This window comes from Echeneis naucrates, chromosome 16 (assembly GCF_900963305.1).
Source record: "Echeneis naucrates chromosome 16, fEcheNa1.1, whole genome shotgun sequence".
Lineage (NCBI taxonomy): Eukaryota > Metazoa > Chordata > Actinopteri > Carangiformes > Echeneidae > Echeneis > Echeneis naucrates.
The window spans coordinates 15,514,810-15,569,626 of NC_042526.1; the positions used below are offsets into that span (position 1 = coordinate 15,514,810).

Consider the following 54,817-nt stretch of genomic DNA (forward strand, 5'->3'; position numbering starts at 1 on the left):
TATGTTCTCCGGCTTTGACACATTTTATTTTACCTCCAAGGTTGAGGCAGACATGCGAGGAGTTGTCTGATTGTATCATGGCTGTAAGATGACTAATAATCTACAGATCAGTGTGAAATATTGCATGCTACTGACTAAGTCTAAAGTTGTTTCTCTGCATGGGCAAGACACATCATTATTGTGGAGCACTGCTGTAACTTTCAAGGATGGATGGGATGATGCACATCCCAGCTAAAGCTCATATGACTCACATGACTCAATCTTTATAGTCGAACACAAATGGGAGTGCACTTGACAGTTTTTGCTCATTTTAAATAAATTTGGAAAAAAAAAAATCAGTGTTCACAATAAATCAATTCTAAGCCCTTATTTTGAAATATGCAGTCTCCCGGAAAGAGGAAGTGGTAATACGGTCGCGGGCAGCGGAAGGTTTTAGCCATTTAAGGATCTAAGAAGCTAGCAGTTTATCAAAGCAAATATCCTTCCAGCACTTAGTATTGCACTCTATTCATTTGTGGGGTTCGAGAGTTTGATTTACATCAGTACTGAAAAGGTAAAGCCCTTTAACTCGGTGTTTGGAATGGAAAGTGGTGTTTGCTCCTGGGTTAGCCGATCACAGGCCCATGCTAACACTGGGCGCTCAGCACAGTCTGCTCTGCACCGTCGAGCGTTTCTGTTGTTTCTGCTGCCTGGAAGTTATCCTGTAGACTTAACGGAGAAGTTATGGTTGCTATCAGTCTGCCGTGTGAAGTACTCTCAGATTTAATGTTGTGTTTATTAACGTTGCGCAGACATGGCTGCGGACTGGTTGGGTAGTTTGGTGTCTATTAACTGCGGGCCAACGCTTGGAGTCTATCAAGGAGAAGTAACATCAGTGGACCAGTCCAGCCAGACCATCTCCTTAAGGCAGCCTTTCCATAATGGCGTCAAGTGTCCTGTTCCAGAGGTCACATTCAGGTAAGGTGTCTACCACTGTCTCTTTTTATTAATTTTTTTTGCATATTGATTTAATTCACAATTGCACAAATTTCAATTTCTCTATTAATATATTTTTTTTCCGTACAGCGCCATTGACATAAAGGAACTAAAAATTTTAGATATCAGGAATAGCAGTTCAAGGAACAGCTCTTCTGTGTCTACTAAGGTAAACAGTGCCCCCGTCGCTGTCCCAAAGGGTGACCCTAGGTCTGTGGAGAAGCTGAACTCTCCTCAGCACTGCTCTAAAAGCTACGGAGACCGTCACCTGGATGTTCCTGGGCAGCCGAAAGGCTTTCGCAGAAGGCACAACTCCTGTAAGTGAAATTTCGTGCAGCCCAAATGATAATATTGTAGCATCATGGATTTCTAGAGATTAACTTTATACTCACTGTCCCATCAGGGTCATCCAGCAGTCGGGGGGCAAACCAAGTGACACCAAAAAAGAATGGGGTGAAGAATGGTCAGATGAAGCACAGAGATGATGAGTGTTTTGGGGATGGTGTTGATGACGGCCTCGACACGGACTTTGATTTTGAAGGAAACTTGGCTCTTTTTGACAAAGCAGCAGTTTTCTCAGAGATTGACATATCGGAGCGCCGAAACGGTGCAAGGTCACGTGGTACGCCACAAGAACAGACACCTTCACGTTACCGTCACGATGAGAACATTCTTGAAGCCAAACCTATTGTCTACAGGCAGATTACTGTACCACAGCCTGGGGCCAAAGAATACTGCACTGGTAAGTGTTCCCCACGATGACTAAACAAACACTGGTTAACTCAAATGACCAAAGGTTACATACTTTTTTTTTTTTTTTTTTTTTTGTCATTTCATACAGACGCTGGGCTTTTTGTGCCCAGTATATCCTATGAACTACACAAGCGTCTGTTGACAGTCGCTGAGCGTCATGGTCTCTCTTTGGAGCGAAGACTTGAAATGACTGGTGTGTGTGCGAGTCAGATGGCACTTACATTGCTGGGTGGTCCTAACCGGTAAGAATGATGGGGACACACATCAAATATACAAACAAAGCTACAGGTGTCCATCATTATGTTATATATGTTGTTTATTTAGTGTGATCCAATGCTCAATGATGAATGGAAAAATAAAATAGTATTAAATAGACTGTCAGAAATAACTAGGATGAAATTAGTTTTTTATCTATGATGATATTGTTTGTATGTATTTGTATAGGTATGTACTTTTCAAACATGTGCAAGTTTTCACTCATTATTACTTTATTATGTTTATTCCAGATTCACTCCCAAAAACTTGCACCAGCGTCCCACGGTGGCACTCCTGTGTGGCCCCCATGTCCAGGGGGCTCAGGGCATCAGCTGTGGTCGTCACCTGGCCAATCATGAGGTGGAAGTCATCTTGTTTCTGCCAAATTTTGTCAAGATGCTTGATTCTGTCACCAGTGAGCTCACGCTTTTCAACAAAACTGGTGGCAAACAGGTGTCAAGTATCAAAGGTGGGCATTTTTTACTTTCAATTTATTTTGACTTGCTGTTTTTGAAGCAGAAGTGAAATTTGTTTAAACTTTTCTGCAATACAGCTGACTAAATGATAACTAGAGGTTTTTATTTTACATTTTTTGGGTTTCTGGCTCTGTAGATCTTCCAGACACACCAGTGGACCTAATCATTAACTGCCTGGACTGCCATGAGAACACATTCCTGATGGATCAGCCTTGGTACCGAGCTGCTGCAGACTGGGCCAACCAGAACCGAGCGCCAGTGCTCAGCTTAGACCCTCCTGTTAGTGGACAGGGTCAAGCAGTTGAGGCCAAGTGGTCCCTCTCACTTTGCCTCCCTCTCCCCCTGGCTGAGGGAGCCGGCAGAGTTTACCTGTGTGACATAGGTGTTCCTCGCCAGGTGTTTCAGGAAGTTGGAATCAAGTACCATTCTCCTTTCGGCTGCAAGTTTGTCATCCCTCTGCACTCTGCTTAAGGAGTTATTGATCAACATGACCACTTGGATCATTCACCATCCTTGACCGTTTGGGTTTGGGTGCCTTATATTATACAGCGTCAGTTGTTTTTCAGTTCATCCCTTAAGTTTCTAACTGATCAGTGTGGGAAATGGACTTCACCCTGTCAGTGAAGGACCGCTGTTGGGTCTATTAGTTCTACAAGGAAGACAATGCATATGGATGGAGGAAGAAAAGGCTTTCAAATCCTTTTTTGAAAAATGGATGTCAGAAAAGTTAAAGGCGTCAGCAATTACTTAGATAACATTATATTTACGTGTTAGAAACAATTCATTTTGAAGATACAATGTTCATTAATAGGACAATCTATGGCCTAAAGGGGAAAAGTGCTCGATGTTACTGTAATCCAATGTCATTCCAGTGCCATATTTTGAATAGACATAGATCCATAGAACACACGCAAATACAATGTTATTCCATTAATCTGGACAAGACCACAGAAATCCAGTATGCATCAGCTTACGAATGGCCCTACCTACAGTTTTCCATACGTTCCTATGCTCAGTTTGTTATTACACATTTTATAAGAACAAACTGAATCATAGCAAATGTGGACTGTTTGTCATTTAGTTATGGCGTGTTGTCGAACAAAAACCAGTGTTGAAACGGGCAGCTACTGAGGAGAGTTGAAAGTTCAGCTGTTCAAGATAAATTAGGCTGTGGTACAATGTGACAAGACTTCAAGTGATCGTCCCATTGAGTAATTATTTGGTGGAGAGCTTTTGGAAAAACAGATAAGAGACCATACCAGTATATTTAAATGTTTTAAGGCCATTTGCTACAAATCATGTATATTTAATATTTCAACTTGTCATTTTTGATGCCACCTTTTTTAAATGTGTTTTTCAGTCTATATGTAGGTATTGGTTTCCATTCATTACTGTAGCCCATATAAATGAAGACTCTAAAACTCTTTCAGTAATCCTCCACAGTGAACATGAGGTTTCCTGTTAGTCCGTGTGAGTGTGTCGTTATTGTAGTATAGCATTGCCGTTGTATTACATTACACTAAAAAGAATTAATGTCGACTTGACAGATGCTAAAAAAATCTTATCATGCAGAAATAGAATAGAAGCAAAGACATCACCGGAGCAGCAGACAAACTATCTAAATTGACAAAAACAAATTAGTGTGGTTTGCAGATGGTTAGTTGTGATGTTAAGGTCAAATGATTTGTGATGAATGAACTTGAAACCACTGGTACAGTCTTTAAGTCTCAACTACATGACCGCTTGAATTTCAACCTCAAAAGGCAGCGCGTCAGTTCTTTTATTTAAAAGTTGGCTGACAATTTCTGAAAGCATTATCTGGCTTTTTTTTTTTTTTTTTTTTTTCGGGTGTGAATTATCTTCCAGCACTGAGTATCTACTACGTACCAATTACACAAGGTTTTTGTGGCAGAAAATAGTCAAGGAAGTAGTTTTGTTGTGTCAGTCTGGCCTGGGGTATGCCTGTTTATGTGATGATTACTGCTCGTTTGGACCCTGAAACTAAAGCATAGACTGTGAAATACTCAATTTAAGAAAAGAGCTGCTTGTTATGTGCTGCTTTTAAAAGCCTTGACAAATGGATCAGAGGTATCCAAGGATCTGATCTTTTTGACAGTAAGTCAAACTTTTTTTCTGGTTCTTCAGCAAGATCCCACCAATTTTATATTCAATTTGTGTCCCAAGTGGGGCGAATTGTGTTACTAGATCGTTATTGGACGTCCACCCTGTAGACATTGGCCTATGCTTAATTCTGTTGGGAAACTTTGTCACTGAGTGTACTCAGTGTAGTCTGGTAAAAGTTGATTTCAGACATTATGCACGTCCTTGAAGAATGTTACAAACCCAGTACTCTGAAGCCTGTAGTGGTAGATGTGGATTATATCTCAGGCGGATCAAAAATGTGTGTGACATTTGGGGTGCCGTCTCTGTGCACTCGAGCCTGCGCAGGCCTTTGCGAGTTGATTCCTTGAACATGACTGCCATGCACAAATGTTTAGTCCTTTCTCCAACATTCCTCCGGCCTGATGAGTTGTGTCACATCTGTCGAGACAAGTCTGGCTTGGAAACATCAGCCTGAATGTGAAGTTGAGCCCTGCTGCTCTTTGGCCTCCAGAGGGCCATGAAGCCACGTTCTGAGGTGGCTCTTCCTTATTGTGCTCTGATGGCAGCTTGTTGTACTTAACGCTATTTCCTTCATGAGTGTTGTAATTTCTGAACATGTCAGAAGCTCACAGTTAGAGACCTTTTAAACAGGAAATCACCCAAGTAAGGTTGTCAGTGGCTAAACGGCCTGTCCCCCACACCTCCCTGAGATTTATTGGGTTCACAGGTTTCTAATGGTGTGACCTGCAGAGGACGTTCAGTCCCTACGAGGTCCGTTTTGCAGTTCAGCAAAGCCGCATTTAAGAGCCAGTGGGAGTTTTTGTCTAGACAGAAAAACGGATTCCTTTTTGGATCGAAGTTCACTGTCAAAGTGTTTGTGCAGAAATACTCTCCAGTTGTCTGTAGTCAAACATACAGATTTCAAATGAATAAATAAATAAACAATGCTCCCCGCTGTGTGTGGTAGTTTTTCCTCTTTCCTCAGTGATGCTCAAAAGCCAAAACCAGATTCACTGAAGTGGATTCAGTGATCGACTATTTTTAGCCAGAGGAGTTGATCATTACTGCGCATGCTCACTGTGAAACCAAGGTGGGGCAAAAAAAAAAAAATGTAAAAAATAAAAACCTGAATGTTTCTGACGGAGCACGAAGGGGAGACTGGAGTAAATTTGAATCGGGCTTAGTTCATCGTCGCAGTTTTTGTGCGGTTGAGTCTTCTGATTTTTTTTGTGTCCATTCTCTCCTGTCCCACGGAGGGACAGTGGACTGCGGGGCCAAGTCAGCAGAAAAGTTATTTTTCCTCATTTCAGCCAACTTGGTTATGATGTTGACAGGAGACGCAACAGCAGTCCGGCCTGGTTTCATTGAGTTAGTGCGGGACTGCTGAAGTTGGGTGACCTCACACAGACTTCACTTCCTCATCGGGTCTGGATGTGTTTTGCGCGTCGGTACCAACCTCGGTTATTTATTTGCTTCTTGAATGGGAGTTTGAAAAAGGACTACGGGCTGTAACCGGATCTCCTGTCATTGCCCCAAACCTCACTTTCTCCTGCAGACAGGTAAGAGATTTATTTTGAAATGTGAGCGATCCGCCGAAACTGTTGAATCTCGGGAGACATTGAAGAGCTGTCACTTTGTCTGTTTCCTTTCACACAGCTAAGTTAAAAACTGAGTGAAAAAGAAATGTTCAGGGCCGATGAACTTTAGATCATTCATATTTACCTCCATAAGTCGGATGGAGCTCAACGTACTGAACTCGGCCTAGGAAGTAAAACGCAATGAATACTAATAATGTAATAATAATAATAATATGTGGACAAATGAGCGTCTTCTTCCTTCAAACTCAGACCACTTCCTGTGGTGCTGCAGCTGCATCATGCAGCTCTGTAGGACAGAGATACCGGCATGGACGATGGTCATGATACTGTACCAACATGCACTAACACATGTTGAGCACGCATCACATCTGTCAGGCCCTGCAGCCCTGCACAATTACTGGAAGGTGTCACTGACTGCAACCGCGGAAATGTGTGACTTTCAGAGGATTGGTGGCTGTCAACATGATGCTGCCTTTCCTTATTTAGTCTCACAAAACCATTTGTCAAACCTCTGGTAAACTTTTGTCAAAAGTGCCATACAGAAAAACAGAAATGCTCATTATTTGCCGTTGAGAGGAAATGTGGACCTCTGCAGTTTAAACGGGAATCCCCTCATTCGTCAGAAACTGTGAAAATGACTTGAGACCGGGCTGGCTCTGCCCCCCCCAAGAGCCTGCTCCAACAGGGATTCTTCTTCATTCTTCTTCTTCATTAAGCTGCTGAAACAAGATGAAGAGAGCTCATGAGACCACAGAAAAGCTGAGCTGCGACCCAGTGATGTGTCATGCATGGCTGCTTCAGCAGAGCAACATTGCACTGCAGTGCGTGCAATGCATCACAGCAAGGAAGTGTTTGTCCACCACTCAGGCGTAGCATTTTTGCCTTGCATGGTGTTTTCTTGAAGTATTTGCTTTGTAAAATCACTGATTACCGAATATGTTGATCCATTCAATGTGCGATTTGAACTTTGGATGTGATTAAAATGCAAATTTAACTACAGAGTGAGGTTGTTCAAGTTGAGGGGATTCTCCCCCCTGAAAGACAGTCGTTTTTTGTTTTTTTTTTTTTCTCTTCCTGTTACTGTGAGACCAGCCTTGTTTTGCAGTGTTTTTAGTAATGATAAATAGTGTGTAATTTCACGATCTGTATGACGCCACAAGCTGCATAGGCAAAACTGTCAACCATTAGACTGATACAATGATGGGTTGTACTGCAGGGCCTACCGTTAGTTTCATACTTCCTCTCTTCGATCCCACAGTTATTTCAGTGAACATTGCTGCTGCAGCAGCAGAATCCAGCTGTTGTCCTGAAGACAGAGGTGATTTCCTCCTCTGAGGACAACATCTGCAGGCCTTCAGGCCCAGCTGGGTAAACATTTTGTGTGTGTCCCTTCCGTCTCCTGTATTTTTCTGCTTTCCCACCACTCTCTGTTTTTGCTTGCATGCCTGCAAGAAGGGAGGCCTAAGCGGATGTGGACAAATATCACCAAATCCTTCACTTTTCACTTGGTTCTGCCACCCTGCTGCTAAAATCGTGATGATAACAGGGCAGCAGCATCAAAGCAGCTGCAGAGCATCCCGAGGCTTCGGGAATACAGAGCTGTAAAAACACAGACATAATGTTCATTGTGACCTTCCTAATACAGGATATCCAGTGGCGGAAACTAGTGCTGGTTATAGTCACAGGTCAAAGTCCTGCATTCAAAATCATACTTAATTAAAAGTAGTGCTTTCTTTAAAATTTGTTTGTTTTTTTTTCATAATACAGTGAGCCACGTGACTGATAGATAATCAATAATGACTTAAATTTAGTGTTAATCGAGATGGCTCACTATTTATACAACGGTATACTGTTGACGTATTTGTGGTGAAAGTTCTCAATGTACAGATAAGTTGTCGGATCCTCATAAGATAAATCTGAAAATCAAAAGTGTGCATCAATTTTTTAGGCCCTTCCTCCAATCACCAATGAATTACTTTCTTTACCTTTTAACTATTGGATAGCTTGTGCCCTCAAAATTATTATCTTTGACAGCTGGAGTTAATATTAAAAGGACTGGCCACAGATCAAAGTTTTTAGTAAGAAATTTTACTGAACAAGACTATTTTGTAAAATTTAATCTATATATGCAACAACATACGAACTACAACTACAATCTCAGGTAAATGCGATCACCATGTTTTTCCTAAAGAACTTTAAATGTAGATTAGTGGCTTGCTGTGGCCTAAGTGACATTTTTTCAAATCCTCGCACGGCATCTCTGGTCCTCCTCACGTCACGTCATACGTCTTCAGCTTTAGACAAACCTGACATATACAGCATTTTCCCCTCATGTTTCTTTGCAGGTAGATGTGGGAGTGGCAGATTTAAACAAGAGCAAAGAAGATTTTACATTCCTGTCCTGTCTTGCTTTGTGCAGTCAGGCTACCACTGTACAGTTCAGACTACAACAGACTTGCGTAAGAGCCAAATGTTGATGAACCGGTCTGGTTTGAACAATAGGATTGTGAAGGATGCCAAGAATATGCAAAATCTCACCTCAAACGACTCTGCTTCGGCTCTGTTTTGACTGATGTGACACCTCTGTTCTTTGGTTTATTGGTTGTGTACCAAGTTGGGACTTCAAAGGTTTTGCACTCTTTTCTGGCTCCATTCAGCTTCAGTCTGCCACTCAGCTTACTGGCTTCCTTTTTTGGTAATTTGTGCATGGATTGCAGCAGAAAGTATCTTTCAATCGGATGTAATGATTTACTGCTTGCAATCACTGTATTATTTCCAAGTTGAGCATGACACAGCTCACTAGGTATGATGAGGAATTTGCATGGCCGTAACATTAGCAGTCGGCGGAAGTTTATCACACTTGCTGAGAAAATCATGGATGCCAATTGGTATTTGCAGAGCTGTAGAAATGAAGCATTGCTGCCCTTAAAATTACTGACTGGACAGAGCGATGGTGATGGACGTTTCAATGAGACAGGGGTCATTAGAAGCCCAGAAACTCAGCTGACACACAAAGACGGCCTTGTGTGCTTCCTGAAAAGGGCAAGCTTGGGCTCCACGTAGAGCCCTATGGAAATGGCAATGTGACTCCATGACAGACTGAATTCTGTCCCATTCAGTCAGCTGCTGGTGCCCTGCTGCTCAGATACATTCACTGTCCCAAAACAGATGAATTAAAAGTGCCGTGTGTCAGTCTTGGCCCCCGTTGAGCAATTCCTCACTTGGTGAGATCACTCTGCTCCTTCACCAAGGACTTTGCCCAGACATATTCTTTTGCAATTGGAAATTCTGTTCGCTTTATTACTTTCAGACCATGGTGAATGTCACTTTTTTTCTTCAAGATACAACTCAAACAAAGATGAATCAAGTCATATTTCATTGTGTTTGCCACAACTGTGGTCCGGGATCATAAATTCATCATGAACATCTCCACAAAATGTCATGATCGACCCATTCAATAGTTGTTCAGATGTGTCAAAGTACTGGGTCATCCAACGTAGCCAGGCTGACATTGCCATTGCTAACAGACTAAACAAGTAGGGGCACATTGATTTACATGCCTATTACTTTTAGCCATTTTAAAAGTGTTATCAGAGGTCACTCTTTCCGAGTGTGCCACAAGCCAAAAATATTTTTGGATTAACAATTTGGTTTCCTTTACAATGTCTGTTACAGCCTCACGAAACCTCTGCTGTGTGGCTGCAGACTCTTATTCTTGTTTTTGTTATTGTGACCTTCTGCACAGTGTGAGAAGTGAAGCATAGAAAGTATGGGCTGGGATGAGTAGCGGGGCTCGATGGGCGTGAGAAACACGTCCAGATAGTTTTGTCCCTCGATGCAGAAAGACAGCTGCAGTGCTCCATAGGGGATGACTCTACAACATCTCCATCATACTGAGCAATCACAGTCCTCTTTAGGACCTATGGGACTTTTTAGTCCTCCGTCTGTCTGTGAACAGGCAGGTTATGCCTAACAGATGATGTTTGTGAGAGAACAAAGATAGATGTGCTTATGTGCTGTTATCAGCAGATTGTTCAGTTTTGTTTGTTTGTTTGTTACTTTGTATAATCTGAAGACGCCTACTCTGATATATGAGTATTCTACATATCACATTCAGGAAACTGACTTCATTGTGATGGTCACGTCAGTGGATGTGACCTTGTGTAAAGCAAACGAGCCATCAAAGTCAGGAGTTTCCCTGACCACTGAGCCTCTGCCACCTCTCCATGGGAATTTATACAGGAAGAGAGGAAGTGGGGTTCTGGACAAAGGGGGGTTGATGTGTTGAGCATTATTTTATCCATAGGTCATCATATCATTACAACGCCTCTGCTCACATTTGTCGTGTATGCATTATGGAAACGCCCCAGGTGATTAAGGTCACCGTTACAGTGGCTGCTTTATTGATGTAAAGAAAAGTTGGGCTGAATGAGTCCCCTGGGCCTGGTCAGATCTCACCACAAGTTTGCATTCCAGTGTTGAGGAGAGCTATCACGATTCCTGCAAGGCCCAGTCATTGACACTCAGAGGTAGTGTATGTCCATTTTAGGTGGACAGAGTTGCCAAACGAAAATCAAAATACAAAGCGGACCAAGTTTCATTCAGCAGGTAGAATATTATTCCAAAGTTTAGGCTATAATTTATTACTGTCTTTTTAATGTGTCATTGTTTCATCTGTCTAATTCAGACTGATTTTTCTCATGCAGATTCTATCGTCTCACGTCATGGAAACACTCAGCCACAGTTGTGAAAGTGTGGCTTAAAAAAAGAAGACATCTGAGTTCTCCTTTCTGTATGAGTGAGTTATTTTTACTGAGACAAAAAGTGGTCTGATAAGAGCTGAGTTGTTTGCTGTCAATTATGATGTGTCTCTCCGGAGCAGAACCCCAAATGTGCTGTCTTCCTTGGAATTTCTTTGTAATGAAGTGAATACACTTGATGCAGGTTTGGCGTATTTTGAAGTCATCCGTTTTTTTCTTCACCGTGCTGTTTGTTTCTGTGTGTTAACCAGCTCTAATGGTAGCAGCTAGAAAACCTCACCTGTGAGAGGATCAAACGGCCTCATCATGACAGAGGTCCAGGTAAGACAGGCCTCTAGAGCGCATACAGGGGTGAGTGTTAGAACGTAGATAAAGAAAAAGGTGATTTGTTTGCTAATGAGGGATCTGCCCACATTCCCATAGATTCCATGGCCGCAGGGCACAGAGTGTGTGGCCAGATACAACTTCAAAGGCACATCAGAACAGGACCTGCCCTTTAACAAAGGAGATGTGTTGACTATCATTGTCGTCACAAAGGTAAAGGCTCATATGCTACATTTCATCCAGAAAGACTTTTTATTTTCAGTTCTCAAACATGTCAGTGTGACAGTTCTTTTTTCTAAACATGAGAAGACATGAAATAAGTTATGGGCTTTGTTACGTACCCATCACACGTATTACTCATTTTAGCCGTTGCTGACATTTTATGTTTCAGGATCCAAACTGGTACAAAGCTAAAAATGCTGCAGGTCGTGAGGGAACAATCCCAGCCAACTATGTTCAAAAAAGGGAAGGTGTCAAATCTGGAGGCAAATTGAGTCTTATGCCGTGAGTACACAGATGATTGTCTTATTCGGTCCTGATGCTCAAGACAACCTTTGAGTTGAGCGTAAAGAATTAGTGTGTTTTTGTGTGTGTGTGTGCATTTTCTGGCTATGGTATATCTGAAAGGCTACCCCACCACATCAGTGCTGGTGGTGTTGAGTCTCCAGCCATGGCTAAAATAGCTCCACTTTACCCTCTTCCTCAGGCTATGCGGTTGCAGAAGGCAGATGGCCTATTTGTCGTGGTATAGATGCCTTGGTTATGTGAATGGAGTCACATTTGGGTTGGGCTGTGTTGTAATTGCAGTGCACTTGTGTCTGTTTCCATCTCAGCTTTGCTTGAACTCGGCACAGTTTCCTGTTGTTTTGGTTTCTATCTCAGACTGAAGTAATCTCAGAAATCAAATTTTTCCCTCAATTTGATGAGTTTTCATGTACATGCACACACGTGTGTGAATGACTGTCCTACAGTTACCCCCGTCAAATGCCAAAATGACTGTGAAAGATGAAGGATTAATCTTCTCCACCTCTATTATTACTTATAAAATATGACGTTCACTGGTTGTGCAAGTGTGTATGCCATCTTATGATTGGAGATGTAGCTGTGTATAGAATAAACACAGCCACATTCAAACTCAATCCCATGATAAATGAAACTATAATTCATATATATCTAGTTAATAATAGTTAGTATATACTTGTCATTTATTAAAGTGAATGATTCACGTTAAAAGTTGAGCTCTAGTGGTAAGTCTTCATCTTCTTAGCAGCATCCTACTGAAAAAGCTACAGTCGCTTTTGAAAAGCATTTAAAGAGAAACACAAAGAATTCTCGTTATTAGTTTTGCTGTGGAAAACTGTGAAGACAGTCACCAACAGGAAAGTGACCAGGAACAGGACATCAATCCAAAACTGATGAAAAGAGAAAAGTGAGTCATTGAGGCTGCCTCAAGGCCGAGAGCAAAAGCAAAAGGAATTTCTAGCTAGTCATGTATTCCCTACATGTGACATAAGCTCCTAGTCGCAATACGGAAACTTTTTCTAACGAATAAACACATCCAAGGCCTGCTGAACGAGCATTTATAGACTAGATGTCGTCGACTACGTTGTGCTGAGACCTCAGTTTCCTACTGCACTGGAGCTTTACTGTTGAACTCCAGTTGTAAGTTACTTTGCATAAAAGCTTCTGACAAATCACGGGAATGTAAATGTACATTACAATGAAAAGTACATCCAGTTTGTCAAACCGCAGCTCCAAGCACCAGAAGCATCAGATGTCTGATAGGAGGCTGAAGATGAAGAAACATATGAACTCTCAGTAAGATACTGACCTAAAGTATAAAAGGGACAGCCTCTCCATAAACAGATTCAGAGCACAGACATGAATCCTATTGGGGTGACCTGAAGAAGCTTATGCACAGGAGTGCAGAAATGTGGCAGATTTGCTGCATTTTTGCAAGCAAGAGTGGTTAAATGTCAAAGCGGTTTGGAAAGCTGATAGACTTCTAAACTAAAAAGACACAACAAAAGAAATGTACTTCAACAGTATTGGTTTAAGGGTGTGTGCACGTATGCAGGCATGTTATTGTGATGTTTGTATTCATTTATCTTCCTACACAGATCCACTTTGCTTTTCAATTGCACTTTAATGTTTAAAGGTCACATTAAAAGTAGAAAATGGTCTGAAATTGTTTATCTCGGTCTTAATCACTTTATGTTCTCTCTTATTAGGTGTGCTTAGATGTTTTATATCGGCTATATTTAGTTCACCTCATTTAAGACATTGTGAAGGAAAACCTACCAACTCAAGGGGCAGTGACACCAAGAGAACATAAATGCACAACATTTTACACACAATATAGCAATGAAGAAGCCCTCTCATCCACTTAGCAATTACCCTAAATCTTCAGTTAATATGTGTTTAATATTCGTAGACGTTTGCCTCACGTAACTGAGCGAAAAAAAAAATCTTTCTACTAGTCACTGAAATAAAATGCTCAGCCATCAGTTAACGATTTCCAGCTGACTTCTCATATTTCATTATTCTCATTATTGTAAATATCACCAGTATCTAATCTCAGATCAAAATGATAAAAGGTATATATTGTAATACAACTACAGAAGTGAAATGGCAAACAGCTCTTACAAACCTCTTTCTACAATTCAGGAAGCTGCTTCAATTTCAGTGAGGCAAAAAGCTCACTGTGATATTTCACTGCAGCTTTCTCATGGAGCGAGACGCTAATTAATAAAGTGTATATTCCGTGAGTGTCGGCAATTAAAGCTGGCATTGAACCAGGTGGATGTGGGGAAAGAAAAAGTATATTTTCACCTGAGTATTAACAAGTGAAACAACTGGTTCAAAGCGAAATGCGGCCACTTGCATGTACAGGGACATGCTGAAAAAGTACTACAGAACAAATAATCAACAGCTTCCTTAACAGAGACACAAGCAGGTGGGAGAATATTATTAATGCTTATTAAGGCAAGTTCCTTTCAACTTACTGAATTAACTTTTAAATCAGCAATGAGTGGACAAAAAGAAAAAGGACTAAGAATAATTGTACAAAAATAATTCCAGCTAAAGATTATTTTAAGAATAAATTAGAAACATCATTAAACTTTATAAAAGAAGAAACCATTTAAATTTTATACTAAAGCCCCCAAGTATAAGTAGAAAACATAGATAATGGATAATAGAATGGCCCAGTTTCCACATGTGAGGCACGCTCCAAACATTTAAAGAGAGATTATATATGTGGATAATAATTACACTTAAGACATATAAAGTACTTTTACAACATAAGTCAAAATGTATTACAACATAAAAAAGGGGCAACAATAAAAGGAAACGCAAAACAATATAAATGAACAAACAAATGACTTGTAGACAAAGGGACATCTGCAGAAATGATCATTTTTAGGATTCCTGTGCTACATTTTCGGCATATTTTGTTGATATTCATTTACGCAACTGGGATTAAGATGAATCTTGATGATTGAGTTGTGCTGGTCTTCTTCGTGTGTGTACTGACCTGTCTCTTCCGCTCGCAGATGGTTTCATGGGAAGATAACGCGGGACAGAGCAGAGAAGCTGCTTCACCCACCTGAAACAGGCCTGTTCTTAGTGCGAGAGAGCACCAACTTCCCTGGCGACTACACCCTGTGTGTGAGCTGTGAGGGCAAGGTGGAGCACTACCGCATCATCTACCACAACGGCAAGCTCTCCATTGATGAAGAGGAGTATTTTGAGAACCTGATGCAGTTGGTTGAGGTAAGACACAAAATAAGGCTTTTGTTTTTCACCCTGGTGCTATATTGAGCGTTAGTCTACTGTATGTGTGGTGTACTTTCCTGTTTTAGAGTTCCCTTGTCTTTGTGCTACCTCATAGACCACATACAGTTCCTGGAACAAATAATGAACAGGAAGTGTCAAAGAGGAAGAGTGAGCAGTATGCTAAGGTTAAGACTTCTCACCTCAAAAAGAAATCATTTACTACAAATGACTCCTTTTCCTGTTTGAAGCAATTTTATGCAGCTGGAAACTTCATTAAGTCTACAGGAAGGAAATGAATTTCAGCTGAGTGGGACTTAATCAAGTGGAAACCATGTCAGATGGCTCGTCTGTTTTTTCTCATTTAACCTGACAGCCCTCTACTGGTCATTGTAAACCGCAGTTTACACTTCCACTGAATGCAGTACTTGTGTATCTTTTGCTTTCATTGTAAAAAGGCCAGAACTGACACTCATTCAGGCACCCACAAAGTCCTGTAATTGCTTTTGTTTCCATTTAATTAGATTTTTTTTTTCTATCATTCCATTGTTTATATGTAGCACTACACCAAAGATGCAGATGGCCTGTGCACCAAACTGATCAAGCCAAAGTTGGAGGAGGGGACGGTGGCAGCTCAGGATGAATTTTCCAGGAGTAAGATTCAGTTTGCAGTTTTGCAATTCATGTGGCTGTGATACTGCAGCCGTTCTGTTAATGAGAAACAAATAAAGGCCTCTCATGTCTCAGCTGAATGTTGTTTTCTCCTATAATGACCAACAGGTGGCTGGTCAATGAACAGGAAGGACCTCAAACTGCATCAGGTTATTGGAAAAGGGGAGTTTGGAGGTAAGTTCACATTAAACCAGGGTAAAGTTTTCTTCACAAGTTATCCAAGTAATGCAAATTATGTTGTTTTATTGCTCATATGTGGCAGAAGTCACATAGATATTATACACACACAGGAATGCAAGAACAAGGTTGTAAATACAAGCAGCCGAAATGAGCTTCCTCCATCAGGTGGCCGGGCTCAGCCTTAGAGATAGGCCAAGCTACAAGTGAACATGCAGGACGGGCTTAAAGTGGAGCAGCTGCTCCTCCAAATTGACAGGAGCCAGTTGAGGTGGTTTGGGTATCTGGTCAAGATGCTTCCCACGGGAGATGTCCTGGGCTTGCCCGTCTGGGAGGAGAAACCAGAGCAGACCCAGGAACCGCAGGAGGGCTTACATGTCTCAGATGGCATGGGAAAGCCTCGGGATCCTCTCAGAGGAGAAGGTGGAGGAAGCTGGAGCGTCTAATGCAGCCTTCATAGCTATAAATAAGAATTGTTGGTTAGAAAACAATTGTTTTTGCATCAGAATAAACATTGACCCTGCTGTGAACATTTCATCAGTACGTATGTGATGTGTCACATTTGGACCTTTTCTTCAGCTCAGGTTCAGATAAATACAGTTTCCTGATTGTGTGCCAGCAGTAGTAAGAACATTGTTTGTGATTGTTCCAGATGTCATGGTGGGAGACTACAGAGGGACTAAAGTGGCGGTGAAGTGCATAAAAAATGATGCTACTTCACAGGCATTTATCGCAGAAGCCTCTGTCATGACGTAAGGGTTATTAAATATTTTGGCTTTTTGCTTTAAAAAAAAAAACAAAAAACATTTTTAAATCTCAAATGACATTTATGACTGTTTTTCTCCTCCCTTAGGCAACTACGGCACGATAACCTGGTACAGCTGCTTGGAGTGATTGTAGAGGAAAATGGAACTCTTTTTATAGTTACTGAGTACATGGCCAAGGTGGGCATCTGATCATCTGTCTACATAGAGACATAGCATTGCTGTCAGTGTGTGACACTATTGTTTGCTTTATTTTTTTTTATTTTTTTAGGGCTGCTTGGTTGACTATTTACGTTCCAGAGGTCGGACAGTACTCGGTGGAGACGCTCTCCTTAATTTTGCACTGTAAGTGTTTTGGCTGTTGTCAACAAGCTCATACCATGTTAAAGGGACATTGTGTGGTTTTTGAGCACTAAGCGCACTGTGGAGCAAAGAACAGACTGCAGATGAGGTCATTTGTTTTATGTACAGAGGTGAGATGTTACTCTGGCAACTGGGACATCCTGCAACAGAATGTAGAACAAAATTACCACAAAACATTTTGATTTGAATTTTTATTGAATAAAAGTATAAAAGAGTTGCTTACTGAACAGGTTGAGCATGCAGACACTGACTGTTTTGCGTATCATAACTTAGAATATATCTTAATTATGCAAATATGGTTTCTTGATTGTAGGAAAATCTTACTAAGGTTGGAAACTCTTGCCTAATGTGTTTGTAAAATTCATTTACGTGTAGCTGTCCCAATTTCAGACCATAACACACATCAACAGTTGGTGGCTATGATGCAACATAAACCAATGTACACAGCACCCCAGTAAACAAGTTGAAGAGAAATTAGCTTGAAAAATGTTCCATTTAGTTGAAACCACATTCAGCACATACCCAAAGCCAGCATCAAGTGTTCAAAAGTAAACTACCATTTGGGTTTTCGACTCTCTTTCTCTGTCTGAACAGCAACGTCTGTGAAGCAATGGCATACCTGGAGGCAAATAACTTTGTCCACCGAGACTTAGCAGCCCGAAATGTTCTCGTGTCCGATGACAACATCGCTAAAGTGAGTGATTTTGGTCTGACGAAGGAGGCCTCCTCCACCCAAGATACTGCTAAGCTGCCGGTCAAGTGGACATCGCCAGAGGCCCTGAGAGAAAAGGTACACTGATACACAGAGGGACTGCTCACCATGCTGATCACAGCCTCACACCTAAAAAAACGAAACAAAACTTAGACATCTGTTTCTCCCCTGACTGACAGAAATTTTCCACCAAATCAGACGTTTGGAGCTATGGTATTTTGCTTTGGGAGATTTACTCTTTTGGCCGAGTGCCTTATCCAAGAATTGTAAGTACCCTTACTTTTTTGGGAAGTAAACAAAAAAATACTATGGAGAAATTAAGTGAGACTGCCAGTAATTTATAGTCTATATTCTGATATGCTGTGTGTCAAAGAAAGAAATTTTATTGAAATGTTAATGAGCCAGCGAGGTAGTAGAAAATCTACATTAATAAGATAAAAATGTGAAACTAAATCCCTAGTTACTGTGAGATTTATAAGAGCAAAATTGCAATTTTGTATTTAAAACCAACTTGTAGAACTTCTGTGCTCTTAAGTGGGTTGAAAACATTTCTATCTAGTCATGGTGGTTAGCTGAAATTATGACAAATTATGTGAAACATTCCAGCGTGTTGAACTGAATTATATTTCTGCAGTCAATGGAAGACTTTGTACCAAAAACTTTCCTCTTTTCTTAAGCCATTAAAAGACGTTGTGCCCAGAGTGGAGAAGGGATACAAAATGGACTGTCCCGATGGCTGTCCTGAAGTGGTGTATAACATCATGAAACAGTGCTGGAATCTGGATCCTGCTGCTCGCCCGAGTTTTCAAATGTTGAAGGAGTGGCTACAGCATATCAGTCAAGGGATGGGAAAAAAACTGTGAAATATCTGACAGCAAGATCGGAAACAAAAAATGACTTTCCTCTTCCGTCATTTTGGCCACTCAGACCATCAACATGGACAAAAGGTTGATCTCACAGGCTGCATTATTTGGCTAAGTTCACAACAAGTACACACTTTTCCTTAATTGTTGAAATTTGAGTGTCATAATGTCGGCTTCTTAGTGTCTCAGGTTGTCCAAACTGCAGTCACTGGCTTAGTTGTCCTAGTATGTCATACTGCACTCTGTTATCAAAAGTGAAGGATAAGCTGCCAAATCAACAGGTGCTGCCTCACTGTCACAGTCCCATGGTCCGTTTTCTAATATTTTATGTCCTTTCCAGTGATCTCCGTGGACATATCGACAGCATAATTTAATTCTGTGAACTTGTTAACATCATTTGACTAAGCTGACTGAATCTGTGGTATCAGTTTAAAAAGGAAACATGCTTCAAAAATAGAAATGCAACTTGGTTACATCATGACTTGCTGTATTTTTTTTTTTTTTTTTTTTTTACAAAAGATTCCAGGTACACATTTTTTGCATGAAATGATGAATGTTGAATATTTTGTTACAAGGACTAAGTTAAAACAATTATGCAGCTTTATTTGTTATTGGTTATATACTTTTCAGTATGCCCGTTTTTGGATCCTTCCATATATTTAAAAAGCACAAGTTTTGACATATGTCACCTTAACTACTGATACAACAACACCATCCAGATCAGCCGGGTAGTCATCATTTCCATTCATCACATTAAGGCATTTGTCATCTGAAATTCAAAATGTTTTACCTTTTGAATCTTTGATTTAACCAAATTATCTGGGTTTTGTATGTAATGAGAGAAAAACAATGAATATAATGTGATACCATTTTAAATAATAAAAAGAATTCATTTTTGAAGTTGTGTTCCGATTTTTAATATCCTTTTTTATTAACATTGTCAGTCAATGTATATTCATATTTAATGTTGTGTAGTAGTATGTAGTAGCTTAAACTCCCCCAAATACTGGGTAATAGGACGCCATATGATACCAAATGGCCCTTGAACCATGTTGTACTCAACTTGACTGTTTCTATTTTTTACTTCTATTCTATTTTATTTTACTACATCTACACCACTTAATTTTGCTTCTTATATGTGTGAGTTACAACTATTTGGTTATTTTGGTAATAAGGATTTTACAATGTACAGATAACTACCCTGGTGAGTATCAGTAAAATACAAAATAGTATTACAAAATGTTAATAGAAATAGGCTAGTAACACAAAATACTGCTTACTAATGCATCAATAACGACACACGTTTGAAACATGTATGTCTTCTGCGCTCTGGGCTCTCTTGGAGGATATGAAAACTTCATTTATGACTCATTGTATGGAATATGGCGTTTTGCACATTTTGCAAAGAAACCAGACAATTTGTATTTGCATTACATACAATTATTTGGCAGACACATTTAACCAAGAGACTTACAAAATAGGGATATTAATAGAGTTTCAGTGCAATAGAATGTTTTGGTGTAGGTTCATTTGAGAAATTTACTGTGTAAATATGCAGTAATAATAATAATAATAAAAAAAAAACCTCAAACATTTTATCCTGAGATTTTCACTAATACAAAACAAAGTCATAGTAGGTATATTCAACAAATAAACTGTTGACTTAGGTGGGTGAGCTAGTGGCTATGTCAAACTTCGTTTCCTTAAAGGTTGTTCTGTTTGTAAAAGAAATAAGTTGAAGATGGAAGAGTAGTCGGAGAAAATTACATTTGTGGGGCAGCTGAAGCAGCGGAACACCGACAGGGGAGACAACTGAAGAGGTGGGGCTCATTTCTTGGTTGCACTTACTGATTGTTGGTGCATCGGTGAAATGGGGACTGAAAACAGGAGGGCTGTCAGCGGCATGTGACGGAAAACGACCCAGGACTCCGACATCAGCCCTCAGCCAGCTCTCCGTGTCTCCCTCTGCCATGGACGGTGAAGCCGAACTCTTCTACCGCCAGCTGCCCAAAGTGGTAAGTCAGACAGAGAGATGGGAGAAGATGTTTGGAGGGCAGAGATATCAGGGTTTGATGTTTGGAGCGAAGCTAACTCGGCTAACTCATGCTACATGCTACATGCTAACGTGCCACCAGGAACTCCACGCTCACCTGAACGGCTCCGTCAGCGTCCGGACCATCGACAGACTCATCGGCCGGAAACCGCATCTCAACATCCAGCACAGCATGACGGCCATCGGCAAAGGCCAGCGGAGGACGCTGGACGAGTGAGTACACTTCATCCTGAGCTTTCATTTTCAGCCACAGTTACTGAACCTGAGCAGCAGAGAGCAAACCCAACTCTGTAGTCAGGCAGTTTAGCTCTTTTAAGGTGTTTCTTGCTTTACTCTTTTACTCACTTGATCTCATTTCATATTCTACTACCTTTCATATAACTTATCTTACTTATGACTACATATTCAGATTTGTATTTCAACTTTTTCAACTTTTTCCTTGCCACTGTTGCCAAGTGCTTGCTCATCGGGGGATCTGTTGGGTCTCTTTAAATAAATGTATAGAGTTTGGTCTAGACCTGCTCTATATGTAAAGTGCCTTGATGTAATTTTGTTATGATTTGTCGCTATACAAATAAATCAGATTTGATTTGATTTGATTTGAACTTGTATCTCTGGATTTATTCATTTCCATCCATCTTCGTCCGGTTAGCCGAGGTCAGGTCGTGGGGGTATCAACTTCAGCAGGGAGCCCCAGACTTTCCTTTCCCCAGCCACATTGACCAGCTCTGACTGGGGGATCCCGAGGCGTTCCCAGGCCAGAGTGGATGTGGGGTGGTGACCCTTTCACCCCATACTCCCGCAGCACCCCCCACAGAAACTCCCGGGGCACCTGCTCGTATGCCTTCTTCAGGTCCACAAAGCACATGCAGACTGGCTGGGCTTACTCCCAGGCTCCCTCCAGGATCCTCGCAAGGGTGAGGAGCTGGTCCATTGTTCCACGACCAGGACGACATCCGCATTGTTCCTCTTCAATCAGAGGTTCGACAATCGGCCTGACCCTCCTTTCCAGCACCTTGGAGTAAACTTTCCCAGGGTGGCTGAGTAGTGTGATGCCTCTACAGTTGGCACAAATCCTCTGGTACCCTTTTTTTAAAAAGTGGGGCCACCACCCCGGTCTGCCACTCCGTCGGCACTGCCCCTGACCCCAATGCAATGTTGAAGAGGCGTGTCATCCATGACAGCCCCTCAACACCCAGAGCCTTCAGGACGGATCTTGTCAATCCCTGGGGCTTTGCTACTGTGGAGTTGTTTGACTACCTCAATGACTTCCTTCAGGGAAATTGCCGAGCTCTGTCTCGGGTTTAGGAGTTCTCCAAAGCGTTCCTTCCACCGCCCAACTATCTCCTCATTTGAGGTCAGCAACGAGAACAGCAACTGCCCTTACTGTACATGGCTCGGATGGTTCCCTGCTTTCCCTGTCTGAGGTGCCGGATAGTCTTAAAGAACAGCTTTGGTGCCAATCGAAAGTCCTTCTCCACGTCCTCTCTGAGCCTTTCCCACACTCTCTGCTTTGCCTCAGCGACTGCCGAGGCCGCAGCCCTTCTGGCCCGCTGGTACCCTGCAAATGCCCCTGGAGTCCCCTGATATAACATACCCCTGAAAGTCTTCTACTTATATCGGATGGTTTCCCTGACCACCGGTGTGCACCACGGTGTCTGAGGGTTACCGCCCCTTGAGGCACCCTGGACCTTGAGGCCATGGCTCTCCGCTGCATCTTTGGCAATGGAGGATTTGAACATTGACCACTCAAATTCAATGACCCCAGCCTCCACAGGGATGTTGAAAAAAACTCTACTGGAGGTGGGACTTAAAGGCCTCCCGGACACGGTGCTCCCCCCGCCACTTGACTCAACTCACCACCAGATGCTGATCAGTTGACAGCTCAGCCCCTCTTTTCACCCAAGTGTCCAAAACATGCGGCCTAAGATCCATGATAACAAAATTGATCATCGATCTAGGGTGCTCTGGTACCTGATGCTCGAACATGGTGTTTGTTATGGCCAGTCCACACAGAAGTCCAGCAACAAGAGACCATTCGGGTTCAGATCAGGGAGACTGTCCCTCCTCCCTCTCCAGGTTTCTCCATCATTGCCCACGCGTGCATTGAAGTCTCCCAGTAGGACTATGGAGTCCCCTACTGGGGCCCCATGGAGGACCCTGTGGTGGGATTGCATAGGATTTACTATATATATATATATATAATTTTTTTTTATCACCTTTATTGTCTAAAGCAATTCTAAAAAGTAATTGACTTAACTTAAAATCAAAGTTTAAACATTTAAAACTAAGGATTCATGGCATTCATCCTTATTTAAATGAACTTAATCAAGTTGAATCAGCCAAGCAAATAATAAGTAGATGATCGTCTCTGTTTGGTCAATATAAAGCAAATGATCTGTTTTAAATTGGAAGGTGAGTCTATCTGTAAAACAACATGGCGCTCTTGTCCGTAGGTGTTTTCAGGTGTTCAAGGTCATCCATCAGCTGGTGGACACGGAGGAGGACATCCTGATGGTGAGTGCTGACCGTCTGTGACTTAAGTGTTGCTCTTAAAAAAGAAAAACAATTTATTTGCCCAGAATGCCAACAAATGTTTTCTTTTTCTTTCCAGGTGGCTACAGATGTAATCAGAGAGTTTGCAGCTGACTCTGTTAAATATTTAGAGCTCAGAAGTACACCGAGGGAGGAGAAAAACACAGGCAATGACATACAGCATAGAGCCTCATGTTTTGATTGTTTGATAATGGAAAAATTGTTTTAGTCTTTGTATCAGGGATTAACTGCTTCTTGCACCAGCAGATTTGGTGCTTTACCTTGTAATACATTTCAGGAAACGGAACATCTTTGAATTTTTGGCTCTTAGTTAATTGAAAAAAGACATCCAAAATATAATTTGCTTTTGGGAAACTATAGGGCCTTTTTCCCACTACTTAATGATATTAGCTAACAATCAAGAACACAATTGGCAGGTGAATCAGTAATGGAAATAATTATTAGTTGGTACTTAAGTTCTAAATGTTTTTTGTAGGATTGACAAAAAAGGGATATATTGAAACTGTGATCAGAGCGATTCAGCTGTGCAAAGATGAGGGACTGGACATTGATGTCAGGTAAGTGCCTCATATATTGTCATTGTAAGGTAGGAAAAAAAAAATACAGAAACATGCAAACGTAATGTTTGTCTGTGATGTTTCTAAAGGTTTCTGGTGGCAATTGACCGAAGGAATGGAACACAAGTTGCCATGGAGACAGTGGCCCTGGCTGAGCAGTTCCTGCTGTCCTCTGATGGGTTAGTGGTCGGACTGGACCTGAGTGGAGATCCAACGGTCAGTCACCCAGCTTGAAGTTTGCAGAGATGGAAAGTAGCAAAGAGTTTAATGCTTAATGTGACGTATTACTAGAGTCAAAGTTCAGCTTTAGCAAATTTGACTGAACCGCTTCACATCGAGGCAAAGATGTAGATAGTCCTGACTTGATGAGTATTTTATGAATTTTTTGTTGATTGTAAGTAACTGTATAAGGAATTTTTTTTCTGTCAGCTCTCTGTGTTTTCCAAAGGCATATTTAACACTTAACATTTTCTTATTCTTATTTTAGCAGTTTGTTTAATGCAGCCAAACCAGGTGCTATTACTGGACTTGTGAATTCATGTAATTTTGACAATGTAATTTTCATCCGAAGGTGGGAAATGGTAAAGCTCTCCTTCCAGCTCTAGAAAGAGCCAAGAACTGTGGACTGAAGATGTCACTGCACCTGTCAGAAGTATGACCATCATGTTTCTTTATAATTAAATAATATGACTTCAGTGAAGTCGATCACATGTGCGATGACATTACAACAAAAATATTGCAGGTACAATCGCAGCTGGAGGAGACAGATTTGCTGTTGAATCTTCCCCCCAACAGGATTGGTCATGGCACCTTTTTGCATCCTGAAGTGGGTGGGTCTCAAAATCTGGTTGACAAAGTGCTAAAGAACAGCATACCGTTAGGTAAGACAAAGAAGAAATGCGGTTCCTTATGTGGTTCCTACAGTATTTTGACTTGCCTTCAGATCTCCTTACTCTTTCCTTGTAGAGCTTTGCCTGACGTCAAATGTTAAAGGCCAAACGGTGCCATCTTATTCCCAACATCACTTCAAATACTGGTACCAGCTGGGACATCCAAGTGTAATATGTGTAAGTCTTCCTTTTTGTAAACCTTGGAATCTGTGAAAGGTTCTACATCTGTTTCAATTAGGACTAATGTTAGGTAACAAGCGACATAATGATACTCTGTTCCAATCCCAGACAAGAAATTTTAATCAGAACAAAGTTAAAAAAAAACAAAAAACAAACTTCTACAAGCTAGAATTACCACCAAGCAATTGTATCCCTGTTTGTGCAGAACATTATGTCACTGTGCAGTTGACCTTTGACCACTTGGAAATATTACTTGACATTTGAGCCATGAGCCAAAAACGTTAAAAGGAAAACAAAGTTAATGATTTTTATTGTCACATTACAGACTGATGATAAGGGGGTCTTCAGTACAGACTTGTCTCAGGAGTATCAGCTGGCTGCTTCCACGTTTGGCCTCAGTCATGCAGCCATGTGGAAACTCTCCCAGCAGGCCATAGATTGCATCTTCGCTCCGGAGACAGTGAAGCAGCAGCTCAGACAGAAGTGGACTGATTTGCAGCCTCAGCTGTTCCAGTGACCAACTGAACAGATCCTCAAACTACTCACATACCTCAGGTTTACATACGTTAAGTCTTTGTAGAACTATTTAACTAAATCATCATTAACAGAAAAATAAGTTCAAGTAAATGAAACTTATTTTCCATGTCTGAAGTGTGTGGTTTTCTGCTGATATATACTGTCTTTGCTCTGCTGCACATCATCAATCAAACCCACTCCTTGATAAAATTTATGAGAAATTAGATGGATAAGATTGAGTCAAATAAATTGTCAAGGATTGAAAATGGGGGGGGGGGAATAAAAAAAAAAAAAATCCATGGATGATCCTTAGTATCTGCAAGTCCATCCACGAGCTTTAAGATTCTCTAAATTCCAGCTCAGAGTCAGTCATGTCAATGTGGTATTGTGCTACGGTCACGCCCTCTTTCCAAATTTGCCATGTTTGTCCTTGTTCTTTTTGAATTTTCCGTGTTGCATTTCCTTCTTTTTCACTTTTCCTTGCTGTGGACCGCCGTTGCTTGCGCTCACATTTCCACCATCCAGCTTCCTTTTCTTATCACTGTAGGACATCAGTGCAATCATTTTTAGACACCAACCACAAAATCAAGAACTAAATCTTTCCTAAGATCCTGAACATCACTGTACCTCTTTATGCTGACCATAGCTGTGTTCCCTGCTTTCTTCAACACCTGGTCCCACTCCTCATCATTGCCACGGATCCTGTACCTGTAAACAGAAGGAATCGTAGCACATCCAGTCAACATTTCCCTGATTTAAAAACAAAACACCCAGATTAATAATGACCACCCTCCTGACTTTAAACTCACTCTTCCAAGTCCAGGTCCTTGACTTTTTCTACATCCTGCTTGTGTCGCTCCTCAAATTCCTTGGCTGCCTCCTTCTGTTAATGAAAATTTCCCTTTTTTTTTAAAACAAACATTCTTAAATGTTGGACTGCAACACACTATTTTAGTTAATTTATCTTCTAGTAATTTTGAAATAGCATTATTATATATAAGATCACATTATGATCAGAAATTTCTATTAATAGCTTTTTTGACATTTGATTGTTTTTGCATAGCTGAGTGCTGAGATACCACCTACCAGATCATCATTTAGGCTTTTAGCTGTTGGCTCTACGTCAAAATCTTTAGCGGTTACCATCTCTGCCTCAATTGCTTTCTCCTGGATGCTGGTGAAGGCCTAGGAAGGTAAATGTGTGAACAGGAAGTATTAAAGTTATTGCAGGTGATTATGTTGTACAATAAATGGAAAAAAAGAAATATCAAGATAACATCATCATTTATTCCACTGACTTGCACAAATTTACGGATGAGTCGGTTGAAAAGGCCCATGAGCTGTGAGCTGGGGAGGTCGATTTCCTTCTCAAGGTCATTCACTGACTTGTGCTGCAACCCTATACCAAGCAGAAGCGCCTACACAGGAACAGTTAACAGCCAATCAACATCTACAAAGAGTTAAATGTGATCGTGGCAAACGGAAAACTGGGGTTTCAAACCAGCAGCGTCACTCACACACTGTGCTGCTGAGATCGAGATGTCTCCTAGCTGCTTGAGGAAGAACATGCGTGCCACAGTTGGGATCAGGTCCATGATGAGGTGGTAATCGACCATGCTCCTTGAATACAACTCCAGGCGTTTTAGGTCATAAGGGCTGAAATGCGCACTTAGTTGGGAGCTACTGAGAACTGTAGAGACCAGAAAGAAGTCAGATCAGGACTGTGAGACACTGAGGAGATCTGATCAGTGTGCAGGCAGAAGGGCCTTACTGCTCATCTCCTCCTTGGACTTCTTATTTTGCAGAATATTGAGCGCCAGGCTCGGATGGAAACTGCTGAACTGGTAGGAGAGGAGGGACAGGAAGCGCCGGCGGAAATCTGAAGAAAGAACAGAATGTTCAGGACGAGTGTGATAAGTTTTAATACGAAGCGGATCTCCTGAGGCAGTGCAGCCAGGTTCACCTTTCCAGAAGGCAGACAGCCACTGGCTCTGCTCTGGGCCTTCATCTGTATTCAACTCCTTAAGCATCACACAAGAATGCTCTCCTGTCAGGTCATTCTGGATGTAACCAAACACACACATGGGCACCAAAGATTACAGCATGTGTCAACAGTACGATACAGTAGATTAAAAGTCTACCTTTTTATGAGTACTTACAGGGGTTTGTCTTAAGTAGACTGGAGTATAACCTGCTTTTTTCCAGAACCTGCCAAATACACACGATTGATTTAAATTAAATCTTCAAAAGCATTACCACCCATCTCCCCTCTCTTTGGTTAGTGACACTCACTTGAGCAGTTGTGCAGTGAGGCCATAGGAAACTCCCAGGTAGTCCAGCCTCTCCGCTCTTCTCTCACTCAGTTTCAGCAGCAGAGGCGGGAGCTCTTTCCGTGGTGTGATAACCTCCTCCAGGAGACTGACAGCCTGGACACCAATAGTGTTTTCGGCACAGATGCGTGTGTTTTAATTTTTCCTGCTTTAATCTCCAATTACATTTCGCACATCATGTGGTGAATGAATCTTTCTCAGATGTTGCCAAGTACATTTCATGGCTTTAATTGCATTACCTCACTGCTGACGGAGGTGATTTCATTGTGGTTTGAGTGTGCGCTCTCATCCAATGTGGGAAACTTGCCCTCATAGTACATCTGCAGCAGCTGAAGAGCTCTGGAGCCATAACCCATCTGTTGGACAGAAGGAGGCCCAATTATAAACATGCACATTCATTTAAACGCTTGAAAAGTCAGCCCTTTTCACCATCTTACCCCTTGGTAGTCTGGATTGACAGCTATTCGCACCACTCTGCCTCCAGAGAGACTGCCGAACCCTGGGTCTTGGAACTGCAAAGGCATAAGCAATAGATTCATATTTTGGAAATGTGAGCTATAAAGATTGTCTCAGAAGTGTTGAGACGGTATGTACTTGTTCTGAGACGGTCCAGGGAATGAGATCACCAGATGCCTTCTTCCCTCTGGACAAACTGTTGAGGATAGACTGCCGAGATATTTCTCCCTCCAGACACACCTAAGGGACCACAAACCAACAAATGCATGAATCTGTCAAGTCGAAAACTGTATAATGGCAGAAATAAAGAAATGGCAGATGAAATGCAATTTAAAATAGACTGTAAATGCCATACGTAAAAAGTGAAGCTTTCAAACATTTTGGGAGAATAACCTGATTTTATTTCCTACTCTGCCTTTTTTTGTTTTCAAATGCACGACAGTAATGAGTGTCTTACCTGCACCACAGCCAGCACCTCGGGTAGTGAGTTCTGCGTAGGAGGAACAGGCGGCAGGAGGCAGAAGAGGTGATGGGCCGGAGCGTCGGACAACATTTGCAGGTCGTTCGGGGAATTCTGCAGCCAGAAGAAGCAATGAGCCAGCAAATAAACACATAAATGACATATGTAGGAGAGAATGAATAAATCTGAATCTCACCTTGTAGTGTGATGCCACATAGAGAGCCATCAACCTCTGCAGGAAGGCCTCAGATGCCTTGTGGTAACAGAACAGCGTGTCCCTGTTTACATAATATCTGGACAGTGTGGCTTCAGGACAACTACGGGCTGAAGGACTGTGTGTATACCTGCAGATACATTCCTGACAAATATGCTGCAATTCAGATTATTACTGAATTTATCTGAGATTCAACTCAGCGAAGACGTGATGAAGTGCTAAATTAATTTAGCTAAATGGTTCTGGCTGTGGGCCACAAAATACATTTAAGAAAAGGCGAACAAACATTCTCAAGCTCTTATTAAAGAATGAAAAGTGGAAATGTGACTTCTGTTGGTGCAGAGATTTATCATTTGAAAAACGCCTAACTGTACTTTGGACTTGTGTAAACGTCTTAATACCTTTTGGTCAAAGACTCATCACAAATCAGAATTATTAAGTCAAATTTTAACTTCAATGAGTCATTCTCTGCTTCTAGCTTCTTAAATCTACTTCAGCCCTCCGTTAAGGGCTTGTGTGTACTTAAATGTCACAACAAATTAAATGTATTATTTAGATCTATTTAATACCTTCTAAACATTAAATTTGACTTGCGACTTGCCCAAGGCTTTTAAGGATACAGGTCACAGGTCTGTGGAAGTGGGCAGCCGGAAATGAGCCTGGGAATGCTGAGACAGTCCAGACACAGCAGGTCGTTCAACCACTTCTCCACAGCATCTCCAGGAGCGTAACGAATGGACTCGTGCAGAGAAACCTCGTGAAGAGAGCGAGCTGTGCAGGGTAATAATTCGGAAGCATTGAGTCAGAGGATAAAGACACAATGAACACGCACACTTACACAATCAAACACCGACCAGCAGCGCTTACCTGCTGCTAGTCTGGCTGTGTTGGTGGTCCTGTTCTCTGCTGTCGTGCTCTGCTGGCTGTCTGCACTCTGCTGCCTCAACTGCTGGATCAGTTTGAGGGAAAGGGAACGGCCGGTGCCTTCGTACCTGCAGAAACAGGAAATACAATTCGAGCTGAAACTTTTAAAAATTGTATTGAGCAACAGGACATTAACTATTTTGAGAAGTATTAACTGAGTATTTATTATTTTCAGCAGATAAACTGAAATAGATGTTTTTTTTATATCTTCAGAATTTACAATCAAAATTTGACTGTCATTTAAATTTTAGATGATAGTCAAACAAAACAAGCAATTTCTTGATGCATAAAATGTCAAAGTTTCGGCATTTTAAGCATCTTACAATTTATTGAGAAAGTAATCGACCAATTAGTCGACCATAAAAAAATAAACATTTGTTGCAGTCTGACACATAATCACCACATATATCCTTTATTTAATTTGTAAGTAAATCCATACAACTTGCTATTTAGTTGTATATAAATCATCCAAGTTTGTTACTGACCCATTGATGGTGGAGGCCATGAAAACAAGATAAGGTCCAAGCAGGTTCTTCACCAAAGGGAGAGGGATGGCTGCAGCCTCGTCAATGACCAGCAGTTCAGCCTGGCCCAGTTTCACTGCATCACCTGGGTGGATGTACTGTCGGTCACAGGAACAGGAAGGTCAGAGCTCTCTGGTCTCATTTAGCAAATGTCCTTTGAATAGCGGTGCCACTTTCTATACGCGAGACAACTCCTCTCCTAACCATCTAACACCAGACTGAATAGATTTAAAACTTCATACTTCTACAGCACTGAAGCTTTAGTTCTTTCCCTCACTTATAGTTTGCATTTGTCAAAAGTATCTGCATAATTGGTAAAAGTAAACGTACCTGGATTGTTTGACGATGCTCTTTGAAGATATTCACTCGCACCACTGCTTTGTTGAACTCCGGATTCAAAGACTGGATGATTTCATAGTCAAGATGCTCCTACGAGTGTAAGAGAGGATTTTAAAGGGGTTTTCTTTACAGCATCATCATTGTCTCTTTAATACAGAGGAGATGCTCAGGCCCACCTGATACTGCAAAGCATCAAATCCTTTGAAGATGAACTCAAACATGGTGTGGAGGTTGTCTGGGCTCGGTGAGGTTACAAATATATTGGAGTAGCTGTAAGAAAAGGTAGCGCAACAGTTGTCTGTGTGTTGATAAAGTATATTGGGAAAAACTGATGACATGCTAGAAAATGATAAAAACTAATCTGTACCCAAAAGCCACAGCTCCAGCGACAGCCAGTCCCAGAGCTGCAGACTTGCCTCGCCCACGGGCAGCGGTCAGAGCCACGGTGCTCCTCAGGGTCTTCTCTGAGGTTGCTTCAATAAATTTCAGCACTGCCTTGGCCTAGCGGACAGGACAAGCCTTCAAAATGACAAATGGGACCCACCGTCCTTCAGGGATGATGTGAAAGGTCTTCCACACCAAAGAACTCAAATTGTTTTATATCATACTGGAGTCATAAACGTGTCCTGACCTGGTCCAAGGTCCTGCAAGAATCCACCAACGCTCCCACAGGCTGAGTATCCTGAAGGGACTCCTTCAGATCCCTCAGCTCCTGTTCCTGTGGTGACAAGCCATCTTCCTGAAGGGGGCAGGACAACTTGTTGTGAAATAGGAAGCAAGCAAGCTCTGGCCCTTTTCAAAACACTCAATATCAAGTCATGACATCACAACAACTTCTAGAAGTTGACTGTTTTGGTTGACAAAAGCTTCAAAATCCAATGATATTTAATTTACAACAATATAAAAGAGAGGAAAATTAGACATAATCACACTGGATGTGTGTAAAGTGGGTAAGTGGGTAAAAAAGTGGGTAAAAAAAAAACAAAACCAAAAAAAAAAAACAAACAATCAAAAAAACACTGCTAAAATTATTGAATTATTTGCTATCCAATGAACTTGTTTCACTCTGATCAAAAAGGCACCTGAGTCTTTGGAGGAACTGGCTTGATGTTTGCCATATGGCTGGAAATCGGGAGGATGTTCAGTTGGTCATCAATGACGACGCAGGTTTTACAGGATGCAAGAGACAGGATGAACCTGGGAGTCACAGAGCAAAAATAATAATGTAAAACTGTCATCACGCTAACCACAAACATCCCAAATTAAAAAAAACAAAAAAAAAAAAAAACCCTAACTGTTGATACCTCTCATTGAACCGTCCCACAACATCCTGATGAGCCTCCGTCCTGTATCGAGAGTGTACGTCCTGGAGAAAACAAGACAGCAGTCCTGAGTCATCTGACTGAAAACCAGGGGACCTGACATGTTTGGGTTTAAAACATGCAGACTCACCATGGTCATAGTGTAGAGCTGCTTGAGGGAGTTCATTGTCCTCAGCAGTATGACCACTATCCCACCTCCTTCAACAGTCTCAATGGTTCTGGCCAGCAGGTTGGGAGTGAGAGCTTCAAAATCCTGAATAAAAGAAAAAAAAAAACAAAACAAAAAAAAAAACAGCTGACATACTGATCAGGCAGCTTCATAGGAACTTGAACTGTCAGCTGAACGTCAAACAAAGGTTGAGATCTCAGAGGAACAGTGAACATTTCCCTCCCTGGTCTCAAAAACCGTCTCACCTGTAAGACACACATGCCGTAGGTGTTCCCCAGGATCTTGTGCGTCTCGTTGTAGTAACAGTAGCGGATGTTGGTGGCAGCGATGAACAGCTCGAACGGGTCGTCCTGGTTCAGGTTCAGGGTGCCCGTCTTGATCTTCTTCTGGAGCTGTCTCATGCGCTTCTTGCGATTACTGTTTTGGACACATGACAAAAATCAAACCTCAAACAAACGCGAAAGTCCCCGACGGCAGCTGGAGCTGAGGCTCACCTGCTGAAGCCCAGGTCTTTCTTGTAGCACCAGAGCACCGAGGGCCGGGCTCTGACCGTGGCTTTGGACAACATGTGGTGCAGGATCACGACCTGGATCAGACACAGGTTGGAGTCTCAGTGTTACACACTCGCTCGGGACATTTTAATAGACACAGAGGGGAGAGACGGACTACCTGATCTCTGCCACGATCGCCCACCACCACAAACATGGTGCGATGCTTTAGGGAGACTCCATTCTCGATCTGGACTCGGATCCGGTTGTCCACCTTCTTGCGAACTGTCGCCATCGTGTTCCTGCGAGGAACCAAAGAGAGGACAGCGTTAACGGGGGGGGGGACCCAAACAGAGATAACAGAGAGGAGAGGCCGGCCGGAAATGATCCTGGAGCTAAAACAACCCCCCCCCCCCAAAAAAAAAAAAAAAACCCAGCTGGTGTAAAGGCCTGCGGGTTACCTCCTGAAACAGACTGGCTGTAGTTTGATCCCGATAAAAATTCAGCAAGGCCAGAGCTCAAGTTACTTCTCAGCCATCACGCTGTTGATACCCTCACGTGGAGACACACGTTCATGCAGGACCCCAGCGATGACGTCAAACCTGTGCGACAGTCTAATGCATGGAGCTTTTGCCCTCAGTTTAGTTTGTCAGGCAGAGAACAACCAGTTGATCAACAGATTCCTCCATCGACATGCAATTGAAAACGCCTTTTCACATTTTCACAACGCTCTGTTTCACCTGACTCTTTTTATAATCATTTTATTTATTGCTATTTGTGCTGTTGTCTTTATTCAAAAGCTTCTACTGTAAAACACTTTGTAACTTTGTTTTGAAAAGTGCCGTATAAAAGAAAAGTTAACCATTATAATATAATTATTATTATTATAAATACTATTTTTGTAACGATACAATTATTTTATAATCAATCGATGAGTTCGGGGCCGCCGAATGGACAAAGTAATGCAGTTTATTCACCGATAGTAATACACACAGCTTCGTTCTTTAACGAACCCCATAGAAATCTATCTATTGCTGAGCCTTGTCGATGTTATTAATGGTGATGATGGTGAGAGTTTCATTTCCCCTGTGGCCCAGGATTAATATTCCCAATATTACTATCTCCCTGGGAGACAAGGTGAGGGGAATAAATGTCCCCCAACGGGAGCACCTACCTGTCTGTGGCCCATGCAAACATATAAATGGAAGTCTTTGGAAGCTGCTTTTCAGACAACTATTTAAGGGCCATTAAAGAAACCTACAAAGTAATCTGCCCTTCCAGAGTTGTCGCCTTTACCCATGCTCATAGATGTCCAAATAAAACGTCCGTGTTTACAGAGCGTTATGTCACAGTGACTTTAACGTTGACCAGCCAAATATAAAATGTAATCATGTCGTTTTATTGGTACAGACAAGTGAATTAAATGATGCCATAGTGCACGAAGTCATTTATGGTGGTCAATAATGGTTACAAAAAAGCCCAAACAAACAAACATGAGATAATGTGGTCATGAGAACGGGGATACAGGGCAGTTGAAGTTGACTAAATGTTCAGTGTATAATTACTTCCTTTCAGAGAAATTTTAACTGCTTCAGCTTTTTTTTTTTTCTTTAATTCCAACCCTAACGAAAAGCAAAGGGTACTTAATATCATAGGAAAGTGACATATCAGCAAAACCTGCGAATACTGAGTTTAACTGATAACATTTGAGCTGAAACCAGAGGGGAATAAAAATCTAATGTAATGTACACGTGGAATCCATTCAACATGCAAAGACAATTGCTTGCCCATGGGCCACCTAGGAAGTTTATCCAGCCACATCTAACACGCTTGGAGGACAATCTCAAAACGTACTGTGAAAAACAAAAAGATGTTACATTCTTCCATAAAATATTCCGCTAAAGTTAGTGTAATTAAAAAAAAGAAGAAAAAAAAAAAAAAGAAAGAAAGAAAACCGATTGCTGCATTGCACAGTTTGCATAGTTTGCAGTTTCCTTTGAGAGTTAAACACACCTCAGCTTTACAGCAATAACTCAAGGCAGAACCGTGGGTATGCAACACAACTTTATTGAAACTCTTGAAGCAACATCAATTTACAAACAAGGAAACGGGAGCTCATTGAACATAAAACGCTTTTTTTTTTTTTTAAAGAACCAAAATGACAGAACAGAACTGATAAAGGGAATAAACTCCCAAGGATTGGACCAGCAGTGGCAGCTGCGATTTTTATACAAAAAATAACTTATGAAATCTTTCAAGTTTACAGGAATATTGTAACACCTGGCATGTGTAAATCAATGATGGGATTTACAGCTTACCTTGTGTTTTAGATTTTAATGATTTAATATTTGCAAATATCAAAGCAGGCATTGCTTTGATTGAAGAGACAGAAGAAATACCACTGATGAGAAAAACGAATAGAAAACGAGTGAGCTGGGGCAAATGCATTCATTCTTGAATTTTGAATTTTCAGTGTGGTGCAAATTAATCAGTCACAGTCATAATGAAAGGCCTTTTCAGGATCGCATTGCCTGAGTGCTGCCTCTTGATACTCCTCTGGGTCCCTGACCAGCTCCACGCTTGTAGTTCTGTTGGTAACCATCCTTGAGCAACAGGAAAGAGACATTTTAGAAAATACTGTGATGGAGAACAAACATCAACTAAACACAGCTAGTGTGAGGTCTGAGCAATCTGTCATACCCTCTGATAATTCCCATTTGAGTAATCCCGAGGTGTGTTGAACTGAGTCTGTCCATAGCCCGAGTTTGGAGTGTTGGCGAAAGGAGGACGATAACCATCATAGCCACCTGGAAACAACAATATTCCACTTTACAAGACTGATATGGACTTCAATTAAATTATATCTGATTTCTGAGAACCTGTCGAATGGGCAACCTATCACTGGACATAATACATTGGTATTTTTACATGTCAACAAGTTCACAAGTCACTTATGTCAAGTCGCACCTGCTAATGTTGCCCCAACACTTTTATAATAGAACAAGTCACATTGAGGAAAAGCAAATGCTTTAATAAATATTTGAAGTCAGCAATGTTACACATTCTTTGTCTGAAACGGGCTCAAGTGACAGTTGTTTGACTTGCAGCTGTAGATGATGATCTTACCTCTGAATCCATTTGATGAGCCCCTGTAGCCATTGATCATGCCCCTGGCATTGCGGGGCCCCCCCCGAGACATGCCTCTGCTATTGTAGAAGGCTTGAGGCTGCCTACTGAAGCCTGGGCCCTGCTGAGAAGGCTGCTGATGGCCTCCTGACTGGTCTTGGGAATGGAAGGCACCAACTACTAAAATACATGGGGTTGGTGGCACCAAAACAGATTCAAGTCAATCTCCAGTCACTGGTGAACATACTGGAATGTAATCTCAGGAAGACAAGTGCTGCACAATCAATCCACTAAGTAAATTAAGAATAGAAAAAGCCTGCCTACCAGACTGCAGCTGTTCTGACTGCATGTCCGTCTGCTCCACAGAATGCTGTGACTGGCTGCTGAAGGCCTGGTTGTAGCTGTTCTGATATTGGCTGGCCTGATTCAAGGCTTCTGTCTCATTAGCTGGCGGTACTGGGGCATTGAGGTTGAACACCTGAGGGTAAACAAGGGCCACATTGTGGTGAATCCAAAATCAGAGGAAAGGTCACAGGCTCATTAGGAGTAAAGTCCATTACTCTTTCCTGGCTGTAGCTACACAACTACAACGCCTTACAACTGCAACATGTTGAGAGGGCACTTTAGAACTCCACAAGCACAAGCAGTCATTAATGCATTCCGTTTTTGACACAAAGTCCAATAACTGTCTTTGACCTTGATCAAAGTTTTAATAGAGGTTTTTGTTGTGTTTAAGCTCACCTGCACGTTTAGGCCTGCTGCCCCTGCTGATGCAACCTATATCAGCAGTATCAGGATGGTAGGTCAAACCCACAACCAAACGCTGGCAGTTTAAACACAGCCAACCTATTTTACCATCTGAGTTCTGGTCTCCAAAATTTTGTAAAAATTTTGTTTGGAATTACTGTTCAGTTGGTGTATTCGTGTCATCACAGTCTTACTGTCTGCATTGACTGGAATGGTGCTGCATTGACATTGATGCCACTGCTGTGAGGAGCTTTGGAAACAGGCTGGAAAACCTGTGTCTGAGAGGCAGGAGGGAGTGCTGCAGATGGGGGAGGCTGCTCTGACGACAAGGACATTGAGGTCTGTTGAAGAACAGAGACAAAACACAAATTGCTGGATTAATATAGTAGTTTGAAAGTGATTTGAAGGCATCAGGAATTAGAGTTACAAGAATATATATATGTGTGTGTGTGTGTGTGTGTGTATATAAATATAAATATAAAATGATTGAAGATTTTTCAAACAACTAAATTCTTGGTTGGGGCGATTAAAAAAAATAAAAAATTCACTTGGAAATGGCTCCAAAAACTAAAAACAAGACAACAATAATTTACCTGAATGGGGTCGATAGATTCTGTTGAGGGTCGAGGATCTGGCGTGTGTGAGGTCTGATACATTGGGGGCGGTGTTGGGGAGACGATGGGGACCTGAAAAGAAGAAGAGCAGAAATTAAACATGTTTTCCATTTTAATATTTTTAATTGGTGTGTAATGCATTAAAGCATATTATATTTGGTTACTTACTTGTGTGGGCTCAGGTTGGACAGGAACATTGTTGGGTTGCGATAGCCGGGTTTCCGGGTGAACTAAGAAGATTTGAGTATTGCACTTTCAGTACACAAGAATTCCCATAGTAAACTTTCACTTGTATTATTTCCACATCCAATGACATCCGTATTGAGTTTGCTGTTACAAAACCCACCGGGAGGACACACCATCTGTGGCAAGTCCATGTTCTGAGCAGGTTTCATGGGTTGTGCTGATACAATAGCTGGGTCAATAGGCTGTCCGTCAAACTCCAGCATGGAGTCCTGGGAACCGACAGGTGATCAGTATCAAAATAAAACCAATAATCAACAGTCAATCCAAGCACCTAGTCCTCACCTGCATGAAGTTGTACGTTCCCTGCATCTGTGCCATTAAGTCCTGCACCACTTGCTTCCTGACCAAGGGGTCAGTGGGTGGCACAGGAGAGGCTAAGTTCATGGGATGGGTGTCCAGGGCAACAGGGGGAGCTGCAGGCTGCACAGGCTGCTGCATCACACTAACTGCCTGAGAGTGCAAGGAAACAGGGAAGAAAAGGTCAATGATGGACATACAGAAACAAAAGGACAAGAAATGAGCAGCAGATATTATATAATAGCTGTGGGTTTATATTCAGGTTACAGTTTAAGTGAAACAAAAAAGCTGATTACTAAAAATGTATCATCAGCTATATTTTGTGTGCACCTTTTAGAGTGTGAAATTATACTTGCAGAAGTGAGTAATCAGACCAGTCTGACTGAGGAACCTTCCTGCACAAAACTAAAATGTCAACGAGTCAAAGCAAACCATCAGCACAGACTGTACCATAAACGAGTGGCGCTCAAACAAAGCCTTCATTCGAGAAATATCTTCTTTTACATATTGAACACCACCAAAGCACCAGAGGCACCTGCTTATTCATGAATTTATTCAATCAGTTCATCAGCTGACATGAAATCCTACAGATTCAGTCTAGAATAAGAGTAAAACATCAAAACATCTAAGGGACTTTAACGACGCCATGATTGTTGGAGCCAGACTTTCCTCAGGTTTTAAAGGTTGCTACTGGCAGAGAGGCCATGCTAATTAGAGCATTAATCTTTAACTGTGGTGAGCAGAGGCGCATGAGCTACAAATCTGTTTTTGACTGATCTGAATGAGGCTCACTAAAACTGGACAGCTGAAACTTGTAAAGACATGTGCTAAACTGGATTTCTGCTGAGTCACACAGGCACCTGGGTCAGATTTTGGCATCAAGAATATAAATTAATGGACCCAATATGGCTTCTGTTAACAGATCAAGCTGGACCACTGGTGGTGGTGTGGGGACATTTCTTGGCACGGTCTGGGGCTCTTGATACCAATGAGTCATATTTTGATCCCTTTTTGGCCACAGTTGACCATTAACATGCTACTTCCAAAATGCTAATACACCATGCCACAAAGCAAAAGTAATAAAACACTTCTGAGATGTGATTGATCAAGAGATTGGCAGCATGAATATGGAGCTTAGAAAAAGAAAAAAAAAACTGAGGCTATTTTGAGGGTAAGGGAAGCCTCTTTCTGATAGAAAGTATAGTGCCTATAAAAATGTTTCACCTAACTTGATTTTTTAGACTGCATCTATGGCAAGCTGCACTGTGTGCACAACACAAAGGTGTGCAGACACCATGGCTTCATCAGATTTGTGACTGTGTGTCTGCCTCTATCACAGTGATCCTATGACATCTCTGTCACTATCATAATGGAAATTGCTGAAAAACTAAAACTGGTTTAATGCACTGACATATGTAACCTGAATATTGCAAAACCAGCCTGAACATACCATGAATGACAACACTGGAAGCAAGTCATCAGTAAAATGGTGTGGGGGCATTTACAGTGGTAAAAATATTTGACATGATCCAATATCAGCTGAAAATGACATTCTGGATACATGCTGGAAATATACTACAGTCATTGACAAATTGTGCATGAAGTTACACACTGATCACATGACAAAGTCCTACAAGTCATGCCAAATTTTAACATACATTCAGACAGCTAAAATCTGGAATATCAAAAATAATTAGAGTTAATTTCAGGAAAGCTTGTTTTTAGAATGTAGAATGTGTAATTAAAAATATTTCAGCAAATTATTAATAAAAATGACAAACAAAAACAAAACATACCTCTGTTTCTGTGGCCCACTCATCCCCCTGCTCCTTCTCACTACCACTGTATGTGCCGTCTGGAATGAACTGTCTATTTACAAACTGGAAGGGACAAAACAAATGTCAAAATAATGCAACTCAGTCCCCAGACCCTATTTGTGATAGGAGCATTCACCTCACCTCTGTTGTTTCAACTGCGATGGGCTCTGCAAACTCCTCAATTATTTCGGTTTCTGTGAAGAGAAAAATATTTAGAGACTGAAACGCTGATCTCTTCATTAATTGATTATGTCAGCTTTTTAAAAGTATCCAAGTACACTGCAGAATGACTTCAGAGAATAGTCTGGACCTGGGTCAACAGTTTGCTCTTCTGCTTCTGATGATTCTGCTGCTGCTGCTGCTGCTGCTGCCGCCGCCGCCACTGCCACTGCTGCTGGTTCTTCCTCCTCTTCTTCCTCACACACTCCATTTTGGTGCAACGGAACCTGGTCAAAGTATCCGCTCAGCAAAACCTGGTCCAGAGTCTCTCTCAGTGCCTTGTCTAGCAGGAAAAGACAAAGTAAGCATTTTATTAGAAAGGTAAGTAATGAAATAGACATTCAGCCATGATCTGTACTAGGGATGCAACAATATTCAATATTTTCAATACATCCTGTTCGGTTCGAAACAAAAAGTTTCGGCCCGTCACAAAGCTAGAGCGAGCAGCACCGCTCTGTTCACGCTGCCTTCAAAATCAATCAGAAGTCCCTGAATTTCCCAGGAGCCAATCAGCGCTTTGCATGCAAATACTGGAAAAGAGAGCGGAGATTAAACCTTGGGCAAAAATGGCGAGTGAACGGGACTCAGTAAAAAGAAAATTTGGAGAGGCCCCGACCATTTACAAGTCTGTGGTGTGGGATCATTTTGGATTTAGTGTCAACTGCGATGACAATGGAAAAATGACAGTCAAACAAAGCACGGTGTGCAAGCATTACTTTGCAGTTTAACTGTTTTGAATTGATGCTGCACTTAATGTCATGTTTACATTGGTAATTTTATTTGTAGCAATTAAGTTGTTTCTATGAGTGGGCTGAAATGTTGTTTTAATTTTATTAGATACTACACTCTATTTGACATTGCCTCTTTTTGATAAAGAGCAAGTCAGATAAGCGCTCCCTTTTTATGAGACATTTTGTGGTTTGACTACATCTTTGCTATTCTGATATTCTATTTGTAACAATTAAGTAGTTTCTAATCATGGCGGCTACAATTATTTTTGCCTTTTATTTTTCATTGAATTTTGCTCTGTTTTTTATGGAAGGGTGTTACATTTTTATGATAAAGTAGTTTGACTATATCTGTGCTTACTTTTAATTATTTTTACATGAAAAACATTGCCTTTTCTAGTGAGTAGGGTTAGTTTTATATTAAGATATCAAAACTGCACCTTTACCATGGCCCAAAAACTGTGATGCATACCGAACCGTGGGAAAACTACACTGTTGCATCCCTAATCTGTACCAAGTAAGCAATGAGCAAAGAAATTTTTTGTGAGCTGTAGTAAGTATCTGGGAGCAGATTAGTCATGGTGGTGTAATGTTGACAGCTGTTGAACATAGATTTCACAAACTTTGCTTGCAGAACAAATAAACTAGTTTCACAAGCGAAGATAGCATCTTCAATAAGAGCTCATAACTACTTTGCAACTTTTCCACGGAAATGACATTTATAAATGTAAGTAAAATGGGGGGGAAGGACACAAACCACAAATATGAGATATCCTTGATCAGATCTGGATGACCAGAGGAGATATTTTTTTACTAATTTAAGAAGTTGAGACAGTCAGATTGGAAAAGTGGAAATCGAAGTCAGAAAACGTTTCCTCTTAACTGACTAAATTTGAATAAGAAAATTTAAATGAAACTTGGATATTTTATTTACAATGTTCATATTTCTCTACAATAATCAGCATTAATAACTGAACAATAATGATACGTATAAAAGAAAAAGTCCTTAGTTAATCATGACACAGCAGTCTATGGGCGAACTGAAATTTACAGCAACATCAACAATCAGCCTGATAGTGTCTTAATGTTCTTAAAACGGTGATGGATTACGTTAGATGGTACTATTACAATCACAACCTGTAATTTACGAGAGAATGCAAAAAAAAAAAAAATCCCTTAGGATAGTTAATTTAAAAATTTGGCTCTTCACGCCAAGTAGATTGCTGTTATTTCCTTCATTGCCTTGTGCCTTTGGCCAACAAGTCTACTGCTGTCTGCATAAATATCACTATGAGTTACTAAATAAGAGAGCCTTACTGAGGTGAAAGGGTTGCTGGTGTCACAACAGTGAACTGGGTCACCAGTATTCTAATGTGGCTCCAGAGATCTGACCAGTGGAACCACAGGCAACAGGGCCACTGGCACCCTGCCCCTTTGCTGAGTCAGGATAAGCCCATAGCGCTTAGCCCCGAGCAGAATGCAGCAGTGCAAGTCCCGAGGCCAGACCGCTGAGAATGCACTACGCCGATATACCCAAGCCCTGATTATTCACATCACAGCACATGCTGCATTAACAAAACACAATACACATGCTACATTAGCATATTAAGACTGGTTAATAGCCTACATTATTTTCTCACAAAGCACTGTTCCAAACTTTTACTATATCTATGTAGATTACATAAGTCAAACGTATGTAAAAATCTACTTGCGCCCAGCATTTGATAAAGAGCTTGCCATGTCATCGATCATATGATAAAATGCTCTGGCAACAATTTTCACCACCAACAGAGCCTTTAATATAGGTGGTTTGTCTGGAATAATTATTCTCTTGTTCGTTTAAACTGCATAGCAGAAATATTTTCTCTGTCTATTGATTGATAATTGGGAAAAAAGTTAATAAAATTGATAGGGGATTTTTTATGCCCATCCAACAATCCAATTAATTTAATAAGCTGTCATCACCATTTTGGAACACCTGTGATAAATCCTTAAAATGAATTTCTGTTCCACAACTATTCAGTCTACTGATGAATCTCTTTAGGCTTTCTATACTTTCAGTAATAACTCAAAGTCTCCAAATGAATATTGGGTGCTGCTGCTTACATGTTGTTCCAACCACAGCCTTGTCCTTCCCTTCCAGCAGGTCCCAGAGATGCACGGATGCTTCTTCATACTGGTCAGCCAACCTGTGAGAACAGAGATAAGTTTCACTTTGAGTAAATGAAGAAAGAGAGGAGTCTTTTGCAAACTGTGATGTCCTAGACCAACCTGATGTTTTGGTCACGGTCAGGCCCCACTAATTTGTAGAACTCATCAAAAGCTGCGAGGTCTGCATCTGTCAGCAGTGGTGAGCCGCTGACTCCTTGCCTCAGGTCCTGCCGCACCATGTCATCTCCCAGCCGGTCTAAGAGAAACTGCAGCTCCAAAATTGTCTTCAGCCTCCTCTGCTCCGCCTCCTCCCGCTGTAGTTGCTCCCGCCGCGCAGATTTCTTCACCACCTTTTGGATCTGATGAAAATAAAAATGAGTGATATAATTCTGAGTTTCTACCAGTTAGGACTGACACTGCTCTGATAAAACAAACCAGAAAACCAGAGTGAGCCTTACATCTTGTCCTAGTGTGATAAATGTCTTCTGCAACTCTCGGGCAAACTCCAAGTTATTCATGACTTCCTGATATTTAGAGAGAGCCTCCTAATGATATAAAGAAGAAATTGACATTCAAGACATTGCTAAGCTGTAAAAGCTTTCTAAAAATTAAAAGAACATTTGTGTTGATGTACAAAGTTGTGAAAGCTTCAGTGTACCCACCAGCTGGTCCTGATTGAGTCGCTCGCCTTTATCCTTCCTGACTTGATAATCATCCAATTTGCTCTGTGAATAATCATCCAAAAAATAGGAAAGATATAACACATTAAGAGTTTAAATTCTTGTTGCCTTTGAGTGAGAGATGCATTAAATGTTGTTTTCATGAAAGAGCTCGAAAAATGGCTGTCAAAAAGTCTCCACCTTTTTCTTCTCCATGTTGCGGACTTTCTTGTCAATAACACAAAGCACTTGCTTCAATACTTCAGACTGTCCACCAAGTGGTAAATTGCCCATCGACCCTGGAGCGGATCCCACATCTGGGCTGGCAGACTGCACTGTCCTGTTCGCATTCATCGCTGAGGGCATCTACAAAGAAGTATGAAAGGTTAACATTCAATGCCAATAAAGGACGAGTCTGCCTCTTTATATTCTTCCAATTGTTTTCTCAAATTAGATTAAGCATTTGGTCTGTTATCAGTCAGGAAATATTAAAGATGCATTAATCAGATGCACCAGATTGGTATGTGTGAAGAGAGTCTATTTGTCAATGCCCTAATACATAACATATGCACAGCAGGCCCCTGACTCAGCTTTAAGTGCTACAGCAATCTCTGTCCTCATGTTACCTCACTTAAAAATTGTTCCAATAATTTTCATGCTGATTTAAAATCTGAGCATGGTTTTTGGCTGATACTGATAGGAATATATAACATGTTTGCATCTGGAGAGAAAAGACTGCAGTGTTATGTGCAGTGTTATATTCATGTAACAAAATTGCTGCTGACTAATTTTCAGACTACATGGCTTTGGTAGATCAGATTGCAATTTACAGTGGATATTAATGGAACGATTGCATCCGTAGTCACTAAGATATTTCAATACTTGCAAAAATTCAAGTAACTTGATGCTTCCACGGCTTTAACTGTGTCAATTTGCTGCTTTCTTTCAACATGTATTGCACTGAATTTGGTATTTTGAGGTTACTGCATGTTGGTTAACAAACAGGCCATTAGGCATCACCCTGCGCTCTAATGTGACGGACATTCTTTCTTCATGTCCCACAATTAATACAGTAAATAGTTGACCATTCAATCAAGGACAAAAACGATCCATTCGTTTCAGTCCTGAAAGAGCCCAGTTGATATTACTAATCTCAAATGCCACAGAAAGATTGACTTGCCCTGTCAAACGTACAACAACGTAACAAACATGGAATAACGAAAAGGTGGGATTTAGCAGCTCAGGCAGATGAGTGCATTGATGCGTTATCAATTTAGCACCATGTAAACGGGTTATTAACTGAGTTTTAAACTGAGGCTGAGACATAACAGATGTACCGGTAAAGAGATCCAAGCATTTCATCATAGCAGCTGGCTAACTTTAGTCCACACCATCTGCGGAGGAGACATTTTTACACCCTGCCTTCTGCCCATACCAACATATGCCCTCTCTAACAGTGGCTGCGTGGCTGTGCCCTCGGCTGGCGCCTCTGGCCCAGTGTTTACCGGCACCGCGGTCACCTCCCGGTGTTTGGTAAACGGCCCTGTCCGTTAGCACGGCCACCGAGCTAGCATCCTCGCACACTGCTAGCTCCAGCCAGCGCGGCGTGCTAGCCAGCAGCCGGCCGGGAGCCTCAGCCCTCGGCGACGAGACTCCCGACTCACCCACCTTGATGTTTTAAGTATCCACGGGGGAGCTTGCTAGCGAAATGTGTGAAACGGCCAAGTTGTTATTGTTGTTGTGTTGCTTTATTTTCTCTTTGACTCTAGTGTGGGATCCGCCCCGCCGGCCTCACCGACAACTGAGACGGTTCGAAAGACGGAGAAACTCTTTATAAAGGCGGAGGTCCGTTTATAGCTGTCGAGGATACGCCTGTCTCTATAAAATACCAAACAAATCTCAGTAAATCATCTATATAATAACAAAACATGTACCACGTTGACTAAAAAAGTTTCGACCCAACTGTTCAATCGGTGATGAATCTTTCCGGAATCAAAATTTGTAAAGTTGTTCTTTGTGGTTAGGCAGAGTGGTGTACAGCCTCTTGGCAGAAAATCTGCACAATCATTAGCTTTGATTAGGTTATGCTTTCTCCATCACTGAACCTGACTCAGTGACAACAGGCAGCTGTCCCTGCAGCTGGAGACACTGCCATGTGTTGGTTCACCCTATTTTCACAACACCACACATCATGAGACTATGTTTTAATGGAATAAGTTGACTTGATTTGAGGGTCCCACTGAAGCAAACATAAAGTAGAGGGACAAGTTTTTTCCCTGAAAACACCGGGAAAGCTTTAGCTAATTCTTAAATATTTACACCATCTTCATAATTGCCACAGATTACATAATTCAATGGAAATGTTCAGATAGTTAAAAACAATTGTTGAAAGGAAATAAAATGTTCTTTTCTGAACATTGTATCTTTGCCCAGTCTTCCTCAAAAAATGCCAAAAGTCTGTCCTGAATATCCTTTTTTTTTTTTTTTTTTTTTTAAACTTTAAGTTAAACTTACATATATTAAAATTTGTAATGCGATAATAATAACAATGCCTAAAAGTGTTGTATAAAAAAACTCTATCTAACACCAAAACAATTTTATAGATTTATTTCCTAATCTATTGTTCACATTAGGAACATGTCAATCTGTCTACCATTCTATTGTCTTAAGTCAAAAGTTCATGACTGCAGTATATTTACACTTCTGATTTTAGAATAAAACATGAAAACTTTATGGTGAATTGATTACATTACTATGTCTAATATTAAGCGATGCTTGCAAACACTTAGTAATAGGACAGTTTCAGATATATGAAAACCAGCCTGTTTCCAGTGATCATGCTGCTAGCAGCTGTTTACATTAATTAAAAGGCCAACACCTTCATAAAATAGAAGAAGAAGAGAAGAGAGAAGTAGGTCTTACAAAGACAGAGGAGCACCAAGGTGGAGAATATTTTGACCATCTTGAGGTTAGTAACAAACTCAGACTTAATAACACACAGTATGAAATAACAAGCATCCAAGCAAACACATACATTCTGGTCCACGCTCCATAGTGGGCGGCGTTACCTGCACCATAATAATAGGTTGCAACCCACCAATAAATAACAAGATGAGGGGGCTTCAAGCATGCTTTTGAAATTTACATCAACAGGTGGCAGTAAAGTTCAGCAGTTTGGTCAACAACACCCAGAGGAGCTGAGGCTGAAGAAAAAAAAAAAAAATCATCTTTAAAAATCCACACATTCTGAACTAAGCCGACTTGACAAACCCAATTTAACATGCTATCTGAGAAAATAAAAAAATAAGAACACAGTGTAATAATACAAATTATTCAAATAAATGGCAAACTCAGTACAAATACTTCTGGACAGTTTTAGCATCAAACTTTTTCTAATACGTTTTGTATAGCTTATACATGTGAAACAGTTTTACTTCACCCTTGACCACAGTTTGCATGAGGGAGCAAACTGATGATTGGCCCCAAAGAATGTGAAACCAGCTTTCTTTTGTTTTGCCAAATACAGGAAGCAGTTAACATGGCTGCAAAGCTTTTTGATTGCACTGTTCCACTGAAAGTGTTTTCTTTTAGGGATAATACTGATTATGGGAGGATCCCAAGGGTAAGTGAAGCTCCCTTTCAACAAGTGACTCACTTCCTCTGACTGGTGTGTTTAAATCAAACAACACGGAACACCAGCCATTTTTGAAAGGAATATCAGGGTGGTTCCTCATCTGAGCCCTGACCTTTACACCCTACCATTTCTAAGTTTTACAAACATTCTCACCGCTCTTTAGTTTAATGGCACATTGTGACAGTGAAAAAGTCCCTGCGGACCTGAGACAGTGCAGTACAGTCAGACGGGCTTTAAACAATTATCACTTTGCTTCAGATTAGACCAGAAGTGGTCTGCTGTGCTATTGTTATTTTAAAATGTGTGATATCAAAGAGTCAACACTCTGTTGAGAGTCCTTTTACTTCAGGAAACAGTTTTGCAAGCTTGTGTTCATTCTTACTGATATATAGTGACATTTTTTGTTTCTAATTAAGGTATTGATAAAATGGGAAATCTCTAATGGTTTAACAAGATGTCCCTTATTAGTTGTATATTCTACAAAAGCCTTGCTATACTTTGCAATTAATTTGTAATTCGTTGTAAAACTGACATTGCTTGCTAAATTATAGAGAGACCGAGTGCTCGCTGTGTGATATGATTTTACTTTCTGATTACAAGCAATCCTCATTTTCCTGCTTCCCTCAAATTCCACATAGCTTTCAACTCCACAATGCACTCAATACCAAACGAGCAAAACAGGAAACTGGACACAAGTGACATGACTTCCCAAAAGGTTGTCTACATTCTTAACTGTTTGCTCCCCAAGTTTGTTCCTGGGCAGGTATACAGGCTGGAAAAGATACCCTATGTTGTTCATAATACAATATGAATGTTTTAATGTTTCTCAATCTTAGTTGAAAAAAAAAAAAAAAAAAAAAAAAAAGTTCAGACAGCTTACAACAATCTTTGCACCCATGAGCATTTGTGTTGCAATGGACGGGTGACATGTTAATGGCAGTTTTGCAGGAAAGTGCATTACCTTCCTGGTGACATTTAGGAAGCATAAAGGCACAGATACGTGTTTTCTGCCAGCTGCAGGGTGCAGTTTTTATGGCGGACAGCAAGCCTTCTCCTATCATTTTGAACCATCTGGAGTCAGCCTGTCTATCTGGGAAGCCATGAGTGGGTGCCATTGGGTACAGAGGGGTAGGAAGTGAATGCAGCGCACACCAACCCCCCAGGAAAGCTTCATCTGTGTGTGCAGTTGCACATCCTTTGGGCTTTCTCAGTCAAATCTGGAGGAAGTAGTGGATGACACGGTTGTCATATCAGTACTGACTTTTTCTTCTCCCCCTTCTTGTTATTAATAAACATGTTTTTCAGCTTGACAGGAGCGCCACGTGTTATCTTTGGAGGGTTAGGACAGCACATACTAAAGTGCATGTGCTCCTCAAACCCTTCAAGTCCTTTGTTGGGTCAATTATCGCAAAGACAATACAAAACTTAAAGATCTTTTTTTTCTTTTGCATTTTCTGTTAAGGTGCCAATGAGTTACACCAAATATATTTTGACTGATTTTCTGGGAAAATAAAATAAAATAGAAATGAAATAAGTGTATGTTGAAACCAATTGCTTCTTGCCCCTGGAAAGAGCAGCTGACAAAATCTTTCAAACCCCAATAATCTAATATCCTATATTCTAACTCATTTGGTTGAAAAAATACACACAATCTCCCCCAGCAGATGGAATTTCTCTTTTTGCCATTTTTTTTTTTAAATCACATGTAACACACACGCATTTTTTGCTTTCAACATGACACTGAAAAAAATTGTGTGATACAACTGAAAACTCCAGATGAATCACTTCTAAGAAGCGTTTCAAAGTACTAGGTCTTTAAACTTATACATTTCAAGGTAAACTGAGCAAACTCCACGGACGATAGATCTACTGAATGGAACTTGAGGTGATTGTTTTTTAATCATTTATCAAATAAAAGCTAAGAGGTGATTATCATAGTTCAACTGCGGGGTATTTTTATTTGATGAAGACTGCGAAATCAACCATCACTGTGACAATGTGAGCTGAACAAAGAGAGCAGGTTGAAATTTTGCACTTAAACTGTTTTGCATTTCGTGTTCTATCTCTGTGAAGATGCTCTGGTTTTTGTGCAGCTTGTACAGCACTGCCACACTCAGCTTGCTCCTGGGCCTTCTCAGCTTGGTATCAATCCAGTGAGCATACACAGTCCAACAACTGTCTCGCCCAGGGATGCTTTCAGCCTACATTAAGAGTATGCCTAAAATCGTGCTCTGTTGAATCTGGCTGAGGAGCTGATTCTGGCTGTTGGAGCTGAGGTGCTTTATCTCCATGTCCAGTCCAACTGCTGCCTGGGTCCCCACCCTCCAGCAGGCAGCCCTGGGGCACTGGCAGCAGATAAAAGGGAGAGCCCAAAGCTTTGGTTTGAAGAGAAAATGCTGTGTGTGAGGACACCAGCTATGTAGAAATATAATTTAATGATTTCCCCACAAAGCTAATTTTGGGAAATTTCATGGCATTAGTCACCTTTGCTCTACTTCCAGCTTACAAGTGAGTAGGGTTGTTGTGTAATTCAAGAGCCCTGTAAAGCATACAGTCCCATACAAACGAGAATATGTTAAAGAATCATATAAAAAAAAAATACAAATTATCTGATCTATATGTTGACATAATGCCTGATTTTATCATATTCTAGTTCAACAGTTGTGCCACTTCCACTTAAGTAATTTCATTTCCCTCTGACTTTCTTCCTCTACTTAACTACTTCTCAGGGGGTAATGCAGTAGATCTACAGAGTTATCAATCGATTAAGAAGGACACATTGCTTAATCTTAAACTACTAGTTAAAGTGAATCCCAGCCATCCCAGATGCAACACCCAAATGTTGCTTTAACACATTTTGCCATTAGTAGTAATTATCCTGTAATATACATCAGATGCATAAACATATAATGGAACATCTGTACACAATGAATAAAATATTACCTTTAGTAATACCTTTGCAGTGACAGCTTAGTAAACGTCCCAACAATGCAATTGTCTGTTGCAAGTAAAGTAAAAGTCATGTTATCTGTCGTTGCTAATAGCTTACATGGTAAACTTTAAATCCTGTCAGGACTTTGCATGAAGCCTGGGCCTTTAACCCACAATCTTGCTACACAAGTGCATTGTTATTTGCATTCAACATCAATGCGACTAACTATAACTTTGCGATAAAGTATAAAGTATATATTAGCTGAAGTTAAGGTGAACTGGAAATATTCCCCTCAACGAAGTAGATTAAGTTGCCGATTTATGAATAATATTCCTTTTATGTATTTATCTCAACTCGTAGAGTCAAACGTGATTAATGGTTTTTCCTGATATGAACTATAATACACTGACTGATTTGTAAAGCGTTAATAGAGCCAGTCTCATTAGAAAGTACTTCTAAAAACTCCTAAAGGATTTTCCCCACAGGCCTGTTGTCTTTGTGTGAGTGATGAGACGGTCTATCTAAAAAAACAAACAAACAAACAAACCCAGCAGGCCCTAAATAATCTTATCTCCGCTGCCATCAGCTCTCTGGTAAAACAAAGCGTGTAACGAGCTGATTGCTCCCAGTCACGACCCGGCTCCTCTCGGTGCCAGGCGGGCTGCGGGCTGCCGCTTTAAGACCCATTTCCCCCCATTGTCAAACAGTCGTGAGCAGGAAGAGGGAAGCGAAAGCAGACTGGGGGGGGGCTCGGCGCATTTAAACACGATGCTGCTGCTGCTGCTCCGCGACCAGCGTGACCGCGGCTCAGCCGGCTCAGCTCCGCAGGACGGGCACACGGACACCCGAGCGGGTGACCTTCCGATCGGGCCGACCCCGGTTTGATCCCCCCCCCCCCTCTCTCTCTCTCCACCTCCGGGAGAGGCGGACACTTCTGAGAGCAGCCGCGGGGTGAGAAAACAGACTCAAAGACAAGAAGTGTCAGCTCGGGTTAGTGCCTCAGGAAATGATGGCAGTGTCCTCCATCATCGTTTAGCGGCTCGGAGCGATTTTTTTTTTTTTTTTTGAGGGGGTTCTTGCGGCCATTTCATCTGAGCTCGACCAGCCGGAGGTTTTAGCCCCCAGGACGACGCGGGGGTCGTGGGAGCAGGTGCACCGGGGTCTCGGCTTCAGTCCGCCCGCAGACAGCCTCACAGGCAGCCGCTGATCTGGCTGTGGACTGTGAAGCGGAGCCTGGACCACACTGGACATCACATTTAAGAAATGACATCCACTATAGAGAGGAAGACCCTGGAGGCCAACGAGTGAGTTGTTAACATATGAGTTGAAATCATATTTTTGGAGATGCAAAGAACACGTCCAACATACTCGCGATCGTACATGCGGCTGATCGGGTCAGGTGTCTGCTGCCAAAGGCAAGAAAAAACACTTCAACTTCATGTTCAAGAGCAGGTTGTAAATAAATTAGATAAGGCAGGACAAAGTTCAGTGTTGTCCAGAGCAAGGGAGATGACCCAGAGGTGAGCTCTGCTGGCGTGGATCATATTTTACTGTTGTTCAGCCCATAACGTTGAAGGCTTTACATACAATGTGCGTAAAGAGACCTTTCGTTATTAAAATAGCTTTACTGCTTTGTCGCCTCTCTGCTGTGTTCAGCGAAGCGCAATGGCTCCCTCAGGTGGAAAACAATCGAATCGCAACTGTGCCAGCAACTTCAGATGGAAAGGCCATAAACAGATAAATGCATCAGTAAATGAAATGCTGTCTTTTTATTATATGAAATGAAATGTGCAGCCAAGCATATCAAATAAGATCAAATAGACAGGTGCAAGCAATGGGAAGAAAAAGGTGGCAAACAATCAATTGGGTCAACATATTTAAGTGCAGGGTAATTTTTAATTTATTAGAATGTCATAATATCAATTCTTAAGTATTTTAGCACTGAAAGAAAAAATCAGTGTGTATATTAGCAGAAAATTTGAAGGCGTTATGATCATGATTTGTTCAAGTTCATTTTTCCTCAAAAATGGGGACAAAACTGTCCTGTCAACATCTCACTGTTTTCTTATATTACGGATTGTTTACTGACGTTACGGAGCAACTGATGAATTGAGGGAACAGCCATTTGTTGCATCACAGGAGTATTGGATTTTTTTTCAAGCCGCTGTTTCTCTGCTCCAGAGAGCCTGTGGATGAGGTCCTGCAGATGCCCCCGTCTCTGCTGACATGTGGTGGGTGTCAGCAGAGCATCGGCGACAGGTTCTTCCTAAAGGCCATAGAGCAGTACTGGCACGAGGACTGTCTGAGCTGTGACCTGTGTGGCTGTCGGCTGGGGGAGGTGGGCCGTCGACTCTACTACAAACTGGGACGGAAACTATGCCGGAGAGATTACCTCAGGTACAGCATTGGACAAGACAAAGCTTAGCAGTAAAGCGTCATAAACCAAATGACACACTATTACAACACATCAGTGATCCACATAGTCGGACAAGCTGAAACTCATCACACTGAACACAGGCGGGATAGTTTCTTCTGAGCCACATCTACCGTACATACACTGTCCTACTGCTGGAAGAGCATACGCAGCATACACAGCTAAAAATAGTCCCCAAGAAATGCACCAGCTATTCCTATTTGAGTATTTTTTGCTAAAAGCAAGTCATGCTGTATTATAATTCTTTTGGCATGTCTATAAAAGTGAAACCAAATGTTCATGCCCTATGCCCTAAAAAAAAAAATATATTGATAGCTCATTAATTCTGTTCATTGGTTTTGTTATTGATTTGTTGATAAAAATTAATGTGGATTATTATCAACCTTGTCCTGTAAAAAAAGAGCCAGAAACAGTCATTTGTTAACACACTGTGCTTCATCAGAAGTTGAATTGTTGATTAACTGCTGAACAAGAAGATATTTTCATGTTACAATGGGGGAACAGTTTAGCTTATAAGAAATATGAAACTGAGGAGATTCAGGAGAGTAAATTAGGCTGTAATTTAATATGTGGAGCATCTCAAGGTTAGGGCAAGGTTAAATTGCCTGCTGTGGATCCCAAAGGTTTCACTGTTATTGATATCAGCCTGGAAAACTTTCATGTCAAATAATGGTGAGTGGCTGTATTTCATCTTTCCCTCACTAACATGGAGACATCCTTTTTGTTTTCTCTCAGGCTCTTTGGCCAGGATGGTCTCTGTGCTTCCTGTGAAAAGAGGATCCGAGCATTTGAGATGACGATGCGTGTGCGTGACAAAGTCTACCACCTGGAGTGCTTCAAGTGTGCTGCCTGCCAGAAACACTTCTGTGTGGGTGACCGCTACCTGCTCATCAACTCAGATATTGTGTGTGAGCAGGACATCTTTGAGTGGACCAAACTCAACAATAACATGGTCTAGGAGAATCTCTTGCTCAAAGCAAAACTTGGCCTTTTGCCCACTGACTTTGGAGGGAACAGACCACTGTGCAGGCATTATCAGGCATCTGACTTTCATATGGAATTACTTTAACACACAGCAGAGCCTACACCTCTGCATTGCTCCTTGCTGGAGACTAATGGAGACTGCACAAGCAATAACAGTTTGTCTCCTAAAGCTTCATACTTACATGCAAAATACTTAATTACTGAAAATACTTAAACATGCAATAATAGCTGTTTGTTAGAGACAATGGAGTTAAAGAGTTTTAGCAAAAGAACAAAAACTAAATCTTTGTGAAGTTTCTAGTAGTCCAACACTGTTATATTACCTCAAGCTTGCCATAAACATCCAATAAGAATTTAAGTAACATTTTGTTTTATGGCTGGGTCGTTACCTTTAAGTGAATAAAATTAATTAATATTGGCAAAATATAAATGTTGCAAAAGGAAATGCACTATTCATTCATTCATCAGGGGGTGCTGGAGTCAATCCCAACTCCCAACTTGTGCAAGGGCGGGGTACACCCTGGACAGGTCGCCAGTCTATCACAGGGCCTCACACTCAGACCTATGGACAATTTAGAGTCCGTAGATCTGATCAATCTAAACATGATGTCTTTGGACAATAGGAGGAAACACATGCAAGCACAGGGAGACCATGCAAACTCCACACAGAAAGGCCAGTCTGTGCGCAATCGAACCTGTGACGTTCCTGTTGTCAGACAACAGCACAAGCTATCATGCTTCCCGGAACTGCACTATTTAAATCCATAATTCTCAAGTGGAATTAAGTCCAGAAACTTAATTCTGTTGATCTGTTGGCGTGTTGACAAAAGCTGCTGCTTCCACTGAGTTTTTCAGCAGTTAAATAGAAATAACAAATTTAAATATACTAATTGGACACAATTTTCTATATTATTTTCTTTCCAGGAAACATTTCAAAATATTCCTGAGGACTACTTTGAAAAATATAGACCTGTGAAACAAAGCGTTGTTAAATGTTTTCATTATAAATATGATAAGATGTCCATTTTGAAAAGTCCTTGTCAGAAGGGATTGTACTTTTGCCAGGTTGAACTGGTGTCGCCCTCTGGTGATCAAGGGAATCAATGCAATAAAAATTTTATTGAATTTGGACATGTTGCTAGTGTCTTTTTTTTTTTTTTATTGTAACAATTCTGTGGAAACGCAAACCAGGAGTTTTTAACTATTTACCTGTCAGTTTATTAAATGAATTGCAATTAAAAAAAAGGGGGGGGTTATTATTTTGTGTGAATGTTTTCTTGGGAGTCACGAAGCAAATTGAAATGACAATTATATATAAATAGTTTCTAGAAAACTTATATGACAGTAATCATCTTATTTACATTATGCTATTTTTTCCAAACAGGCATTTTTTTGTTTGTTTGTTTTAACAGTTCAGGTAAAAGTTCTTCATTGGAGAAAATGGCTTTAAGAAACATTTTCAGGTGACTGCTATTGATCACAAATATCTGGAAAGACACAATTTAATCTCACTTTCCAGTTGTAAACAAGTATAGACATTTCTGAGAAAATACAATACTAGAATAATGACAGACATGTTCATATGAGCCAGTATCCAAAATAAATTGCTGTATCAAAGCAATGGTAGCTCGGAAGTAAAAGTAAAAACTGGGGTCACACATGAATTCCAATGATCAAATTGA

At 41.1% G+C, this 54,817-nt stretch overlaps 6 protein-coding genes across 10 annotated transcripts; 4 read left to right on the forward strand and 2 right to left on the reverse strand.

The window, feature by feature from the left end:
• Nucleotides 1-411: 411 nt before the first annotated feature.
• On the forward strand, nt 412-5,512 carry edc3 (enhancer of mRNA decapping 3 homolog (S. cerevisiae)). Of its 2 annotated transcripts, XM_029522996.1 has the most exons (7): nt 412-553; nt 792-957; nt 1,066-1,292; nt 1,379-1,717; nt 1,817-1,970; nt 2,235-2,452; nt 2,596-5,512. In XM_029522996.1, exons 2-7 carry the CDS (start codon nt 794-796, stop codon nt 2,928-2,930), a joined length of 1,437 nt encoding a protein of 478 aa, XP_029378856.1. In that variant the 5' UTR covers nt 412-553; nt 792-793; the 3' UTR covers nt 2,931-5,512. The 2 variants fall into 2 exon arrangements, with proteins under 2 accessions (XP_029378856.1, XP_029378857.1); XM_029522997.1 differs by lacking the exon at nt 412-553 and having other exon boundaries at nt 561-957.
• A 175-nt stretch (nt 5,513-5,687) lies between these two features.
• LOC115056298 (tyrosine-protein kinase CSK-like) lies at nt 5,688-19,449 on the forward strand. Of its 2 annotated transcripts, none has more exons than XM_029522622.1 (14): nt 5,688-6,121; nt 10,867-10,958; nt 11,172-11,241; nt 11,344-11,457; nt 11,636-11,748; nt 14,799-15,018; nt 15,579-15,672; nt 15,799-15,864; nt 16,520-16,619; nt 16,721-16,811; nt 16,903-16,976; nt 17,589-17,784; nt 17,886-17,972; nt 18,384-19,449. In XM_029522622.1, exons 3-14 carry the CDS (start codon nt 11,227-11,229, stop codon nt 18,567-18,569), a joined length of 1,356 nt encoding a protein of 451 aa, XP_029378482.1. In that variant the 5' UTR covers nt 5,688-6,121; nt 10,867-10,958; nt 11,172-11,226; the 3' UTR covers nt 18,570-19,449. The 2 variants fall into 2 exon arrangements, with proteins under 2 accessions (XP_029378482.1, XP_029378483.1); XM_029522623.1 differs by having other exon boundaries at nt 10,867-10,952.
• Nucleotides 19,450-20,446: 997 nt separating this feature from the next.
• On the forward strand, nt 20,447-26,573 carry mapda (N6-Methyl-AMP deaminase). Of its 2 annotated transcripts, XM_029523306.1 has the most exons (10): nt 20,447-20,584; nt 20,705-20,835; nt 23,079-23,139; nt 23,237-23,324; nt 23,654-23,735; nt 23,825-23,951; nt 24,307-24,387; nt 24,478-24,616; nt 24,702-24,802; nt 25,131-26,573. In XM_029523306.1, exons 1-10 carry the CDS (start codon nt 20,540-20,542, stop codon nt 25,320-25,322), a joined length of 1,047 nt encoding a protein of 348 aa, XP_029379166.1. In that variant the 5' UTR covers nt 20,447-20,539; the 3' UTR covers nt 25,323-26,573. The 2 variants fall into 2 exon arrangements, with proteins under 2 accessions (XP_029379166.1, XP_029379167.1); XM_029523307.1 differs by lacking the exon at nt 24,307-24,387.
• Nucleotides 24,933-33,111, reverse strand: nat10 (N-acetyltransferase 10). The gene is made up of 29 exons (XM_029523305.1): nt 33,009-33,111; nt 32,729-32,849; nt 32,554-32,645; nt 32,305-32,476; nt 32,021-32,143; nt 31,873-31,934; nt 31,651-31,765; nt 31,200-31,307; nt 30,936-31,069; nt 30,745-30,838; nt 30,560-30,658; nt 30,191-30,327; nt 29,649-29,773; nt 29,402-29,552; nt 28,764-28,860; nt 28,565-28,681; nt 28,246-28,347; nt 28,089-28,163; nt 27,891-28,007; nt 27,614-27,747; nt 27,481-27,529; nt 27,285-27,381; nt 27,093-27,200; nt 26,839-27,011; nt 26,620-26,739; nt 26,408-26,506; nt 26,131-26,204; nt 25,949-26,029; nt 24,933-25,862 (listed from the first exon to the last, which is right to left on the reverse strand). Exons 2-29 carry the CDS (start codon nt 32,840-32,842, stop codon nt 25,718-25,720), a joined length of 3,114 nt encoding a protein of 1,037 aa, XP_029379165.1. The 5' UTR covers nt 32,843-32,849; nt 33,009-33,111; the 3' UTR covers nt 24,933-25,717.
• Nucleotides 33,112-34,592: 1,481 nt separating this feature from the next.
• On the reverse strand, nt 34,593-44,954 carry caprin1b (cell cycle associated protein 1b). 2 transcript variants are annotated; one of them, XM_029522690.1, is made up of 18 exons: nt 44,820-44,954; nt 43,353-43,517; nt 43,155-43,217; nt 42,951-43,037; nt 42,613-42,851; nt 42,448-42,530; nt 39,705-39,896; nt 39,536-39,588; nt 39,374-39,457; nt 37,563-37,730; nt 37,381-37,489; nt 37,203-37,264; nt 37,014-37,106; nt 36,615-36,761; nt 35,998-36,151; nt 35,674-35,850; nt 35,248-35,354; nt 34,593-35,150 (listed from the first exon to the last, which is right to left on the reverse strand). In XM_029522690.1, the coding sequence occupies exons 2-18, from the start codon at nt 43,515-43,517 to the stop codon at nt 35,064-35,066; spliced, it is 2,070 nt and encodes a 689-aa protein (XP_029378550.1). In that variant the 5' UTR covers nt 44,820-44,954; the 3' UTR covers nt 34,593-35,063. The 2 variants fall into 2 exon arrangements, with proteins under 2 accessions (XP_029378550.1, XP_029378549.1); XM_029522689.1 differs by having other exon boundaries at nt 35,674-35,853.
• Nucleotides 44,955-50,381: 5,427 nt separating this feature from the next.
• lmo2 (LIM domain only 2 (rhombotin-like 1)) lies at nt 50,382-53,657 on the forward strand. The gene is made up of 3 exons (XM_029522972.1): nt 50,382-51,021; nt 51,899-52,114; nt 52,887-53,657. The coding sequence occupies exons 1-3, from the start codon at nt 50,981-50,983 to the stop codon at nt 53,107-53,109; spliced, it is 480 nt and encodes a 159-aa protein (XP_029378832.1). The 5' UTR covers nt 50,382-50,980; the 3' UTR covers nt 53,110-53,657.
• The last annotated feature ends 1,160 nt before the right edge of the window (nt 53,658-54,817 follow it).

What these genes read in the sequence shown, in the direction of transcription:
- mapda (XM_029523306.1), top strand. Translation starts at nt 20,540, where the DNA reads ATGGACGGTGAAGCCGAACTCTTCTACCGCCAGCTGCCCAAAGTG. An exon ending in ACCGCCAGCTGCCCAAAGTG is followed by an intron (nt 20,585 to 20,704) that starts GTAAGTCAGACA and finishes ACGTGCCACCAG; the next exon opens with GAACTCCACGCTCACCTGAA. An exon ending in CGGAGGAGGACATCCTGATG is followed by an intron (nt 23,140 to 23,236) that starts GTGAGTGCTGAC and finishes TTTTCTTTCCAG; the next exon opens with GTGGCTACAGATGTAATCAG.
- edc3 (XM_029522996.1), top strand. Translation starts at nt 794, where the DNA reads ATGGCTGCGGACTGGTTGGGTAGTTTGGTGTCTATTAACTGCGGGCCA. An exon ending in TCGCAGAAGGCACAACTCCT is followed by an intron (nt 1,293 to 1,378) that starts GTAAGTGAAATT and finishes CTGTCCCATCAG; the next exon opens with GGTCATCCAGCAGTCGGGGG. An exon ending in GGCCAAAGAATACTGCACTG is followed by an intron (nt 1,718 to 1,816) that starts GTAAGTGTTCCC and finishes CATTTCATACAG; the next exon opens with ACGCTGGGCTTTTTGTGCCC.
- lmo2 (XM_029522972.1), top strand. Translation starts at nt 50,981, where the DNA reads ATGACATCCACTATAGAGAGGAAGACCCTGGAGGCCAACGA. An exon ending in AAGACCCTGGAGGCCAACGA is followed by an intron (nt 51,022 to 51,898) that starts GTGAGTTGTTAA and finishes TCTCTGCTCCAG; the next exon opens with AGAGCCTGTGGATGAGGTCC. An exon ending in TGCCGGAGAGATTACCTCAG is followed by an intron (nt 52,115 to 52,886) that starts GTACAGCATTGG and finishes GTTTTCTCTCAG; the next exon opens with GCTCTTTGGCCAGGATGGTC.
- caprin1b (XM_029522689.1), bottom strand. Translation starts at nt 43,517, where the DNA reads ATGCCCTCAGCGATGAATGCGAACAGGACAGTGCAGTCTGCCAGCCCA. An exon ending in AGAGCAAACTGTTGACCCAG is followed by an intron (nt 39,589 to 39,704) that starts GTCCAGACTATT and finishes TTCTCTTCACAG; the next exon opens with AAACCGAAATAATTGAGGAG. An exon ending in GTCAGAACAGCTGCAGTCTG is followed by an intron (nt 35,854 to 35,997) that starts GTAGGCAGGCTT and finishes CATGTATTTTAG; the next exon opens with TAGTTGGTGCCTTCCATTCC.
- LOC115056298 (XM_029522622.1), top strand. An exon ending in TCAGGATGAATTTTCCAGGA is followed by an intron (nt 15,673 to 15,798) that starts GTAAGATTCAGT and finishes AATGACCAACAG; the next exon opens with GTGGCTGGTCAATGAACAGG. An exon ending in GAGTGCCTTATCCAAGAATT is followed by an intron (nt 17,973 to 18,383) that starts GTAAGTACCCTT and finishes TCTTTTCTTAAG; the next exon opens with CCATTAAAAGACGTTGTGCC.
- nat10 (XM_029523305.1), bottom strand. Translation starts at nt 32,842, where the DNA reads ATGGCGACAGTTCGCAAGAAGGTGGACAACCGGATCCGAGTCCAGATC. An exon ending in AGCTCTACACTATGACCATG is followed by an intron (nt 31,935 to 32,020) that starts GTGAGTCTGCAT and finishes TGTTTTCTCCAG; the next exon opens with GACGTACACTCTCGATACAG. An exon ending in GTGGGACGGTTCAATGAGAG is followed by an intron (nt 31,766 to 31,872) that starts GTATCAACAGTT and finishes TGTGACTCCCAG; the next exon opens with GTTCATCCTGTCTCTTGCAT.